We start from the raw sequence: 72,089 nt of genomic DNA on the forward strand, positions 1-72,089 counted from the left end.
AACAATAAAGCCCAATAACTTGCCGGAACGGACTCCAAATGTACACTTGTTGGGATTCAGACGGAGCTTGTACTTCCTCAAACGCTGAAAAAGCTTCAACAGGTGCTCTACATGTTCAACCTCCGTTCTTGACTTAGCGATCATATCGTCAACATATACCTCGATTTCCTTGTGCATCATATCATGAAACAAGGTAGTCATAGCTCGTTGATACGTGGCTCCGGCGTTCTTCAACCCAAAGGGCATCACTCGATAACAGAATGTTCCCCAAGGTGTGATGAATGTTGTCTTCTCCATATCCTCGGGTGCCATCTTAATCTGATTATATCCGGAAAATCCATCCATAAATGAGAAGACATTAAATTTAGTTGTATTGTCTACCAACATATCAATGTGTGGTAGAGGGAAATCATCTTTCGGACTAGCTTTATTCAAGTCTCTATAGTCCACACACATCCGGACTTTTCCATCGTTCTTAGGCACGGGCACAATATTGGCCACCCATTGAGGATATGTAGAAGTCACCAGAAACCCCGCATCAATTTGCTTCTGAACTTCCTCTTTGATCTTCACCGCCATATTAGGATGAGGTCTTCTGAGCTTCTGCTTCATAGGCACGCACTCAGGTTTCAAAGGTAGGAAATGTTGCACAATATTTGTATCTAGACCGGGCATGTCTTCATATGACCAGGCAAAGACATCAACATATTCTCGTAGCAATTCAATCAACCCTTTCTTAATAGATTCTTCCAAGAGTGCCCCAATCTTCACTTCTCGCACACAATCTTCAGACCCCAAGTTGACTGTTTCCAGATTCTCAAGATGCGGCTGAATGATTTTCTCTTCATGCTCAAGTAGACGGGTAATTTCGTCAGGAATCTCTTCAACATCATCTTCTTCCGCCTCAAATACAGGGAATTCAAAATTGGGAGATGGTGTTGGATCATTATGTTCAATGGGTTTGATTAACCTGCATAATGATTTTGGATATGAAAAGCTTTAGAATTCAAACAAGGCAAATCATTATGCAGATGAAAAGATTGATTTTATTCTATTTTTAGGTTTTATGTGATCACCAATTTCATGCAAAAAAGCGAAAAGGGAAAATAATTGGAAAAACAAACATTTAACATGAATCTATTGAAAATATCATTGTATTTATGCGCCAACAATGTCATCACTCCTCCTTTTGGCATGGGAGGAGGGTTTTTAAACAAAATGAACATTACTCTGACTTATGGATAACTGTTGGAATATCCACAGCGACCCAATTATTGCAGATTCCCCCAGGGATGACGAAGTTGCCAGAATCCTCTTCGTCCTCTTCCAAGATGGCAACAGCTTCCTCTTCCTGACCAGTGTGGATGAATCCTCCACTCTTGAACAACCCTTGCGCATTAGAAACCCCAGATGAAAAACCTATGCCAGCCCGGGACTTGTTGTCTTCTAGCTTAATCATTTTCCCTAATCCAACAGTCGCACCACGCTTAATGGCCAACTTTGCATCTTTGTAGGAAGTAAATGAAGTAGTTCTCTTCTCAATAGGTTCAGCAATAGATAAAGCTTGGAAAGGAGTTCCAACTTCATCCTCATCGTCTATATATGAGAAGGAAGACAAATGGCTAACCAGGAGAGCCTTTTCTCCCCCTACCACCACCAGTTTCTTATTCTTCACAAATTTTAGTTTCTGGTGTAGGGTGGATGTCACGGCGCCTGCCTCGTGAATCCATGGTCTGCCTAGGAGACAGCTATACGACGGGTGAATATCCATAACCTGGAAGGTAATCTGGAAATCACTTGGTCCAATCTTGACTGGGAGATCAACTTCCCTTATCACAGTTTTGCGAGACCCATCAAAAGCCTTCACAACTACTCCACTCTGCCTCATGGGAGGCCCTTGATATGACAACTTAGCGAGAGTGGATTTTGTCAATACGTTCAATGATGACCCAGTGTCCACCAGCACATTGGACATGTCATCGTCTTTGCAACCCATAGATATATGTAATGCCAAGTTGTGGTCTCTTCCCTCCTCGGGGAGATCAGAGTCACAAAAACTCAAGTTGTTACAAGCAGTAATGTTTACAACAATGCTATCGAATTGTTCTATCGTGACATCATGATCCACATATGCCACATCCAACACCTTCTGCAGAGCTTCTCGGTGTGGTTCTGAATTCAAAAGCAATGATAACACATATATTTTGGATGGCGTTTGTAGAAGCTGGTCTACAACATTATATTCGCTCCTTTTGATGAGCCTTAGCATCTCATCGCAGTCTTCTTTCATATTGCCGCTTGGGCCAACAAAAGCAGGAGTTTTCAATGTAAAGGAGGGCTTAACAACAAGTGTCGGATTCGAAGAGCTCACAGCATTCCCAATCGGGCGTTCAACAGAATCAGCATTAGCTCTTACTTGAGCATCAACTTGAGGCTTTGGTGGTGCTGAAAATACACGACCACTACGGGTCAAACCGCTAACATCAGCAATATTTACAACAGATGAAGAGGGCAAGGACACCTCTTTCCCATTTTCCACTGCCATAACATTGTAGCGATAGGGGACCGCCTTTTCAGAAGAGTACAGTACTGGTCCGGCTGGCTTAATGGTTAATGCGGGAGACACTTTCTGCTTGCTACCATCATATTTGATGACAACAGGCCCGGGGATCCGGAATACTGGAGAAATTACGTTGACCTCATCAGCATCTTCGTCAACATTTCTGTTTTGGAGGATCTCAATAACTCCTTCATCCAGCATTTCTTGGACATCTTTGCGCACCTGGCGACAACCTCTTTGATTAACAGAACAGACTCGACATCTATCATGGTCATGCTCATAATGACTATAATCACATAGCAAACGATGCATCTCAACCAGAGATTGTCGAATATGACTGACGTATTTGACTTTGTACTTGCCAGGGCAGCCCTGGACCATGTTGACAGATTTCCCATGCTTGGGCAATGGATTCTTCTTTACGTTAGGACCTACGTCCTCAAAACACAGAATACCACACCTCACAAGGTTTTGGACTTTGGTCTTCAAAGGGTAACAATTCTCCACATCATGGCCGGGAGCACCAGAATGGTAAACACAATGTAATTCGGGCTTATACCACCACTAGGGGTTAGTAGGTATAGCCGGTGGGTCTCGCGGAGTAATCAACTTCCTCTCTATCAAAGAGGGATATAACTATGCATACGTCATTGGAATAGGATCGAAGGTGACCCTTTTCCTCTCGTAACTCGTGCTGGTTTGATTACTGTTTCGAGGCTGGTAGGCCTGCTGTTGCGGACGGTGTTGTTGTTGTTGATATTACGGATGTGGTTGGTGATTGTTATTATGTTGCTGGTACTGCCGATTATCTCTAATGACAGGTGCTATATGAGCCACCTGGTGCTGGTTACCGGCGGGATGCACGGTATTCCTCCTCACAGAGGGTCTTCTTGGTTTCATATGAGAAGTCACAGCATGTGCCTGTCCATCTTTCTTTTTTGCAAACGCCCCATAACGTTTGGCAGAAGAACCTTCTTCTCTTGTCAGACGTCCTTCTCTAACCCCTTCTTCTAGACGCATCCCCATATTCACCATCTCGGTGAAGTCAGAAGGAGCGCTAGCAATCATCCGCTCATAATAAAAAGAACTCAAGGTCTTCAAAAAGATCTTGGTCATCTCTTTCTCTTCTAGCGGGGGCACGATCTGTGTTGCTACCTCTCGCCACCTCTGGGCGTATTCTTTGAATGTTTCCTTGTCCTTTTGGGACATGGCCCTCAATTGATCCCTATCGGGAGCCATATCCACATTGTACTTGTATTGCTTGATGAAGGCCTCGCCAAGATCGTTGAAGGATCGGATGTTCGCATTGTCTAAACCCATGTACCAACGCAGGGCAGCACCGGACAGACTGTCCTGAAAGTAGTGGATGAGCAATTGGTCATTGTTAGTCTGAGTCGACATTTTTCTGGCATACATGACCAGGTGTCTGAGAGGGAAAGTATTTCCCTTGTATTTTTCAAAGTCAGGGACCTTGAATTTTACAGGGATCTTCACATTAGGAACCAAGCAGAGTTCGGCAACAGACTTGCCGAAAAAATCCTTTCCTCTGAGAGTTTTCAATTCCTTGCGAAGCTCAAGAAATTGATCGTTCATAGCGTCCATCTTCTCATAGACATCTGGGCCCTCAGACGGCTCAGAATGATAGATGGTGCCGTCTACTCTGGGCAGAGTATGTATGATAGGAGGAGGAACAGCAAGGACCGGGCTAGATGCCGGCATAGAAGCAAAGGTGGGAGCAGGACCCTCGAGCATGAAATTGGGAGGCATCCCCCACGGGAATCCGGCTGGCATGGCCGTTGGAGCGAAGTGTGCACTGGCTACGGGCACAGTCGAGGAGACAATCCCAGAGATGACTGTCCTCTGGGGAGGAGTTGAAGGTGTCGGAGAAGACTGGCTCTGGGCAGCCATGAATGACTCCATCAAGGCACTTAATCTGGCCACTTCCTCTTTCAGTTCGCGGTTTTCTTGTTCCAAATGATCCTTCAGTCTTGAAATGTTGGCTCTGGTGTAGTACCGGTGAGTCAGCTTGTCTTCAAAATAAATGAAGAACACAGAGTTAGACTACAGGACAAGAAACCGGGAACAAAACCTGCTTATGCACATGATGCATGCAATGCTTGTGCACATGATATTTTCTTTTATTTCAAAGGAACTTTAGGGTTCTATTTGCAAATTTTGGAAATATTAAACACTTTTATATGGAAACATAATATCTGGGAAATATTTTACACCAAAGAAATACATCATTGGTAACCATATACAAGAGAAAAGGAAAATGATCATCCTATGGATCCCTAGAAACAATCATCTAAAGCTCGGGACACAGGAAGATAGGATGCACGAAGTCTCTTCACCTCCCTTTTGTAAGCTGCCTCCATATCTGCCTTCTCCTTGGCGAGTCGGTCGTACTTCCTTTTCCAAAACCTGGAAGACTGAGGAAGTAGAGAAGTCCATGCATCATCAGGATCATCAATAACCTGATGTTCGAGGAACTCTATCAAAGCATCCTTCTCCTTGATTTGCTGAAGCAACTCCTCTCTTTCGCAATCCAAGCACGTGATCGATCTTCGTCTCTCAACTCCTCTACTCCTTGGTCAGGGAGGGTTGAAGGTCCAGCCATAACCAAAGGTGTAGGTCTCGGATATTCGTAAGGCATGAGATACTCAAACGCTCTCTTCCTAACCCAAGCAGTGTAAGGCTCCATAGCGACATAATTCTTAGGACCCAACTCCTTTCTTCCTTTCCTATGAATCTTGCGCCAAGCGCGGACCATTCTGCCCTTCAAGTTTTGGGGATCTTTACCCTCCTGAAAGAACACACCCTCTAACAGAATGTTATTAGGTTTATCCTTTAGGGGGAACCCAAGCTGACGACGTGCCAAAACAGGGTTGTAGTTAATCCCACCACATGTACCAAGAAGAGGTACATTGGAGAATTCACCACAAGAGTCGATAATCTGCACACCATCAAACACACGGTCGTACCAAAAGATATCATCATTAGTGAGAGACATAAGTCTCGTGGACCACCGTAGACATCTTTTGTTCTCCTTGAAGGCGACCATCTGCGGTAAGTGAGAAATAAATCACTTATACAACAGAGGCAAATAGCACACAATGACACCACCACCCTTTGCATTCCTCATATGCAAAGAGAAATAAGTGTTACCCAACAGAGTCGGAACGGGATTAAGAGTAGAGAAAATCCTAATAGCGTTCACATCCACAAACTTGTCGATGTTGGGGAATAACACTAACCCATAGATGAAAAGTACAAATATGGCTTCAAAGGCGTCCTCACTCATGGCCTTCCCATACACAGTAGCTTGAGCAATGAGGAACTCAGAAGGGAGACCTTGAATTCCACCTTTGGTAGTCATATGAGCACCAACCAGAGATTCGTCTATATGCAACATATCTACTATTTCTTGAGAAGTAGGAACACTCTCCAAGCCACTGAACGGTAGCTGGTCTAGAATTGGTATACCCACAAGGTAGGCATACTCCTCAAGTGTAGGCAAAAGCTGGAAGTCCGGAAACGTGAAGCAACGGTACAAAGGATCATAAAACTGCACCAATACACTCATCAATCCTTCATCCACCTGAGTAGTCAGAAGAGGAAGAAGCTTCCCAAAACGAGCCTTAAAACCCAAGGGATCTAATACATAGGATGTCAAATTCCTTAGCTCTTTCAAATCTGGTTGTCTGAAGCTGTACTTCTTTGTGTTTCTTCTTTGTCTTTCCATGTCTGAAATTTTTGCAAATAGACCTCTTAAGTTCCTTGAAAATTTTCTTATTGTTTTGATGATATGGATGCAAATAGGTGCATGAATGCATGGATGCAACAATCACACTCAAGGATCAAGCAAAGCACACCAAACAAAGGTCATGGGATGGATCATATTATCCTTAATATCAATCATCCATTTTGGTGGATTATGGTTTACACCTTATCAACACCCAAGTTCCATTGATATTAAGGATACATGAACGGATCAACCATGAATCAAGGGTTTGTTGCAAGTCACGAGCATGGAGTCTCGGTTAAGAACCACCCAAAGGGAGTGTACTAGGGTTTAACCTGCCAAACATGTTCTACAAGAGGTTCCCATAGTCATCATCCCATCTTTTGGATATTATTGGAGAAACGACTACTCGTATTCCAAAAATATTCTCAAGAGAGATTCTTATGAGTGTAGTATCGCATAACAATCGTATCAAATCTTACACTTGAACGAATTTCGCACTACATCCTAAGAATAGGCCAAGATGGGCTTGGTAAACTAAGGTCCTTGGCTTCTAAGGTCTATATTGGAAAGAGTAATGTCTAACCACAACTACTTGTGTGACATTATTGATCCCAACATGACCTCCACCAAGTGAATGGGCTTGCAAGTCAACTTGCTAAGGAATAACTCCACACAAGTCAACAAGACTATGCCATTCTCCTATCCTAAGTGCACTCGAGTTCGGGTATAGAACTCATCTCACAAAGATCACCAAGCATACAAGGAATTAATATTCAAGCAATTCAATCATTACATACAATACAATAATCCCAAATTGCACAAAAATATGTCACAAAACAATACAATACAACACAATATGAAAAGTAGGCAAAACCCACTAGGCAAATGTCCCCAACAGAGTCGCCACTTTTCTGTAGCGGGGTATTCGTTACCATTAGAGATATTGACTAAATCCAAGGTAAATCATACAAGTCGAGTCGCCACCGCACTTCTATTTATCCAAAGGAATGGTTAGAAAGCGAACAAAAACCTAAAAGTTTTAATAAAAACTAGTAAAAGAGAATCAGAGATCTGGGTAAGGGGGTTGGTTATGCAATGGGAAGGTGTTAGGCACCCAAAACATCCTAGGTACTCCTAGGGAGCCCTTTTCATATTTGTTGTAAGGTTGTTGTTTTGTGAAAATTTATTTGTGCAAACATGATTGAAGAGATAAGAAAAGAATATACAAGTTTATTTACATTTTGTGTTTGGATGGATAAACCCATTGCCTACGTACCATCTTAAAAAGATTAGGATCAAAACCTCGTAGTTCGGGGTAAAAATCTCAAAATGAGTGAGTGGATTGATTGGTCCAAAAGCCTTAAGGTCTTTTGTTATTGAAGGGAGAAAACTCAACCTAAACCACAAATCCACCATGTGAGGATAGCTTCAACATGCTAGTGAGGGGTTAACCCTATAATAAGCATGGAAGACTCATCGTCCATCACTAAGGATATGGATGAGTATTACATCTACCACAAAGATAACTCAAACCTACTAGCTAAAGGTTATGAAAAATTGATTAAGAGAGTGGCCATTGAAACCACAAAAGTATTTGAATGTGTTATATTTACCAATGAAAAGTATGTACAAAACTTGGTCAAAGTTGACTTAAAGATTCAATTCAAAATAAGTATTATGAAAAGAAAGTTTAAAAATCAAAAGCATAAGGCTTAGGTTTCTAATGTTTGAAAACAAGTGTTAGATGTTTGCACAAAAGTTTTGGCTTGGGTTAGAGTGGAGAGAAGAAGAAGAAGGGCTAAAGTCCTAAGCATGCAAGGGGTAAGGAATAAGAAACAAAACCACAATGGAGTTCTTCTCTTGAGATCATATTGATGATCCAAGTAGCTCCCATCCTTTGTAATAAGCAATCACAACAATGGTAACTCAAGCAATAAACAATTAGATGAATTCTTGGAAAGACTCCTCAATATATCTTGGATCTCTCTCTCTTAGAGGCTCATGGTAATGGTTCCTCAATTTGGCTCAAGTGGGAATCCCTAGCACAAAGAAAACGCACATCAAAAGGTTCCATAATACAATCAAAGAATGGACAAGAGGGAGTTTAGAATATGGTCCTTTCAATGTTCATCTTCAAGCTTAAGCATTCTAAAGGCCCAATGCCTAGTTGCTCTTTGACTTCTTATAGCACTCTAAAGGCCCAATGCCTAGTTGCTCTTTGACTCTAAATTTGCATAGGGAAAGTCCTAAAGTCTAAGTCCATTTTGTCCAATTCTTTGCATTTTGGTTCATAACAATCAAAACAAAACACAAGCACAATAATATATACACAATTATGTGCTCAAGTGAGCAAAAGGCAAATGGCATTAACATAAACATGTGCTCAAGTGAGCAAAGGAAAAAGCAAATGAATAATATGTACAAGAATAGTAAATTGCATAAAAGTAAAGTGCAAAAAGTAAATGTTAATTGTTAATGGTTAGTGTTAGTAGTTAGTGTGCCATAAGGCAAATTTAGCGCTATGTTAAGCAATCGTAATTGGACTTATGTATAAGTCACAACTATCTGAGGCCGGTCAATAATAGTGTAGGCAACAACACAAGTTAGAAGTCTTGATTAGTGAACCAAGTTCCAACAACTTGCCATGCCAAAAAAAGAAAAGAGAATTGATCTTGTATTGGTTTAAGTCTTTTGCATGATTTAGGAAACAACCTATCCTTAATGCAAAGCCATTCATTTGATCAATTGATCAAGATGAATTAGATTTGAATCAAGAAAGATTAAGCCTCCCTAATCAATGCTAACTTATCAACCTTCAACTCATTGATCAAAAAAGAAAAAAGGAAGAAGGTGAAGAAGAAGATGAATAATGGAAATGGATAATGGAAAGATCAAAGTGCATAAGGTGAAATAAAAATGTACCAATCCATGTGTATTGACCAAATGACATTGAAAGTCAAAGTCAAACAATGAGGAATCAGAAATGAGATGAAGATTGGAGGTCAAACAATAAGCAAAATATTTTTGGCATTTTTAATATTAAAATAAACTTGAATTAGAAATAAAAGAAAGGTCAAACTTCAAAATCACTTTTAATCAATTAAAATGAATAAAAATAACCTAATTGAGCTAAAATCTCAAATAAATCTCAAATCAATTAAAAAATTGATGAGAATATTTTTCATAGATTCATCATCATTCAAATAGGTTAGGAAAATATTTTTGTATTTTTTGAATATCAAAAACTATTTAAAATGAATTAAAAATAACCAGAAAAGAGAAAATTCATAAAAAATATCAAATGACAAAATAAAAAATCTAAAAAATCAAAATTAGAAACTAGAAATTATTTGGAGAAGAATGCAATTGGTCCCATATTTTTTGGATTTAAAATGAAGAAGATATGAATTTTTGAAAATAATGGAAATAAAAGAAATAAAATCAGAAAATGAAAAATAACAAAAATCAGGGAGCGTTGGATTGTTTCTCATTAAATGACGTGGAAGATCCAATGGCATTGACAAGTGCGCGCACCATGAACCTCAGTCAATGAGAAGTATAATGCATTAAATAAAGTCATGAAATCCAGTGGACCTGATTAGATCTGGACACATGATCCAACGGCTGTGACTTGTTCTGGCAAATGGACGGCCACCGGAACCACCTTCTTCTCCGGTGGGAAGCCAGAATCCGGTGACATTTGCAGATTTTCAAACCTTCATCATTTTGCACGATCCTTATATCAAAATAAAGCTGGGGTGATGTACATCACCCATGTAACCTTAAATCATACTCAAGATTCCTATAGAGTAAGAAATCTGAGATGGAAGATTCAGGTATGAAAAATGCAGTTCAATAAAACACAAAATTGAAGCTACCACTAGCTTGCCTCTCAAGTGAGGACTTCAGAAAACACAATGACCAGGCAAATAGATCAAAGAGTAATGAGTTTCGAAGAGAAAACCAGTTGATGATCAACCTTGAATTCTGGAGATTTGAGCTTGCTTCCTTGCTTCCTTTGGCCAAACAGAAGATCAATGGAGTGTGAGAGAGAGGTCTAGGAACTTTAGATCTAGAAATTCAACCCGATTTAGTTGAATTTCAGATCTGAGAAAATGAAGAAAATTGAAAGAGTTCCTTTAGGTATGGCTCGGTTTTCAGTTCAGCAGCATTTCAGGTTGATTCATGGATGAAATTTGAATGGAGTGAGGTCCTTATTTATAGATGGAATGGCAAGGTAAGTGTGATCAAAGCCGTGTGCATGGAATTGAATATTCATTGCATGGGCTTGCATGATCATTCAAAAGGCCCAAATTTAATGCCAAATGCAATATGAAATCATACCAAAGTGAAATGGACGTGTAATCTGAATGGTAATTGCTTGTGCATGGAATTTTGAGGTGTTATGCATAATTGAACCAAAAGCTTCTCCTCTTCGAAAATACCATTTGCCAAATCCAAACATGATCATGTGAGTAATGGTTGGAAAGGTTTTGATGTAAGGAACAATTTTTATGTTGGGAAAAAATCCATTTGAAGTGTGGAAATTGGTGAAATTTGAGTTTAAAGTGCAAGGTGCAAAACATGAAAAGGCAAAGTTTCTAAATTTGGCCAATGTTCAAGCCCTTCTGTTTTGATGATGCAAGCCCCATATTAAAACACCTCCAACAAAAACGTTGTAGATCTCTTCAAGACAATCAAAATGGACTTAAATTTTGCATCATTTGGATTTTTGATGAAAACGTTATGGGCACTTGAAGTTGGACTTTTTTGCCTTTGAATGCATTTGGTCCAAAAGGACCTATAATGTCTTGCATTATCACATGTATTTCCTTTGATATTTTGAAATTTTGTTCTACATAACATTTGAATTAGACATCTTAAGATTTCCAATGCATTTGATCCCACCTCAAAATCATAAAAAATGAATGAGTTATGTCCTTGGGAAGTTGACCTAAAATTAGGGTTTCAGTCAAAATGACCTATAATGTATTGGAATGGAAGATGACCTTCCAAGCTTCAAATCAATTTTTGATGAACATAAAAGTTGTTCATATTGTCCTTAAGAACATTTTTTCTTTTGGAATCATCTCCATTTGACCAACACATAAAAAGTTAGGTCTTTGTGCACTTCAAAATAGTCAGATGAATTGACTGATGAATTTCTCAAGTCCACAACCCATATCTTGATGAATTGATGATTGAGGACACTCAAATAAGTTCAAATATGCATGAAATGATGAGTTAAATAACTTACCTTGATTGTATTTGATCATGGGCTGAGGTTGCTTCAAGAGCAAGGCATTGTAGTGCACAGATGAATTAGGGTTTCTCTGGGGAACAAACCTCAAACCCTTTTACTTGCTTTGATCAAAATGATGAAATGAGATGCTATGGAGGCATGTTGGATGGATGAGAGCTTTGGGAACCATTTCCATGTTTGCTATCATCTTCACTTGGCCATATCTCTGCACAAAGGATCTCCTTGAAGCTCTTGACTTTGTGATTGCTTAAGCTACAAACAAAAGGTGTTAGTGACATATTTTTGTGCTTTTGGTTAGTGAACAAAATAAGAAAAGCAATGATATACAATTCAAGCATGCATGGTGATCTCAAACCACTCACAAGAGGTCCCACCCAAAGGCAAAGGGAACCAAGATGTTAATGATCCTTGAGGCAATGCAAATGCAATGTTATGATGCCATGAGGGATCTTAGGGTCAAAATTGGGGTCTTACACTTCTAATTTACCTTACTGCTTACCACTTCTTTCTCTAGAATGCATGTAGGACGTATTGGAGTCTTTGATATCTTACATTCTGATAAGTTGAATTTCTTCAAAAGTTCCTTTTGTACATTTACTTTGATGAATATACATGCCTTCTGGTCTTTGATCAATTTGAATTCCCATAAAGAACTTTAGTTCTCCCATCAGACTCATTTCAAATTCTGCCTGCATAGACTTAGCAAAATCCTTGCACAACGACGCATTAGCATAACCAAAAATAATATCATCAATATATATTTGCACAACCAGAATGTCATCTTTGAAGGTTTTGCAAAAGAGAGTTGTGTCCACTTTTCCTATGGTAAAGTTATTTTCCAACAGAAAGTTGCTTAGTCTATCATACCAAGCTCTTGGAGCTTGCTTTACAGAGACTTTTTCAATTTAAAAACAAAGTCAGGGTTTTGAGAACTTTCGAAACCAGGAGATTGATGCACATAAATTTCTTCAGAAATATAACCATTTGGGAATGCACTCTTAACAACCATCTGATAAAGTATGATATTATGATTGACTGCAAAAGAAATTAAAAGACGAATAAACTCTTACATGGAAACTGGATAAAAGGTTTATGTATAGTCTATACCCTCTTGCTGACTATAACCTTTTGCTACCAGTCGAGCTTTGTTTCTGACAACTTCTCCTTTCTCATTCAGCTTGTTTCTGAAAACCCATCTGGTTCCAAATAACATGGAAGCCTTTTGGTTTCTGAACAAGATCCCAAACATCGTTTCTGGTGAATTGATTCAGTTCATCTTACATGGCCAGAATCCATTCATTATCCATAAGAGCTTCATCAATGAAGGTGGGTTCTACCAGAGACACCAAACCTATAAGAGTTTCTTCAGAGGGTCTGAATGAAGATCTAGTTCTTGTCTCCCAGAATCAGGAATGAGAAGTTCTTGATCTACTCTTCTTATAATGAGTTGGATCAACGATTGCTTCTGGTTGAGTCGTTTCTTCAGATTCTTTAGCTTTGCTTTTTGGGTATTTTTCTTCAGAGACAATTTCTTTGGATTCTGAAAGATTGATCTTCAGATCTGCAAATTTCTCAACTAGCTTTGACTTTTCAGGGTCAAGGTTATCATTGAATCTAACATGAATTGATTCCTCAACAATTCATGCTTCTGTATTAAAGATTTTGTAGTCTTTAGAGCGTCTATAATATCCTAACAGTAAACACTTATGTGCCTTAGAGTCAAACTTACCAAGATTCTCTTTAGTGTTTAACATGAAACATTCATATCCAAGAGGATGAAAGTAAGGAACGTTGGCTTTCTGTTCTTCCATAATTCATAAGGAGTCTTACCCGGAATAGGTCGGATAGAAATATTGTTCTGAACATAACACGATGTGTTAACTGCTTCTACCCAGAAATACTTAGCCATATTAGTTTCTTGGATCATGGTGCAGGCCATTTCTTGTAAAGTCCTATTCTTCCTTTCTACAACTCCATTTTGATGTGGAGTTCTAGGACGTGAGAAATCATGGGAAATACCATTTGAATCAAAAAGATTTTCAAAATGTTTATTTTCAAATTCGCCACGATGATCACTTCTGACTTTGACTATTTTGTAATTCATTTATGTTTGCACTAGTGAGCATAAAGTTGAGAACACATAGTGAGACTCATCCTTGTGTTTGAAGAACATTACCCATGTCCAACAACTGTAGTCATCAATAATGTTTAATCCATACTTCTTTCCATTGATAGAAGCAGTTTTCATTGGTCCAAATAAATCAATGTGCAGAAGTTCTAACGGTCTAGAGGTAGAAAGAACATTTTTAGCTTTGAAAGAAGTTTAAAAAACTTGCCTTTCTAACATGCTTCACAAAGAGCATCTAAAGCGAACTTCAGTTTGGGTAGACCTCTGACTAATTCAAGTTTATTTAGCTGAGAAATCCTTCTCATGCTAACATGACCCAAACGTCTATGCCAGACCCATTGCTCTTCATTAACAAACATTAGACATTTTACATTTTGATCTTCAAGATCAGAAAGTCTAATTTTATAAATGTTGTTTTTCCTCTTCCCATTAAAAAGGATTGTGTCATCTTTCTGACTAACAACCTTACAAGACTTTTGATTAATGATGATATCATAATCATTGTCACTAAGTTGGCTAATAGATAATAGGTTATATATTAGACCATCAAATAAAAGAACATTAGTAATAGAAGGAAGTTTACCATTACCAATGGTTCCAGAGCCAATGATCTTTCCTTTTTGGTTTCCTTCAAAACCAACAAAGCCTTCAGGCTTAAGTTCCAAATCTTGGAACATAAACCTTCTGCCTGTCATGTGTCGCGAGCATCCACTGTTAAGGTACCATGATTAGTGTCTCAATTGAGCTGTTAAGGATGTCTGCAACATAAATGATTTTATCTTTAGGTACCCACTTTTCGGGTCCTCTTTTGTTAGTTTTCCTAGAGTTTCTCACAACTTTGGATCTTTTAGCATAAGAATAATCATGAGAGATTTGTGAATGATACTTAGGTTTCATAACAGACTTCCTATCCTTAGTATGCTTATGTGTCTATGCAGAAATATCAGACTCATTGCCAGCAAGCACAAAATGCACATAGAGAGGTTTTGGTTTGACCTTCTGACTTTCGTCAGGTTTTGTAGTTTTTGTACAACCCAAGCCTTTCTTTCCATTTCTGCTAACTCCATAGATCAAGGAAGCCATTTTGCTTCTATTTATGCCTTTAGCCAGAAAGTACTGGAATGCTCTATCATATCTGATGATGCAATCAATACCAAAAACTTATGAAGTTATTTCCTCCTCTAGTTTTGAAATTTTTATTTTCAAAGCAGAGTTATTACTTTCTAAAGAAAATACTTTTTTGTTTAGAGAGGAAATATCATTCTCAAGTTCTCTCTGAGTTTCAGAAGCAATTACTTGGACATGTTTAAGGTCCTTGTATTTGCTTTGAAAACTCTGATACTTTTCCAGCATATCAGAAAGACAAATTTCAATATCAGAATGAGATAAATTAGAGAATACCTCTTCAGAATCGGAGTCAGATTTCTGATTCTAACAAAACTTTATCTTCTGGTTCCTCAGAGCTTGTGGGATCCTCGATAGTTGCCATTAGTGCAACATTAGCTTTTTCTTCGTCAGAATTTGAATCACCCACCAATTTGACCTAAAATCATTCCACAAAGGTTCAAAATTTATTTCCCATCACGATATGATCATTTTAGGTTAAAACATCCATCATTGTACCTTGGAAAGCAAGAAATCACAAAATCACCAAATTAGGTCATGTTGGTTGGTCACATTTTGGCAAGAATGGCCTATGGGAAGTTCCAAAGACCATAACTCTCTCATTTTTCAATATTTTTAAATTCCACTTCAAGTGAAATGTCCTAAATAACTTCCTCTTCAACTCTGTTTCAAGGTCCAAGACCTAATTCATTGAGGAAGGGGTTCAATTTTTCTATTGGCCAAGCTGGTCCACCATGCCAACCATGCCCTAAAATCATGTTGTGACCTCTACTTTGGCACATTTCCATTTCCAAACCATAAACCTTTTTGACCTAGTTCTTTTTTCATTCAATCAAGTTCGTTACAAAGAATAAACGGCCCAAAATTGATGCAAAATGCACGAGCCAATTTTTTTTGGCCTTGGTTCAAAGTTGGTGTCTTGCCATGATGCACAAGCCAAATGCAGATCAGTCAGAATTTGCAAATCAACATACCAAGTCCTCTGACTCATTCCTTTGGGTCCTAATGGTCCATAAATTTTTTGCAAATGATATTGAGGTGTGATTGAAGGTCAGCTTGCATGCCAAAACATCTCCAAACAAAGAACCCGCTGCCATGTGCAAAATTCAACTTTTTGCCTAAAATGGCAAAAAGAAGATTCTGCAACAGAGCTCTTCATTGCCTTTGGTTGTTCCAAAACCATGTTGTGGAAGAAGACAAATTTGTCTGCAATGCGAATAGCCACAGAATCTAGCCGTTCCAGTGTCCCCCAAGTCAACACCAAGCATGCTTCCACTCACATGTCAATTCTGCTCAAACCTTCAAGAACTCCCTCTAAAACCATCCAGACACCTTCCCTATAAATAGGTGAAGGTGTCCCATTGCAAAACCATGCTGAAAGAGGCCTTAAAGACCATCTGCACATTTGCACTGAACCACCATTAACAGAGCTTTGAGTTTTCAATTCCAAAGCTTTTTAACCTCAAACCACCACCCAGAAACACTCACCACACATCACTCAAGCTTCTCAAACACTTAACCACCCTTCCCCAACCCTCATTTGACTTGAGCCCAATCATCGAAAAACTCCCCTAAGCAACTTCCGATCAGGTAGTTTCACTCACCCTATCTCTAAAACAAGTTCCTAATTTTAGATTAAAAGTTTAATTTTATTTTTAGGTCATCTGTGTTCTTCATTTTCATGGTGAAAAACTCCGCACTCAGAGCCAATCAATGGCTCAGGAGTGGGGAGAACATTTTGTTTATGATTATACAACCAACTATGATGCTTAAAACTGTTTAAAAATTCGTGTTTTGGAGTTTAGATTTTGGATGATTCGAGGTTGAAGACGACCTTGTGGTCGTTGCCTCGCACGCTGTTTTGAATTCAAAACATTTCCGTGTCTGGTTCTGATTGGTTGGCTAGCGCACGCTCTTCGTTTATTTATTATTCTTATTATTTATTTGTTTCAGTCTGGTTAATATCACAATCGGGCCTTTGGCCCAGTGGGTGAGGGGGTCAAATCCCCATGACCCTAAGGTTAGAGGTTCGACCCCCAACATGTGCATCCTGACCATTTATTTTCCCTTTGTGTAATTTTTATTTATTTATTTTACCATTTTATTTTCCATTTTATTTTATTTTTTAACCCTTCCATTTTTATCATTTTGCAATCTTGTTGAACACAAACTCCTATTATATTTGCCTCTAGAATTTAATGGTGACTTGTTTTATTTCATTTGGATTATTTTTTATGGACTTTTGGTTCTTGAAGTTAAGGACTAATGAAAACAATTTAAGTCATGATATGTTTGGATTAGGGTTGGTTTAAACCTTTCATGCATCAAACCTACCATTGGATGATCATGTGTTCATCTATGGTACTTTGAGGTATGGATAGGTTTCCCCTATTTCAAATAGCTTGGTCATTTGACTTATGGATGAAGTCCTATTTTCTTAACTTGGATTTGTCCAATACATTTACATTTCTTTTGTTTATACTAACCCACTAACACCTTATACTCTTTTGTTTATACACTCACCCCTTACTAACTTATTACTATTATATCTTGTTCATATAATTTGTTAACATTGTGCCTTTCTCATATAACTTGTTTAATATAACTTGTTAAACAACTAAAATCAATCTTTCAATTTTGGGTTGTATAGTCTTCTTTTGGTCAATCTATTGATAGATGGACTTGAGGCTGAACAACTTTCGTTGTTGCAAATCTAGGGTAAGTTGATCCATTGATCATCTTCCTTACTTTACATCAGTAATAAGTTATCCCTCGATGCGTCATATTTTGAATCTATTGACCTAAAGATAGATAATCCTCAAAAGGTTCATAACCCTAACTTTAACTTTGTTAACTTTGACTATTACTAACCTTTTGTTATTATTGTCATCATTGTTATTATTGTCATCATTTTTATTATTCATTATTATTTACTTATTATGTCATTTACATTTAAGTACTCATTATCATCATCATTGTACAAACTCATTATACAACCCTTTACAATTGTCCGTAATTATTGTCATAAATCAACCAAAACATGATAAAATTATAAGACAAAAAAAAACCATGGTACTTAATCAACTTGGATTTAGAGGATTCCATTTAGGACCTTTGCTTGGAGCCTTTTCCATTTCCCTTGTGAAACTCTGTAAGCTTTGGATTTCATCTGTAAATTGCATACCTATTGTAAGAATGGCATCATGGCACCACCTTAGGGGGGGGGGATGTTTGTAAGACCATTATCCTTTTTTTAGCATAGGTCACACTTTTGCACACACAAGGCTTTCTCTTGGGATACCTTAAAATGAGACCCTTATATTTCCTTGTTGGTTACTTTGCATCCATGTTGCATAAGCCACATTTCTCAATCAAATAAACAAACCCTTGATCCAACATTAAGTAGATTTTTCTTAATCAAATTCAAAACACTTAATAATTATGATTAAGTGTTGTACGCCACGAGCCTGAAGTGATAGAGAATGAGTGAGAATGGAGCATTCCTACCCTCACTCTGATTATTTAGGATGCAAGACACTTGACTTGTTGTCTAGAATATTCACCTCCGCCCATAGACTTTAGTGAAATCTAATCACAAACTCTTTTCATAAACTATTGTTTAAGGTAAAATCAACACAACCCATCAAACCTAATTTTTGTGCCTTAGGGCACCCACTCCAAAAACCCTTTTCTCAAAGGTAAAATCAATCCAACATATAAACATTTTCTACTCTGAACTACGGAGCTCTAATTCCTCATCCCCTAATGAGTGATACGTATGCACAAGGGCCCCAATCCTTGGCGAGCACTATAATAATAATAAAAAAACCCTTTTTCACACATATTCTTTTGAGAAAAAAATAAAACAATAATACATCAATCCTCATGTACGTAAATAACCCAAATGGCTCCCATGGACGTGGAGGGTGTTAATACCTTCCCCTAGTGTAACTGGCTCCCAAACCCTAATCTCGGTTGCGAGACTGATTCCTTATTCTTTTCTAGCGCTCCTCGTGCGCTTATCTTTCTGCGGGTTTTATTGATTATTTCCCATCGCCTCTCCGATAGAGGCACATAAATAAAATTTGGCGGCGACTCATCTAATTTAGTTCAAATGTCTATAGTTTTTCATTATCGCATTTAAGCACTAGTAGCAAAAAGGGGTATGAACTGAACTCTGGAATGATGATCATGGAACTGGCTTAGGCCCATTCATGATAAGGCATATCAGGATCAAGCTTGGAATGAATTGAACATGTCTGATGAACTTCAGCATGTCAAGCAAAAATGCACGTGGTAATGACTTAGTGGAAATTGAATTTAGAATTGGAGTGAAATACGCACGCCCTCTATCTACATGAACATCCATCTCAGTCTTCAGGTCACCCTCCACCGTGGACCACTATGCCGGAAATCGCTTTCGGAGGCGGTGGCCACCAGAAAATGAAATTAAACACATTACTCACACCGTCTCAACCTCCTCTTCAAGAATACTCCTTCAATTTTCCCAGATTCCGAGCTTAAAGTCCATACTGAATCAATTTGTTCAAGAACCCTAGAAATCATTTTTTAAATTAAACTCTCAACATGAGGATTCAAAGCCCCTGGAATTGGGGCTTTGAACCTCCTCTCCACCCTCTACATCTTAGTAACCAAGGTTGAAGAAAACAGAAGGATTTGGGAATCTACCTTGCCGGAGGAGTATGAGATTGACGATGTCGATGCACTTCTGCTCCCATGTAAGTATTTGAATCTCTTTCTCCTTATCTTGATTCAAGTTCTCACGCTCATCTTCTCCTTTCTTCTTTTTCTCTGTTTGTTGATGTTGGATGTGAATTGTTGAGTGAATTGGTGATGATTCTGTGAGAGTGATGATTCAATATTGAGAATTATGATTGAGATGGTGGTTGAGTGATACAGAGTGTTGAATATGGTTGATGCTTTTTATTCAGGAAATGAGGAATGATTGGAGAATTTTGAGGGTGATGAAGTGATGGTGAAAATTGATTGGAGAGATGATTGTGTCATGATTAAGATTGAAGAGAATGATTGGGGTTAGAATGCAATGATTGGAGAGAGTTTACTGTAATGATTGAGATTGATATTGGTATTTATGGAAGGTTGAATGCATAGGGATTGTGAAATTCAGTCATGGTTTGTTAGGAGTTGATGAATTCGATGCAAGTTTGTAATTCAATTATTTTGAACTGTGTGGATCCCTAGGCCAAGTCTAGCTGGCAATTTTATTATGTTATTAAATTCAATTATGTAGCTTTGTGAATGATGGCATGTGAGGTTAGGTTGTGGTTTAGTCATGTTAGTCTTTGCAATTAGGTTCAATTTGGATAATTATGGTCTTGTGAGTGTTAGTGATGAATGGTAGGTCAAGTCTTTGGTTTAACTGAAATGTGAATGATGCTCGATAGGTTTAGTTAAGTTAAGTGTTAGTTAACTTGAGTTATACTTAGGTTTTGGATTATTGAATGGTTAAGTTGTGATTGATGTTTTGTTGTGCTAGGTTCAGTTCTGGTTTTGACCATCCTCTGATTTGGTTTAGTTTGATGATTTTTTGATATGTTGTTTTGTTGCAGAATTGAACTGACTTGGTTATGGTTCTGATGCAGATATGAATCTTGACTTGTGTAACATGTGTGTTCAATTCATGTTGGTGGTTTTGGTTTAAGCAAGCATGTGTGCAGTAGGCTCATAACCATCTATTGTTCTTACTTGACTATGGTTCATGGCATCCATTCAAACTGTGAGCTTGGTTTAATCAACATGGAATCATGGTTCTTTGGCTTGTTCATGACTGATGTAGCAGGTTTGTTGCCAATGATGGTTATGAAGTGGTTTGGAAGTCTTGGTTTATTCATGGTTTCATATTCTGCAACATGTTTTGATTTGGTATGCTCCATGGTATGCATGGGTTCATCGCAAGGTGGATTTATGTAGCATGCCTCATATTGCTCGGTATTCATTTCGAGTTTATTTTATGTTCATGTAGGTCCTGGTTTCATGGTTTATGTTCATTGCCTTCATTCTAACTTATGATTTCATTCATGTTTTACTAGGTCTCTTGGTCATGTGCACATGAAGGATGGTGGTTGAACAATGCAAGATGAGTGATCAAGATTGGACTTTAAGGCGTCCATGTACAAATGGCAAAGGTGCAAAGATCAAGATTGATTTTGAAGATTAGGATTAGGATTAGAATTGAGGATTTAGGATGAAGAAAGGGGTTGGGTTGACTTTGGTCAAAGTTGACCAAAAAGTCAACTATTGACCAAAGTCAACACTTGGTCAACATATTTTTTGGCATTTTTTGATGTAATGAACATTTTAGGATCATGTAATGAATGGTATTGATATATTTTAATGGAATTGAATTGGTTTTGAAATGAATCTTGTACATGAACATGCTTGAATTTGGATTGAAATGAACTAAATGAACATGACTTGTAATTTGAATGGAATCATGACTTGTAAATGAATTGAAACTTGACATGAATGGACTTGAACATGTATGACTTGAACATGAATTGAATTAACTATGATCATGACTTGGAATGAATGAACTTGAATTGGAACAAAACAATGATCCATGAATAGACCATGAAAGGATGACATATGCCAAATCTTGAATGGATCCCCTTAGGCCAAAAATGGACAATGACATGAGATAATCAAAGATTCATGGACACAACACCAAGAAATGACAATGGCATGAAGTGGGATTGAACAACATTGACCAGATGAAATAACAAGGCATGGACTAGGACTAGGCATGAGGATGATCCAGATGAAATGATATGGAATGGAAGCAGATGAAAGTTGTGGGGCCATGTACTTGGGCTAAAACTAATGAACACAAGCATAAGATGAATGGAATCAACACCAAGAATGAACCCTGAACAAGAGGTTTTTTGGTGAAGCTTGACCAAGCAGGAGGATCAAACACCATGAATGATGAAGGATCAGATGAAATTAGGGTTAGGAGGCCACAAAATGGAGAGTTGGACATAGTTAGGGTTTAGGGAGCCATGATCAAATGGGGATCCCCAAATTAGGGTTTTGCTTCACCAAGAAGCCATGGTTGAATCACCAATGACAAGCACATACACATGCATCAAGAGCTATCTCCAAATTAAGGTTTGATTGTTGAGTCACCTCAAGTTACTGGGAAACCCTAGTTTCCACTAGGTTCAAGCCCAAAGCTTTGAATCCATGATATATGCTCTCTTGTATTAAACCATGGCTATGCATATAAAATGAATCGCCACGGGGATATGCAAATGATTAGGGTTAGTGACCTAGATGATCATTGTGAAGGGTAGGGTGAATTTTTGGGTATGAAACCTCGAGAAGAGAATCATCTATCAGGCGTCTTAGCTACTTTATCATCCATGTTTTAAGTTAAATGGTACAGTGAAGTACCTTATATAAGGATTCAACATTTGGAAGAGCTGACATATTGCATAGTAGTGGAAGCGAAAGCAGATAATAAACCTTGGTATTATGACATTAAACTATTCCTATAGAATCAGGAGTATCCTGCAAATGCTTCAAGCCAAGATAAGAAAACACTTAGAACATTGACATCTCAATTATTCCTCAATGGTGATGTGCTCTACAAGCGGCGCCATAAATTCCCTCTCATACATGCTGAAATTTTGGTATCAGATATGAGATGTCGAAGGTAATGTCACGACAATAATATCTGAATAATAAGTAAAATATGAACAGAATAAAAACCAAGAAACAATTGAAAAACGACACAAGCAATTGTTAACCCAATTCGGTGCAAACACACTTACGTTTGGAGGCTACCAAGCCAGGAAGGAAATCCACTAAACAAAATTAGTTCAAAGACTCTCAGCAAACAACTTCAAGTTACAGCCTTTTCACCTAATCTCTACCCGTGTGATTTCTATCTAAGAACTCTTAGACATGAGACCCTACTCACTCCCCCTCAATCACAACCGTGATACTAGAACAAATACCAAAAAGAAAGAAGACACACTTCAAGGACACACACTTGATCTTGCTTAAAAGCTTCAATCAAGTAAACAAATACACTCGTACTTCAAAGCTTAGAGTGGACAAATTACAACTCAAAAACTCAGTCCAATTCACACATCAACAAGATGGATGAATGGCTCACAATTCAGAAATGCACACAAGACTAAAACCCTAATACTCACTCACTTCACTGTTCGTGTTTTCTATATATAAAACAGGGTTTACATAGTCTTTAAATTGAAGCTTTCTAAATGGGCCTGGGCAGCATGAAACCCTAATTCTATTTATGCGTATTCCCTAAGAAATAGCAACGAGTCATTCCTTTTCGAGAAACAAAATATTCTGGCTTTAAATAGAATTACTCCTTAAATAATGCATGCAATCTCCACATAAGCACACAAAGACTTGCATGAAAAGCGCAACAACAAAATACATAACATTCAGACTAAATGTTCTGTATGCACATGTCGTAACATCGGGTTTGACAACTTGAATAAATCATGCACAACCATATCAAACAACCTGCAGAAAGTTGATATCACATGTCAAGACTACAAGCATGACATCTTGTGATAACACTAAGTTTTACCAAAATTGATGCCAATTCATAGAACCAACAAACTCCCCCTTTGGCAAATTTTGGCTAAAACAAACAACAGATCACACGTTTACAAGAAATCAATCAGAGCATCAGTTCAACAGCAGAAGAAAACATACACACATCACTAGCAAAAATAACAACTAGTAAACACACAAGCACTTGCACATACAACACTAGCAAGAACCAACTAGCAAACATCAGGACACACAAGTGCTTGTACTCTTCATCAAGTCCATGCAACTTCCCAGAACACAACAACTCCCCCTTAAGCCAGTCCACAACAAGCAACAACCACACTGCTTCACACAAACAGAACACGGAGAATTCTCCCCCTGTACCAAACAAATAAACACCAGAATTCTCCCCCTGTATCAGACAAGCAAAGCAATAATAATACTACAAAGCTAAGCTAAGATACTCAACTACATCTACAACTACTTCTCCCCCTTTTTAGCCAAAAGAGACCAAAGAGACAGAATAAATGTCTATCTAATCATTAACAGGAATATCAGAAGTTAAACAGTTACATCACCAAGTATATACACAACTGTAAGAATTATGAGAAACAAACAAAAAAAACACAAAGAAATCCACCAAAAAACCAAGAAAACCATCAAAACAAGAGGGACCAAAGCCAACAGAGCTACTCAGTAGAGCTTGAGTTTGCAGCCTCTTCAGCAGCACCAGAAGCAGAATTGCCACTCGCATCATCATTGTTAGCAGACCTCTCACTAGAGGTGTGGGCTTCAGCTTCTTCTTCATGGCTGACATTAACATGTTCAACATTTTCACCCTTAGCCTGCTCCAAGCTTTCAATCAAGGCTTCTAAAGATTGTTTTCTAGTTGTGGCTACCCTAATCCCTTCACCTAGCTCTTTGCATGTCTCCTTAAGCTCAACAAATTCTCCAACTTTTGAGACTGGCCTCCTCATGGCAGATGTCATGACAATATCCTCGACATGACTGCCTTCAAAGAGTTTGTAGTGCACAGACAAAGCTGGTTTTCTCCTACTAGGTAAATCATTTGAGCATAGAATACCAGGATGTTGATTCAAGATAATTCCACAGATCATAGAGGGAAAAGCAATTGGCAGCTTAACTGCATTAGTAGTTGCATGCTTGATGATTTGATCAAATATATATCTACCATAGTCAAATTTCCTTTTTGTCCCAACAGCAAAAATAAACCTCCCAAGAGTATTAGTAATGGTGGAGATATGGTTGGTAGAGACCCAATTAGCAGCTCCTATTTTATGCAGGATAGCATACTTGATAGTCAACTTCCCAGCAGGAAGATGCTTTTTAAAAGGCAAAACTTTCACCTGCTTAGCTGTAATCTCCCTACAGACCTGATTGTCTGTAACCTCTAATTCTCCTGCACCGTCATTATTTCTGCCTAGAAAATTATTAATAACAGTAGGAGAGAATGTTATACACTTACCCCTCACATACACCTTACATAACTCCTTACTGTTCTTATCAAAAATATCCTCAGGAATATTAACAATAAATTCCTTGACTAAACCTTCTTAGCATTGAGAGAACCCAACAATAGTCTTCAAAAGCCCAACAGCTTGTATCAGGTCCATGACCTCCTTGACATCAACAACATCTTTTCCCAATTCCCTTTCCACAACTACCCTTCTCTGAATCACAAATTTCCACTTAGCAGCTCCATCCTCAAGATGGAAGAGATGTTATCCAAATGAACAACAAGTACTTTAACATGAGACTTCCTAACAGTAGTTTTCTTTGCAGGCGAGATGTCAGGGACATCTTCCTCAACATCCTCTTCAGGCTCAGAATCATCTCTGACCTTCCTCTTCTTTATTTCAACCTTGCTCCATGGTTTGGAGGGACCAATGACAGCAGTCTTCTTAGCTTCTCTAGCTGACATAAGTTCAGCCACAGGTTTTCCTTTGTGAGTCTTCATGCGTTTAGCCAAATTTGGCTTTATGTGATGAATCAAGCTTTCCTCTTGATCATCAGAGCTACCATCCTCTAGATCAATCACAACATTTGCATCATCATGCTTCTCAAAGTGGGAAGCATTAGTCGTGTTAGAGGCCACATATTTCCCTTTGTCAGACACAGTTTGCCCTAGAGAGCGCAACCCTTCAGCTACCAAGGCCTTTTCAGAACTGGAGGAATCATGACCCTTACCACTAGTTTGTTCAACCTCATGAGAGGGATACATTTGAGCAAGGGGAGTAGAAACCCCCTTCACAGAGTGGCCTTCATTAAGAATTCTAGTAACTATGTCTCTTATAACACGATCAGTATAGTGTGTTCCTTCCTTATACTTAGTGACAGGAGTTGAACCAAATGGAATAGTATAGGGATTACCTTGATTGGAACATGCAGAAGCGGAGGCATCAATGGAGATGGGTTAGTTCAAATCAATGTCCACGGTGGGAATAACAGAGAGAGGAGCAACATCCAGAATCTCATCATCAGGGACGCCCATGGGAGGAACACTAAATTTTGGAGTAGACTTAGTATTTTTAGAAGCAGGTGTATCTTGATGTCGTGACATTTTGGAGTTTTTCTGGAAAAAGTAAGGCCGTCCTAGCAGAGGTTTGTGGAGAAGGAAAAGGAAGATGGAATAGTTGGAGTAGGTAATGAGGTTATGGGGGTAGCGTGTGAAGATGGAATAGATGGTTTTTCCAATACAAGGTAATGATTTACCATAATGGGGGCACTTTATTTTAGGAAAATAGACTATAATTTAAGTACTTTTTCCACTCCATATTAATTGCTACAATTTTTTATAAATGAAAATCCCTAATCTCTCTCTCAGGAATTTAAATTGATTTGCATCCAAGGCCTTTGTAAAAATATCAGCTAACTGCATCTCAGTAGCAACATGCTTTAAGGCTACAATCTTATCCTCCACAAGTTCTCTAATAAAATGGTGACAAATATCAATATGTTTGGTCCTGTTATGCTGAATAGGGTTTTTTGAGATGTTTATAGCACTCAGGTTGTCACAGTATAATGTCATGACATCTTGTGTGACATTGTATTCAGTCAGCATTTGTTTTATCCACATCAGTTGAGAACAACTACTTCCAGCTGCTATGTATTCAACTTCAACAGTAGACAGAGAAACACAATTTTGCTTCTTACTAAACCATGATATTAGATTGTTCCCCTAAGAAGAAACATCCTCCTAACGTACTTTTCCTATCATCAGCACTTCCAACCCAATTAGTATCACAATAGCCAGACAACACAGAATCAGATCCATGAGTGTATAGCATCCCATAGTCACAAGTGTCATTGACATATTTCAGGATCCTTTTCACTTGGTTTATATGGCTCACCTTTGGTTCAGCTTGATATCTAGCACATACACCTACAGCAAAAGCAATGTCAGATCTGCTTGCTGTAATATATATCAGACTCCCTTTCATGCTTCTGTAGAGACTTTGATCCATACTGACACCATTTTCATCTTTAGACAACTTTAGATGAGTAGGAGCAGGTGTCCTCTTGTGGCTTGCATTCTCCATGCCAAACTTCTTAACTATATTCTTGGCATATTTACTTTGAGATATAAAGATAGAATCTTCCATCTGCTTGACTTGCAGGCCAAGAAAATAAGTTAGTTCTCCAACAAGACTCATCTCAAATTCAGACTGCATTTGTTCAACAAAATGTTGAACCATCTTACTTGACATCCCACCAAACATAATATCATCCACATAGATCTGAGCAATCATGAGCTTTCCTCCTTCATCTTTGACAAATAAAGTCTTATCAATGCCTCCCTTTCTGTATCCATTGTCAATGAGAAACATTGTGAGTCTCTCATACCAAGCTCTAGGAGCTTGTTTCAACCCATAAAGAGCTTTCCTCAACTTATACACATGCTTTGGAAGATTTGGATTTGTGAATCCCTTTGGTTGCTCAACATATACTTCCTCATTCAAGTAGCCATTTAAGAAGGCACTTTTCACATCCATTTGGAACAGTTTAAACTTCATAATACATGTCACTCCTAGCAATAATCTAATGGGCTCCAGGCGAGCTACATGTGAAAATGTTTCATCAAAGTCAACTCCTTCAACTTGAGTGTATCCTTGAGCTACTAACCTTGCTTTATTCCTAGTAACCACACCTTTTTCATCAGATTTATTCTTGTATACCCACTTTGTTCCAATAACATTTATTCCTTCAGGTCTTGGAACCAAATCCCATACTTCATTTCTCTTGAATTGGCCTAACTCTTCCTGCATGGCATTGATCCAGAGTTCATCAGTTAAAGCTTCTTTAACATTCTTAGGCTCAATCTTTGACACAAAACAAGCATGTGAGATCACTTCCCTTGATCTAGTGGTGACTCCTTTATTTAGATCTCCTATAATGAGGTCTTTAGGATGATCCTTCTGAATTCTGATAGAGCGTCCCTTGTTTACTTGATCAGCTTCAGGTTCAGCCTGGGTGGACTCACTCTCACTACTTTTATCAGAAGGTTCAGCTGGGGCATCATTCAGAAATGTTTCAACATCGTCTGTGACATCAGTCTCTTGATCATCAACAACAACATTGATAAATTCCATCATAACTTTAGTTCTGGAATTAAAGACTCTAAAGGCTCTGCTGTTTGTTGAGTAGCCCAGAAATATTCCTTCATTACTTTTGGGGTCCATTTTCCTTCTTTGTTCACGATCAGCCAAGATATAACATTTACTACCAAACACATGGAAGTATTTGACAATAGGCCTTCTTCCCATCCAGACTTCATATAAAGTGATTGAGGTCCCTTTTCTCAAGGTTACTCTGTTGTGAACATAACAAGTAGTGTTCATAGCTTTAACCCAAAAGTGGTAAGGCAACTTCTTAGCATGAATCATAGCTCTAGCAGATTCTTGGAGAGTTCTGTTTTTCCTTTCCACCACACCATTTTGCTGAGGGGTAATGGGAGAAGAGAAATCATGTCCAATCCCTTCAGATAAACAGAAATCAGCAAATTTACTGTTTTCAAATTCTTTCCCATGATCATTTTTGATTCTGATAACATGACTCTCTCTTTCTCTTTGAAGTCTTTGGCAAAGGTCTTTGAACACATCAAACACATCATATTTTTCCCTTATAAAATTCACCCAGGTATATCTGGAGAAGTCATCCACCACAACATAAGCATACCTTTTTCTACCAAGACTTTCCACCTGCATATGCCCCATCAAGTCCATGTGGAGAAGTTCCGGCACTTTAGATGTGGTGTCATGTTTGATCTTCTGATGTGACATCTTTGTCTGCTTTCCAATCTGACATTCACCACATACTCTTCCTTCTTCAATCTTTAATTTTGGGATTCCTCTGACAACTTCAACAGATATGACCCTCTTCATCCCTTTAAGATGCAGATGACCCAGTTTTTGATGCCATAGTTTCACTTCTTCTTCTTTAGCTAGAGCACATATTGATGAATAACTAGTTTCTTGAGGAATCCATATGTAGCAGTTATCCTTAGATCTGACTCCTCTCATGATCACTTCATTTTTTGCATTAGTAACCAAGCATTCAGTTTTTGTGAAGTTCACATTGAGACCTTGATCACATAGTTGACTGATGCTGATCAGGTTTGCAGTCAATCCTTTAACAAGCAACACATTATCAAGGTTAGGAACTCCATAGCAGTTTAGCTTTCCAATCCCCTTGATTTCACCCTTTTCTCTATCACAAAAAGTTACATAGCTGGTGACATGAGATTGGAGGTCAACCAGCAGATTTTTGCTTCCAGTCATGTGTCTGGAGCATCCATTGTCAAAGTACCAATCTTCTTTGGTTGAGACTCTGAAGGAAGTGTGAGCTATCAAGTTAGTAGCACCAACCCTAGGAACCCACTATTTTCTGTTAGAAGAGATATGTTGTTTGGGTCTAGGTTGATGAGTAGGGCTGGGATAACCATACAACCTAAAGCAGAATGGTTTTATGTGACCAAATTTCCCACAGTAATGACATCTCCATCTTTGGTATTTTCCTTTTGAGTGTTTATGTTGTCTTCCCTTGTGATGTTGAGACACCTGATGTGACATCTTTGGTTTGCTATCAGAGGGACTACAATCAGGAGAAGATTCATTGAACCTAAGGCCAGTCATGTCTCCTGCCATCTTTCCAGCCTGGAGGATTTTGTCTAAGGTGTCAGATCCACTGTTTAGCATTCTAACAGACTTAGTCATCTCATCCAGTTTGGAATTCAGGAACAAGGCTTCAATTTTCAAATTAAAAATGGTTTCTAAGTGTTCTGTCTTCTCAGTCTCTAGTTGGGTTATTAGTTTCTTCTGATTCTCCACTTGTTGACACACTTCTTCACTTCTGAGATACAACTTCCTGTAAGAAGTAGCTAATTCATCAAAGGTTAATTCATCATCACCACTGGAATCTTCATCATGATCACATCGCCCAGTCAAGGCAATCACAAGATTGGCAGATTCTCCTTCTGTTTCACTTTCAGAGTCATCATCAGACCAAGTAGCAGCAAGACTCTTCTTCTGTTTCTTGAGATAGGTCCCACATTCAGCTCTAATGTGACCATACCCTTCACATTCATGGCACTGAATTCCTTTGCCCTGTTTGGATTTTTCTTTAGATATTGTTCTTCTTCCAGCATCATTGGACATACTGATGTCAAATGAGTTACTCTTGACATTAGACTTTGACCTCACATCCATCCTCTTCAGGATTTTGTTGAATTATCTTCCAAGTAACACTAAGTCATTTGACATACCTTCATCAGTATCCTGACTATTTTCTTCCTTTTTATCTTCAGTGTTGGACACAAAGGCTATGTTTTTTACTTTCTTTTCAGATCCATCACTCATTCCCAACTCGAATGTTTGGAGGGATCCAATTAGCTCATCCACTCTCATCTTGCAGATATCTTGAGATTCTTCTATGGCTATCACTTTCATGGCAAATCTTTTGGGAAGTGACCTGAGAATTTTCCTCACAAGCTTTTCATTTGACATCTTCTTACCCAGGGCACCTAAGGAATTAGCAATCTCAAGAATATTCATATGGAAATCATGAATACTCTCATCTTCTTTCATCCTCAAATTTCCAAACTTGGTAGTAAGCAGCTGCAATCTAGACATCTTCACTCTAGAGGTACCTTCATGAGTGGTTTTGAGAATACCCCAAGCATCTTTAGCCACCTCACAATTGTTCACCAGTCTGAAGATGTTCTTATCAATCCCATTGAATATAGCATTCAATGCTTTAAAGTTTCCAAGAGCTAGTTCATCCTCCTCCTTGGTCCATTCTTCCTCAGGCTTCTTATCAGTTGTAACTTTTCCATCCTTAGTAATGAAAGGATGTTTCCAGCCTGTTAGAATAGCTTTCCAAGTCTTATTGTCCAAATATTTCAAGAAGGCTACCATCTGAGGTTTCCAGTAATCATAGTTAGATCCATCCAGAATTGGTGGTCTGTTTACAGATCCTCCGTCTCTGTCCAAAGTACCAGAAAGTAACGTCCCAAGATCTCACCCAGAACCAGAGCAGGATGCCTGCTCTGATACTAATTGAAATTCTGGTATCAGATATGAGATGTCGAAGGTAATGTCACGACACTAATATCTGAACAACAAATGAAATATGAACAGGATAAAAACCAGGAAACAATTGAAAATTGACACAAGCAATTGTTAACCCAGTTCGGTGCAAACACACCTACGTCTAGGGGCTACCAAGCCAGAAAGGAAATCCACTAAACAGAATTAGTCCAAAGACTCTCATCAAATAACTTTAAGTTACAGTCTTTTCACCTAATCTCCACTCGTGTGATTTCTATCTAAGAACTCTTAGACATGAGACCCTACTCACTCCCCCTCAATCACAACAGTGATACTAGAACAAATACCAAAAAGAAAGAAGACACACTTCAAGGACACACAGTTGATCTTGCTTAAAAGCTTCAATCAAGTAAACAAATACACTCGTACTTCAAAGCTTAGAGTGGACAAATTACAACTCAAAAACTCAGTCCAATTCGCACATCAACAAGATAGATGAATGGCTCACAATTCACAAACGCATACAAGACTAAAACCCTAATACTCACTCACTTCACCGTTCGTGTTTTCTATATATAAAACAGGGTTTACATAGTCTTTAAATTGAAGCTTTCTAAATGGGTTTGGGCAGCATGAAACCCTAATTCTATTTATTGCGTATTCCCTAAGAAATAGCAGCGAATCATTCCTTTTCAGGAAATAGAATATTTTGGCTTTAAATAGAATTACTCCTTGAACAATGCATGCAATCTCCACATAAGCACACAAAGACTTGCATGAAAAGTGCAACAACAAAATACATAACATTCAGACTAAATGTTCTGTATGCACATGTCGTAACATCGGGTCTGACATCTTGAATAAATCTTGCACAACCATATCAAACAACCTGCAGAAAGCTGATATCACATGTCAAGACTACAAGTGTGACATCTTGTGATAACACTAAGTTTTACCAAAATTGATGCCAATTCATAGAACCAACACATGCAATTCATCTTCTCAACTTTTCAATTCATCTTGAGTCTTGTAACACTTAAATTGGCATTAACCCCTCTTAGATTCATTCACCATATATCATCCATATTCGAATATCAAACAAACCATTAAGCATTTTCATTCGTTTTCCTCATTTCATATTCTAAAACCCTCATTCACCCAAATTCTCCAAAGCTCCAAATTTGCACTTACTTTTTGGTTTTCCTTCACATATTTGTGCATTGTTGTATCTTTTTCTCTTATTTGTATTTATGGGTAATCATTTATCTCTCAAACATCTTCACTTCTCGCTCACACATTTCATCAAACACTTGGTGTGCAACTATGTTTGAATAATTCTCCATGGTACTTAAGCTTGCAAGAACCAATGGGGGTTCTAAAGGTAAGGGTAAGGAAACCACATCCTCTATAGTTTTAGAAGCTCTTTCAACTAGGTGTGTTGAGGAATTTGAGGAAAAACACCAACAATGACTTGTTGTGAAATAATATGTTTGGAAACCTATTGTGGTTGGATATTTTGAAATTCCAAATATTGTTAGTCTTATTGAGCATCAACAAGTTAATTACTTTATGAAGCTTTCACACGATTACAATGAATACCTCATTCGTATATTCTACTCTATGCTACATGATAGGCATGGTTCATCCTTCAAGTTTACCATAGGTAACACTATTTATGTGTTTACTGATGATCTTTGGAAGTCTTTGTTTGATATTATTATTATTGGTGCTGATGTTGAATCATTGGTAACAGATATCAATCTTCATCATGACTTTAAGTGGAACATTCATCTGAATGAGTTACTTCAAGCTCCCTATTCTGATGATTGATATGATCCTATAACAACTATTCAATTGGAGATGGTTCCTAGGATTTTGATGTGACTGGTTTCTCATGTGTTATGCCCAAAGAATGACGGGTTCTCAAGAATAGACAATGTTGAAATTCATATGGTATATATCCTTTTGAACAAGATTAAGATTAATTGGGAAAATAACTTTCTGTCTCGAATGTTCTTCGTTAAAGACTGCAACAAAGGAACTTCATTTTGTTATGTCTCCATAATTGCCAAGATCTTGAACTATTTCAACATTGGGATGCCAAATCTTCAATATAGATCTCTGGACCAGGCTCAAGATTTCTCACAACGTAACCTCACTAACATGAGTTACTTTTGGGATGAAAACTATTGGGTGTACTACTTTGGTATGGGAAATAATGGTAGGAAGATATATAATTTCGATAATATTGTTGAGTTTATTGATGAAGCTACTGAGACACATATGGTTGATGATCAACCAATTGATACTATTCTTGCTAAAAACACTAAAAGGTTAACTTCCTTATTTTCAGTCAAGGAGAGCCTAAAATGATTAGTTAGAGTGTCGGTTATGTATTTCTTATCTAGTTTTTACTTGTCCTAAACCCTTCCATCATTCTCCTATTTATAGGCTCTAACCTCCTTCTCTCTTCCCTCATTTTTACTTTCCATATTCCTCATAAATACATCTTCCAATAACGTTTTTCACCCCTATAATTGCTATGAACGTCCTCCTCTTTAATAATTATAACTCACATGTCATAATGCATCATTCTGTAACTGTTTCATACAACCCTTCAAATGTAATCGTAACCTTGTTATCGGATCAGACTAGTATGAACTAGATCATTCCGGACTTACATGAGGTCGAATTTGTCTTTCTTATTTTGATCCTTAACTGAATTCTGATTAGTAGATGTGAGAACAACTATCCGACATGTTAGCCTCACCATACTCGGTTGTCATGCTAACTCGACTTCAGATAACTTATGTGCACAATAGACTTTGTCGATCTTATACCTAGGTTGGTCAAACTAATTTTATGGGATGAACATAAGCCCCCCGAGCATGAGATCTGAAAGATTGAAATGTTCAGAAAAAGGAAGCCCGGAAATTTCATTTTAAGCTTTCTTCAGTCCACTTATATCGTAATGACGTGTCATAATCATGAGAGCGTACCTTCATCAGATCATCTCCATCCTAAGTAATGATAACTTTTTATGGGAAATTGAACCCTTTCAATGATCCAAAATGCTTCATGTTTCCTAACTCCTTAAGAGGATTTCCTCCTGATTAAAGGCATCTCTTCATCTTCTGGCTCATCATTTATTAAAGGAATTTATTCCTTTTTTCAAAGCAACCTTTAGAGTTTCCATTCCTTCTTCAAGATCAGGTATATTTAATTTGTATTTCTCTATTTTGCATTCTTTTATTCTATGATCATTGTTGATGCATTTGATGATAATACAAAATCTCTAACAACCTTAAGTACCCGCGAAATAAAAAATCTTTGGGATTTTCACGTGAGAGGATGCATGGATACTCTAACCCAGGTTGACTTTAATCGTATTATAAAGGCGGCTTACGGTAATATTATCTCCTCTTTTAGCAGTCCTGATTCTGAATCTTCTTCATCAAGTTCATAAATAGAGGTGTTGATGGAGATTATGGAGTCGTTTGATCAAGAAGTAATGAGTTATGATCACAACTTCATTAGCGAAATGGAGATTTCTAAACTTCTATCTTTGAGGAATGTTTCTTCTACTGGGAATAAAGATGATGTTATTTTGGAACCCTATATTCCAGGGGGACGTGTTTGTATAACTCGTCCTAGAGGAGTTAAAGATGAATATTTACATTTCTATATCGGGGTATTGTAAGATTTTAACATCCATTTTCCCTTTACCGACTTTGAATCTTATCTGTTAAAACCCCTGAATACCGCCCCTTCTCAACTTCGTTCTAATAGCTGGGGATTTATCAAGGCTTTCAAAATAGTTTGTGAGGCCATAGATATAGATCCCACCATAGGTTTATTTTTCTTCTTTATTGAAATCAAGAGTGTGGAGCGTAGCGGGGTATTCGTTACCATTAGAGATATTGACTAAATCCAAGGTAAACCATACAAGTCGAGTCGCCACCGCACTTCTATATATCCAAAGGAATGGTTAGAAAGCGAACAAAAACCTAAAAGTTTTATCGAATCAAAAACTAGAAAAAATGTCAGAGATCGGGGTAAGGGGGTTGGTTATGCAATGGGAAGGTTTTAAGCACCAAAAACATCCTAGGTACTCCTAGGGATCCCTTTTCATACTTGTTGTAAGGTTGGTATTTTGTGAAAATTTGTTTGTGCAAACATGATTGAAGAGATGAGAAGAGAATATACAAGTTTATTTACATTTTTTGTGTTTGGATGGATAAACCTATTGCCTACGTACCATCTTAAAAAAGATTAGGATCAAAACCTCGTAGTTCGGGGTAAAAATCTCAAAATGAGTTGGTGCATTGATTGGTCCAAAAGCCTTAAGGTCTTTTGTTATCCAAGGGAGAAAACTCAACCTAAAACCACAAATCCACCATGTGAGGATATCTTCAACATGCTAGTGAGGGGTTAACCCTATAATAAGCATGGAAGACTCATTGTCCATCACTAAGGATATAGATGAGCATTACATCTACTTCAAGGATAACTCAAACCTAAAAGCTAAAGGTTATGAAAAAGTTTGATTAAGAAAGTGGCCATTGAAACCACGAAAGGACATTTGAATGGGTTATATTTACCAATGAAAAGTATGCACAAAATGGTCAAAGTTGATTTAGAAGTTCAATTCAAAATAAGTATTAAGAAAATAAAGTTTGAAAATCAAAAGCATAAGGCTTAGGTTTCTAATGTTTGAAAACAAATGTTAAATGTTTGCACAAAAGTTTTGGCTTGGGTTAGAGTGGAGGGAAGAAGAGAATGGCTAGGTCCTAAACATACAAGAGATAAGGGATAAGAAACAAGACCACAAAAATGGAGTTCCTTTCTTGAGATCATATTGATGATCCAAGTAGCTCCCATCCTTTGGAATATGCAAGCAAAATAATAGTAAGCTCAAGCAATCAACAATCAAATAAGCTCTTGGAAAGTTCCTCAATGGCACTTAGATCTCTCTCTCTTGGAAGCTCATGGCAATGGTTCCTCACTTAGGCTCAATGTTGGAATCCCTAGCACAAGAACACACACATTAAAAAGTTCTATCAAACAAATCAAGAATGAACAAGCCAGAGTTTAGAAATTGGTCCTTCCAAAGTTCTCTTTAGCATTTATAGCATTCTAAAGGCTCAATGCCTAGTTGCTCTTTGACTTTTTATAGCACTCTAAAGGCCCAATGCCTAGTTTCTCTTTGACTCCACATTTTGCATAGGGAAAGTCCTAAAGTCTAAGTCCATTTTGTCTATTTCTTTGCATTTTGGTCCACAACAATCAAAACAAAACACAAACACAATGATATATACACAATTATGTGCTCAAGTGAGAAAAAGGAAAGTTGCATTAACATAAACATGTGCTCAAATGAGCAAAGGAAAAAGAAAATGAATAATATGTACAAGAATAGTAAGTTGCATAAAAGTAAAGAGTAAGAATTAAATGTTAATAGTCAATGTTAGTAGTTAGTGTGCCATAAGGAAAATTTAGCGCTATGTTAAGCAACCGTAATTGGACTTATGTAGAAGTCACAACTATCTGAGGCCGGTCAATAATAATGTAGGCAACAACACAAGTTAGAAGTCTTGATTAGTGAACCAAGTTCCAACAACTTGCCATGCCAAAAAGAAGATGAGAAATGATCTTGTATTGGTTTACGTCCTTTGTATGATTTAGGAAGCAATTTATCCTTAATGCAAAGCCATTCACTTGATCATTTGATCAAGATGAATTAGATTTGAATCAAGGAAGATTAAACCTCCCTAATCAATACTAACTTATCAACCTTTAACTCATTGATCAAAAAAGAACAAAAAGAAGAAGAAGAAGAAGAATGATGGATAAGGAAAATGAAGAACATAAGGTGCATTAAGTAAAATGGAATGTACCAATCCATAAATGTTGACCAAAGATAGGGAAGATCAAGGTCAAACCCTCAAAATCAGAAATGAGATGAAGATTGGAAGTCAAGAAATAAACAAAGTATTTTTGGCATTTTAATATTTGAAAATAGACTTGAATTAAAATATTAAAGAAAGGTCAAACTTCAAATTCACTTCAAATCAACTTTAAAAAGTCCAAGTGAATTATCCCAAGTTCAACAAGGTCAAACAAAGTTTGACAAAAAAATTCAGCATTTTTAAAAGTTAGAAACTATTTTTAATCAATTAAAAATGAATAAAAATAACCTAATTGAACTAAAATCTCAAATAAATCTCAAATCTATTAATAAATTAACGAGAATATTTTTCATAGATCTATCATCATTCAAAGAGGTTGAGAAAATATTTTTGGATTTTTTGGATATAAAAAACTATTTAAAATGAATTAAAAATAACCAGAAAAGAGAAAATTCACAAAAAATATCAAATGATAAAATAAAAAATATTAAAAATCATTTTTAGAAACTAGAATTAAAAAGAGAAATAATGCAATTGGTCCCATATTTTTTGGAATTAAAATGAGAGAGTTATGAATTTTTGAAATAAAATGAAATAAAAGAAATAAAATGGAAATTAGAAAAATCAGAAAAAAGGAGAGGCGTTGGATCTAAGCTCATTAATTGAGCTGGCACATCCAAAGGTGGAGAGATGCGCGCGCACGATGGTCCCAAGTCAATGAGTAACATAATGAATTAAAATAAGTCATATCATCCAAGGGCCACGATTCAAATTAGAAACATGATCAAACGGTCTACATGTGATCTGGCAACAGGGACGGTGGTCAGCGCCACCGTCTTCTCCGGTGAGCTCCGACGAAGGCCAAAAAACACAGAGGTTCAAATGCTCACTAAAATGGACGATCCAGGCACCATTCGAAAGGTGAAGTGATGTACATCACTCCTATACCACCCACTTTCACTCTAGATTCCTATTAAGAGAGAAATCAGAGATGGAAGCTTGATGGTGTTCATCGTGAACTTGCTCGATTTCAAAAATTAAGCATACAACAATGATGCCTCTATAGAGAGGACTTCAGACAATACAATATCAAGGCCAATGGATCAAAGAACAAAGAGATTCGAAGCAAAAACCAGTTGATCCAAACCTTTGGATTATGAAGATTCGAGTCCCTTTCCTTGGTTCCTTTTGCAAAACAGAACTTCAATGGATCAAATGATGAAGGTTTAGGAACTTTAGATCTGGAAATTCAACCAAATGCAATTGAATTTCAGATCTGAATTTTTGAAGAAAGATGAACTTAGTTCCTTTGGTATGGTTGGCGATTCACTCTTGCAGCATTTCAGGCGCCCTTAGGTTGGCTAATTATGAAGCATAACACATGTATTTATAGCTGGAAATGGCTGAGTGCATGAGTTTACTCGTGCGCATGGCAAATGGATTTTCATTGCATGAGCTTGTATGATCATGTGGAAGGCCCAATGAAGATTGGAATGACCTGCTGAGCTCATGTGGATTGCAAATAGACGTGTACAAGAAGTGTAAATAGCTCATGCATGGCAATTTGAATTGAATTTCACAAAATGCACTTAATCTTCATGCCTTCGAAAATAGTGCTTCCATACTCCAAATGCTACCTCATGAGTAATGGTTAGAAAGCTTATTGCATAAGGAACAAATGATATGTTGATCAAAGTTTCAATTGGGCCTTGGAAATTAGTGAATTTTGAGTTTAAAGTGTAGGGTGCAAAACATGCATAAGTGAAGTTTCCAAATTTGGCCAATGTTCAAGCCCTTATGTCTCAATGATGTAAGCTCCAAATGATAAACACTTCAACATGAAAGTTGTATATCTTTTCAAGACAATCAGTTTGGACTTAAATTTTGCATCATTTGGATTTTTTATGAAGAAGTTATGGACACTTGAAGTTGGACTTTTTTCCATTTTAATGCATTTGGCCCAAAGTGACCTATAATGTTTTGCATTATCACATGTATTTATTTTGAGATTTTGAAATTTTTCTCAACATAACATTTGAAGTAGGCACAATAAGATTTCCAATGCATTTGGTTCCACCTCAAAATCATAAGAAATGAATGAGTTATGTTCTTGGGAAGTTGACCTAAAATTAGGGTTTTAGTCAAAATGACCTATAATGTCTTGGAATAGATGATGATCTTCCAAGATTCAAATCAATTTTTGATGAACATGAAAGTTGTTCATATTATCCTCAAGAACATTGTTTCTATAGGGATCATCTCCATTTGACCAACACATAAAAAGTTAGGTCTCAGTGCATTTTAAAATAGACAGATGAATTGACTGATCAACTTCTCAAATCCAACACTTATATCTTGATGAATTGATGATTGAGGGCACTCAAATAAGTTCAAATATGCATGAAATGATGAATTAAAGAACTTCCCTTGATTGTATTTGACCATGGGCTGAGGTTGCTTCATGAGCAAGGCACAGTTGATGAACAGATGAATTAGGGTTTCCTTGGGAGACAAACCTCAAACCCCTTGACTTGCTTTGATCAAAATGATGAATTGAGATACTAGGGAGGCACATTTGAAGGATGAGATCTTTGGGAACCATTGCCATGCTTGCTTTCATCTCCTCTTGACTTTATCATTGCACAAAGGATCTCCTAGAGGCTTTTAGACCTTGTGATTGCTCAAGCTACAAACAAGAAATGTTAGTGACATATTTTTGTGCTTTTAGTTAGTACATAAAAATGAGAAAAGCAATGATATACAATTCAAGCATGCTTGGTGATCTCAAACCACTCACAAGAGGTCCCACCTAAAGGCAAAGGGAACCAAGATGCTCATGATCCTTGAGGCTTTGCAAATACAATGTTATGATGCCATGAGGGATCTTAGGGCCAAAATTGGGGTCTTACAGATGCCCCTATTTAAGATCATTCTAGCCGGAGAAGTGAAGGTTAAAATCTTCGTCTCGACGAGGTAGAATGGGCTTAAATAATAACAAAGAGACGAATTTTGGTCCCTAAGAGACCTCGGGATGTAAATGTATGTATGCAAAAAGGTAATACTCTGTGGAGATATGTGTCCATAGAGAGGAAAAGAAACCAGGAGGAACTACAATCCATATGAGTAACACACTCAATGGGACAGAGACTCTGGGACTCTTATGGGGATAGAAAAGGGGATCAATTGTGTGAGCAGGGCACGACTCAAAGCTTAAGGAGCAAAATTCCAAAAGAATAAATCAATGGAGAGACCCGAGCTGACTCAAAGGCGCATGTATTGGGGAATATGCCAATACGGCAGAATTATCCACAAAGGATACTTCGGATGAAAAATCCGGACTCAGATAGGGGAGAATCCACTAAAGGACCTTGCTGGGGAAACATCCAAACAGGATTCCTCTGGGGGAAGCAACAGGACGAGGTATTACCAGTTACTGGGTAATAAGCTCAAAGAGACGTATGATCCAAACACCGGTATAAGGGTGAAAGAACAACATGCTCGGGGAGAATGAATATCTAAGACCATTATAAGGGTGAGAGATATCAAACATCCAAAATCATCTAAGGAAAACCTAAGGGTATATTTCAACTCAGGAAAATCTGACTCCACGGGGGAGAAAGGTCATAATAGGGAGCATAGAGGAAGGAACACCAGGGATACCGGTTACTGGGCATATAATAGGTGACCGACCAGGGCGTGAATTGGGAAATATTACCAAGACACTCATCATCCAAAAGAGGGCTAAAAGCAAACTCGATTATAGGATGGACATTCGATTCCATAAAAAGGGATACGAATCTTACTCGACTGGGGAAAAAGGGTTCGACCAAAGAGTGCATGAGATATATTATCTATTACCGTCAGAACGTAGATAGCATACTCACATGGAAGATTATCCACAACCGGTTACTGGGTTAATAAAGGATAAATCGACCGAAAAGCAAGGGCATCGGGATACCGAATACTAGGTATATGATGATGACCAATCCAGGGGAGAAACAATCATTACCAACAAAGGGTAAATAAGAGATGACTCACTGGGGATACATTGACAAAGGCAATGATCCAGGAGACATATCACCGGTTACTGGGGGATATGCTCAAAAGGGGTGAAGGAATATCAATACCGAATATTGGATAAAGATAATCGTCAAGGAGGGGATTACATCTACTGGATACTGGGTAGAAAACCATAGACTCCGCCGGGGAAAAGATGGATAATTACTGGTTAATGATTAACTATTCATCTAGACCACGGGGAAGTGCAGGAAGCAGACACAAGAGGCCAGTCTAGGATCAAACTAGATAGGCACGATGAAACAAGACTTGTCCCTATGAGGATATAACTCAATGGGGAATTCCATCCCAATATATGTGTTGGGAGGAAACAGAAACAACCATCATCCACGAGGACATAACTCTGTGGGGACTATGGAGGAAAGGATAAACACTTTCTGCTTAAGGGGCTGACTCTATATGGAGAGATCAATCACCAACATTTGCTTGGGGAAACATAATACCCTCAAACAAGAGATAATAACCAAAGATATATGGCAAATAATGCGACATGAATATTTGAATGTTATCACTATGCATATATATGCATGGTTTATGTATGATGAATGCTGACAAACAGACATTTCTAACATAAATAGGTCTAACGAATAATACACAACACCCGGTACTACATATCAAGAGAGAAAGCTAGGACAACAAAGATCTCTGCAGGGGAATGAGCATCAGTCATTCTAGTTGAGAACATGATCATGGAGACTTCACTGGAGAAACTATCAAAGGGGATGATGGATCCTTGTGGGGATAAAAACACCGACTAGAAACTTCCAAAGGTCAACCAAATATTATCCCTACTCAGGATCTCGTCTGCTGAGGAGGAAAGGGAGCTGCATATCTTTAACACACACTCTGCTCGGGAGAGGAAACCACAAAAGGTTTCGGAGGAAGAGGATACAAACATGCCAGGAATATGAACAAATGTCTTACCCTGTCGAGAATCCTACCATCCTCGGGAGAGCACTGAAAACATCCCCAGTATCCCTTTTATCATTGTGAATGTTCACTTTGTTTAAAACAAACTATGAAAAATTTTAAACAATGATATTTCTCAATTAAAACATGCAAAACATTTGTTGAATAGAAACCAATAAGAGTGTAAATAATTGGATAAAGGCTCAAAATTTATTTGATGGAATGGTAGTCTGCAAATGGCAAGACTCCATGGATCTTTACAATTTTGAAATTGGTGATATATATTGGAAAAGGGCTACATTGAACATAATGACCATTTCTCCACCAATTCTGAATCCGATGTATTTGAAGCTTCAGTTGATGATGACTGAGCGAGAATCTCTGATGGATGACAGTTTGTAGAACAGAGTCTTGTCAGGATGCAGTTACTTGCCAAATCCCTATTTTTTGCCTAGATTTCCCCAGGGTGAGGTACTCAATCTAGCGGGACACATATATTCATCATCATTTTTTTATATGTCTCTAACTTTTGCCTGGATCGCCCTTTCGGGTTTTCAATCCACCGAGACGCTCATTTTTTCCTAAGTCGCCCTTTCAGGTTTTCAACTTAGCGAGCTATTCTATTTTTATTTTTAGGCGAAGTATTTCTTGACTACATCTGCATTCACAGGACGAGTGAAATCCTCCCCATCCATAGTTGTAAGTATCAATGCACCGCCTGAAAAGGCTCTCTTGACAACATATGGACCTTCGTAGTTTGGAGTCCACTTGCCCCTAGAATCGGGCGCGAAAGACAAGACCTTTTTGAGCACAAGGTCACCCTCTCGGAACACACGAGGCTTGACCTTCTTATCAAAGGCTTTCTTCATCCTTTGTCGATATAACTGGCCATGGCACATGGCAGTCAATCTCTTCTCTTCAATCAGATTCAGCTGGTCATAACGACTCTGAACCCATTCAGCATCAGTCAACTTGGTTTACATCAAAACTCTCATTGATGGGATCTCCACCTCTACTGGGAGTACAACCTCCATGCCATAAACAAGAGAGAAAGGGGTTGCCCCTGTTGAAGTGCGGACAGATGTATGATATCCATGTAAAGCAAATGGCAGCATCTCATGCCAATCTTTGTACGTAACAACCATCTTCTGAATAATCTTCTTGATATTCTTATTAGCAGCGTCAACAGCCCCATTCATCTTGGGTCTATAAGGAGAAGAATTATGATGTGCAATCTTGAACTCGCTACACAGCTATTTCATCATTCTGTTGTTCAAGTTTGATCCATTATCAGTAATGATCTTATCTGGCACACCATACCGGCATATGAGTTGATTCTTGATAAATTTCACGACCACCTGCCTGGTCACGTTTGCATATGACGCTGCTTCCACCCATTTGGTGAAGTAATCAATTGCTACGAGAATAAATCTGTGACCGTTGGACGCTTTCGGCTCTATCATGCCAATCATGTCGATTCCCCACATGGAGAAGGGCCATGGTGATGAAATCACATTCAGAAGTGTCGGGGGAATATGAATCTTGTCCGCGTAAATCTGACACTTATGGCATTTCTTCACATATTTGCAGCAGTCAGTCTCCATTGTCAGCCAATAGTAGCCTGCTCTCAACATCTTTCTACCCATGGCATGTCCATTGGAATGAGTACCAAATGAACCCTCATGGACCTCAGTCATTAACAGGTCTGCTTCGTGTCTATCCATGCATCTGAGCAGCACCATGTCAAAGTTTCTCTTATAAAGCACATCGCCATTGAGGTAGAAACTGCCTGACAATCTCCTCAAAGTCTTCCTATCTTTTACATATGCCCCAGGCGGGTAAGTCTGGCTTTGAAGGAAACACTTGATATCATAATACCACGGCTTACCATCTTGCACCTCCTCTACTGCAAATACATGAGCTGGTCTGTCCAAGCGCATCACAGTGATATTGGGAACTTCATTCCAAAGTCTGACTGCAATCATCGAAGCAAGTGTAGCAAGAGCATCTGCCATCCAATTCTCATCTCGAGGAATATGATGGAAGTCAACCTTAGTAAAGAATGTTGAAATCCTCCTCGCATAATCCCTATATGGAATTAGGCCAGGTTGATTCGTTTCCCACTCACCCTTAATCTGATTAACAACGAGGGCCGAATCACCATAAACATCAAGATGCTTGATCCTTAGATCAATGCACTCTTCCAATCCCATAATACAGGCCTCACATTCAGCCATATTATTCGTGCATTTGAAAGTTAGCCTTGCTGGAAAAGGAAAATGTGTGCCCTGAGGAGTAATAATCACTGCCCCAATACCATTTCCATATTGATTTACAGCGCCATCAAACACCATACTCCATCTGGAACCAGGTTCTGGTCCTTCATCAAGCGTAGGCTCATCGCAATCTTTCATTTTCAAATACAGAATCTCCTCATCTGGGAAGTCGTACTGAACTGACTGATAATCTTCAATTGGTTGATGTGCCAAGTGGTCAGCCAAGATACTACCTTTAATAGCCTTGTGAGCTCGATACTCAATGTCATATTCAGATAACAACATCTGCCAACGGGCAATCCTTCCAATTAAAGCAGGCTTCTCAAAGATATACTTGATTGGATCCATTTTGGATATCAACCAAGTCGTATGATTCAACATATACTGGCGTAAGCGCTTAGTAGCCCAAGCCAAAGCACATCATGTCTTCTCAAGCATTGAGTATCGAGACTCACAATCAGTGAACTTCTTACTCAAGTAGTAGATAGCATATTCTTTCTATCCCGATTCATCTTACTGACCAAGGACATAACCTATTGAGTCTTCAAGAACTGTCAGATACATAATCAACGGTCTCCCTTCCACAGGCGGGGACAAAATCGGAGGCTCATATAAATACTCTTTAATGCTATCAAAAGCTTTTTGGCAATCCTTGGTCCAATCATGAGACTGATCTTTCCGGAGGAGCTTGAACATTGGTGAACATGTGGCAGTCATGTGGGATATGAATCTGGAAATATAATTCAAGCGGCCAAGAAAACCTCGGACTTGCTTTTCAGTTTTGGGCGCAGGCATCTCTTGTATTGCTTTGACCTTTGCTGGATCAACCTCAATACCTCTCTCACTAACGATAAAGCCCAATAACTTGCTAGAACGGACTCCAAATGTACACTTGTTGGGATTCAGACGAAGCTTGTACTTTCTCAAACGCTGAAAAATCTTTAACAAGTGCTCTACATGTTCAACTTCCGTTCTCGACTTTGCAATCATATCATCAACATATACCTCGATCTCCTTATGCATCATATCATGAAACAAAGTGGTCATAGCTCGTTGATACGTGGCTCCGGCGTTCTTCAAACCGAAGGGCATCACTCGATAACAGAATGTTCCCCAAGGTGTGATGAATGTTGTCTTCTCCATATCCTCGGGTGCCATTTTGATCTGATTATATCCGGAAAATCCGTCCATAAACGAGAAGACATTGAATTTAGCTGTATTGTCTACCAACATATCAATGTGTGGTAGAGGGAAATCATCTTTTGGACTAGCTTTATTCAAGTCTCTATAGTCCATACACATTCGGACTTTTCCATCTTTCTTAGGCACAGGCACAATATTGGCCACCCATTGAGGATATGTAGAAGTCACCAGAAACCCCGCATCAATTTGCTTCTGAACTTCTTCCTTGATCTTTACCGCCATATCGGGATGCGTTCTTCTGAGCTTCTGCTTCATAGGCACGCACTCAGGCTTTAAAGGCAGGAAATGTTGCACAATATTTGTATCTATACCAGGCATGTCCTCATATGACCAAGCGAAGACGTCAACATATTCTCGTAGCAATTCAATCAACCCCTTCTTAACGGATTCTTCCAGGAGTGCCCCAATCTTTACTTCTCGCACACAATCTTCAGACCCCAAGTTGACTGTTTCCAGATTCTCAAGATGCGGCTGAATGATCTTCTCCTCATGCTCAAGTAGACGGGTAATCTCGTCAGGAATCTCCTCAACATCATCTTCTTCCGCCTCAAATACAGGGAATTCAAAGTTGGGAGATGGTGTTGGATCATTATGTTCAATGGGTTTGATCAACCTGCATAATGATTTTGGATATAAAAGAGATTTTAGAATTCAAACAAAGTAAATCATTATGCAGATGAAACGATTGATTTTGTTCTTATTTAGGGTTTTATGTGATCACCAATTTCATCCAAAAGCGAAAAGGGAAAAATAATTGGAAAAACAAACATTTAACATGAGTTTATTGAATGAAAATATCAATGTATTTATGCGCCAATAATGTCATCACTTCTCCTTTTGGCATGGGAGAAGGGTTTTTAAACACAATGAACATTACTTTGACTTATGGATAACTGTCGGAATATCAACAGCAACCCAATTATTGCAGATCCCTCTAGGGATGATGAAATTGCCAGAATCCTCTTCCTCTTCTTCCAAAATAGCAGCAGTCTCTTCATCCTGACCGGTGTGGATGAAACCACCACTCTTGAATAGCCCTTGCTTGTTGAAGACCCCAGAAGAATAGCCTATGCCAGCCCGGGATTTATTGTCTTCCAACTCAATCATTTGCCCCAAATCGGCAGTTGCACCATGCTCAATGGCCAACTTTGCATCTTTATAGGAAGCAAATGAAGGAGTTCCCTTCTTAACAGGTTCAGCAATGGATAAAGCTTGGAAGGGAGTTCCAACTTCATCCTCAGCATCAATATAAGAGAAAGAAGACAAATGGCTTACCAGGAGAGCCTTTTCTCCCCCTACCACCACCAGCTTCTTATTTTTCACAAACTTTAATTTCTGGTGTAGGGTGGATGTCACGGCGCCAGCCTCGTGAATCCATGGTCTGCCTAAGAGACAACTATACGATGGGTGAATGTCCATAACCTGGAAGGTAATCTGGAAATCACTTGGTCCGATTTTAATTGGGAGATCAACCTCACCAATCACAGTTTTGCGAGACCCATCGAAAGCATTCACAACTACTCCACGCTGCCTCATGGGAGGCCCCTGATATGACAACTTCGTAAGAGTGGTCTTCAGCAACACATTCAATGATGACCCAGTGTCCACCAACACATTGGACATGGCGTCATCTTTGCAGCTCATCAATATGTGTAATGCCAAGTTGTGATCTCTTCCCTCCTCGGGGGGATCAGCGTCACAAAAACTCAAATTGTTACAAGCGGTAATGTTTGCAACAATACTGTCAAATTACTCTATCGTGACGTCGTGATCCACATACGCCACATCCAACACCTTCTGCAGAGCCTCCCAATGTGGTTCTGAATTCATCAGCAATGATAAAATAGAGATTTTGGATGGCGTTTGTAGAAGCTGATCTACCACATTGTACTCGCTTCTCTTGATGAGCCTCAGCATCTCATCACAGTCTTCTTTCATATTTCCACTCGGGCCAGCAGAAGCAGGAGTTCTCAATGTAGAGGAGGGTTTAACAGCAAGTGCCGGATTCGGAGCGCTCATAGCATTTCCAATCGGGCTTTCAACAAAACCAGTATTGTCATTCCTTCGAGCGTCAGCTTGTGGTTTCGGCGGGGCCGAAAAAACACGACCGCTACGGGTCAAACCGCTGACGTCGGCAATATTAACGACAAATAAAGAGGGCAAGGACACCTCTTTCCCATTTTCCACTGCTACAACATTGTAGCGATAGGGGACCACCTTCTCAGAAGAGTACGGTATAGGACCGGCTGGCTTAATAGTCATAGCAGGAGAAACCTTCTGCTTGCTACCATCATACTTGATGACAACAGACTCAGGTATCCGGAATACCGGAGAAATTACGTTGACCTCAAGAGCATCTTCGTCAATGTTTCTATTTTGAAGGATTTCAATGACTCCCTCATCAAGCATTTCCTGGACATCCTTGCGCACCTGGCGATAACCTCTCTGATTAATAGAACAGACTCGACATCTATCGTGATCGTGTTCATAATGGCTATAATCACACAGCAAACGATGCATCTCAACCAGCGATAGTCGAATATGACTGACGTATTTGACCTTGTACTTGCCAGGACAGCCCTGGACCATATTGACAGATTTCCCATGCTCGGGCAATGGGTTCTTCTTCACATTCGGACCTACGTCCTCGAAAAACAAAAATCCCACTTCTCACAAGGTCTTGCACCTTGGTCTTCAAGGGATAACAATTCTCCACATCATGTCCGGGAGCACCGGAATGATATACACAGTGAAGCTCGGGCTTGTACCACCACTGGGGGTTAGCAGGTACAGCGGGAAGGTCTCGTGGAGTGATTAACTTTCTATCAATCAACGATGGATAGAGTTCAGCATAAGTCATAGGAATTGGATCAAAGGTGACCTTCTTCCTCTCATAGCTGGTGTTGGCATTGTTGTTATTGTTTCGAGGCTGGTAGACCTGTTGTTGCGGATGTTGCTGTTGTTGTTGATATTGCTGAGATGGTTGTTGATAATGTTGAGTTTTTTGAAAACAGGTGCTATATGAGCCACCTGATGCTGGTTGTTAATGGGGCGGGTGCTCTTCCTCTTCACAGAGGGTCTTCTCTTGATATGGGAAGACACAACATGTGCCTCTCCCTCCTTCTTCTTTGTAAAGCTTCCATATATCTTTGCTGAAGAGCCTTCATCTCGAGTTAAACGTCCTTCGCAGACCCCCTCTTCCAATCTCATTCCCATATTCACCATCTCGGTGAAGTCTGAGGGAGCACTGGCTATCATTTTCTCATAGTAAAATGAACTCAAGGTCTTCAAAAAGATCTTGGTCATCTCTTTCTCCTCAAGGGGTGGCACTATCTGAGCTGCTAACTCGCGCCATCTCTGGGCGTATTCTTTGAAGGTCTCTTTCTCTTTCTGGGACATGGCCCTCAACTGGTCTCTATCAGGGGCCATATCCACATTGTATTTATATTGCTTGACGAAGGCCTCGCCAAGATCGTTGAAAGAGCGGATGTTCGAACTTTCCAGACCCATGTACCATCGGAGAGCGGCACCGGACAGACTGTCTTGGAAATAATGGATGAGCAGTTGGTCATTATCAGTTTGCATGGACATCTTGCGAGCATACATCACAAGATGGCTGAGAGGGCATGTGTTTCCCTTATACTTTTCAAAGTCAGGTACTTTGAATTTAATAGGGATTTTCACGTTGGGCACAAGGCACAACTCAGCAGCACTTTTACCAAAGAGGTCCTTCCCCCTCAAAGTCTTCAGTTCCTTGCGAAGCTCAAGGAATTGATCTTTCATGTCACCCATCTTCTCATAAACATTTGGACCTTTAGATGGTTCAGAATGGTAGATGGTATCTTCAACTCTTGGTAATGTGTGCACGATGGGAGGTGGCACTAAGAGGACCGGGCTAGATGCCGACAAAGAAGCAAGAGTAGGAGCAAAACCCTCTGACATAAAATTGGCGGGCATTCCCCATGGGAACTCGGCCGGCATAGAAGGCGCAAAGTGGGCTGTTGCAGCAGGCACAGTAGAAGTTACGATCTCAGAAATGACCGTCCTCTGGGGAGGAGTTGCAGGTGTTGGAAAAGACTAGCTCTGGGCAGCCAAGAATGACTCCATCAGGGCAGTCAGTCTGGCTACTTCTTCCTTCAGCTCGCGGTTCTCTTGTTCCAAATGATCCATCAGTCTCGAAGAGTTGGCTCTGGTGTAGTACCGGTGAGTCAGCTTGTCTTTGAAATAAATGAAGAACATAGAGTTAGACCAAAGGACAAGAAGCCTGGAGCAAAACCTGGTTATGCACATGATGCATGCAATGCTTGTGCATATGATTTGTTTTTATTTCAAAGGAACTTTTAGAGTTCTATTTGCAAATGTTGGAAGTATTAAACATTTATCGCATATGGAAATATTTCGTCAATAATATCTGGGAAATAATTTTACATCAAAGAAGTACAGCACTGGTAACCAAATACAATACAAGAGAAAAGGAAAATGATCATCCTATGGATCCCTAAAAACAATCATCTAAAGCTCGGGACACAAGAAGATAAGATGCATGAAGCCTCTTCACCTCCTCCTCATAGGCTGCCTCCATATCTGCCTTCTCCTTGGCGAGTTGATCGTACTTCCTCTTCCAAAACCTAGAAGACTGAGGAAGTAGAGAAGTCCATGCATCATTAGGATCATCAATAACCTGATGCTCGAGAAACTCAATCAAAACGTCCTTCTCCTTGATTTGCTGAAGCAACTCTTCTCGTTCACGGATCCAAGCACGTGAACGGTCTTCATCTCTCAACTCCTCTACTCCTTGGTCATGGAGGATTGAAGGCCCAACAACAACCAAAGGTGTAGGTCTCGGATACTCGTAAGGCATGAGGTATTCAGTAGCTCTCCTCCTAACCCAAGAAGTATAAGGTTCCAAAGCAATACAATTCTTCGGTCCCAGCTCATTCCTTCCTTTCCTATGGATCTTGCACCAAGCGCGGACCATCCTGCCCTTCAAGCTCTGGGGATCTTTACCCTCCTGAAAGAATACACCCTCTAACAGAATGTTATTGGGTTTATCCTTTAGGGGGAACCCAAGCTGGCGACGTGCCAAAATAGGGTTGTAGTTAATCCCACCACATGTACCAAGAAGATGCACATTGGAGAATTCACCACAAGAGTCGATAATCTGCACACCATCATACACACGGTTGTACCAAAAGATATCATCATTAGTGAGAGACATAAGTCTCATGGATCACCGTAGACATCCTTTGTTTTCCTTGAAGGCGACCGTCTGCGGCAAGTGAGAAATAAACCACTTGTACAACAGAGGCAAACAACACACAATGGTACCACCACCCTTTGCATTCCTCATATGCAAAGAAAAATAAGTATCACCCAACAGAGTCGGAACGGGATTAAGAGTAGAGAAAATCCTAATAGCGTTCACATCCACAAACTTGTCGATGTTGGGGAACAATACCAACCCATAGATGAGAAGTACAAATATGGCCTCAAAGGCATCCTCACTCATGGCCTTCCCATACATAGTAGCTTGAGCAATGAGGAAGTCGGAAGGGAGACCTTGAATTCCACCTTTGGTAGTCATATGAGCACCAACCAGAGATTCATCTATATACAACATGTCAGCTATCTCTTGAGAAGTAGGAACACTCTCTAAGCCACTGAACGGAAACTGGTCTAGAATAGGTATACCCACAAGGTAGGCATACTCCTCAAGCGTGGGCAAAAGCTGAAAATCCGGAAATGTGAAGCAACGGTACAAGGGATCATAAAACTGCACCAATACACTCATCAATCCTTCGTCCACCTGAGTAGTCAGAAGAGGAAGAAGCTTCCCAATGTTGGTGTAAGCCCTAGAGGCCAATACTTTTGGTACTTGTATCGAATTATTTATTAATAATAAAAGGCTTTTTCTTTATTATGTTTGTTTAATAAAGTCCCTAGAATAGCTAGTCCGTTTAATGTATCAAGTATGACTTAATCATGAGAGCACATTAAACATAAGGACATTATTCTTAAAGTATCCGTAGTCGAGCTTTATTGTGAAGTGGGATAACATTAAAGCATGGAGACTATTATGTTTATAGACTGATGATCACATCTCATGGATCATGGATAAGGAGTTATCAACTCTCAAACATAGGTATGAATATTAAGAGTAATATTTATACTGGATTGACCCGCTATGAGAATACTATATAGAATGTTATGAAAAATGTCATAAGTTATTCTCATGGTGATAATGGTGTATACCACTCTTCGACCTGAAACCACTATGGACCCTAGATGTAGAGTCGAGTGCTTTATTGCTGATCCAACGGTGTCCATAACTGGATAACCATAAAGACAGTTGATGGGTACTCCACAAAGCATGCTAAGGGACATGAGTGACCTAGATGGAATTTGCTCATCCTACGTAACATGATAAATGTCTATGGGCCCAATATTGAACTGGACAAGGATGACACGGTCTATGCCTTGTATTCAATATAGATATAAGGGCAAAAGGGTAATTATACACATAATTATTATCACAGAAGGATTTGTCAGATCACATGACAATTTCGTGACTTGGGTAGCAGTGATGTGTTGCTAGATACCGCTCACTGTTTATTATGTTAAATGCGTGATTTAATATAATTGCCAACGTCGCGAAAACCTACAGGGTCACACACAAAGGACGGATTGATGAGAGATAGAGTAACTAAGGAACACCGTAGGGTACGGTGCACTTAAATGGAATACGAAATATGGTAAGGTACCATACGCTTAAGTGATTTTGGGCATATTATAAGACATGGGCCAAAATACACTTAAGTGGGCTTTTTAGCTTGAAGCCCACACAAGTGGTTCTATAAATAGAACCCTTGGGTATAAGCATTGTAACTCTTGCATTTTCGTTTCTCTCTCTCTCACTCAAAGCCTTCATTCGTAGCAGCTAGCACTGAGATTGAAGGAATCCGTTCGTGTGGACTGAGTAGAGACGTTGTCATCGTTCAACGTTCGTGATCGCCACAAGAGGTAACGATTCTATCACTGATCATGCCCATTCGTAAGGATCACTAAATGGAGAATTTTTTAAATTCCGCTGCGCCTTGGATGGCAATTCTCCTTCAGTGGTATCAGAGCCACTTACGAAACCATGAATCTGATAACTGTTTATTTTCTGTATTAATACGATTAAAACAGAATGAATCAAAAATTAAATTGAGATCGATCAAGTTATATATATGATATATGTAATCCTGATGCAAAATACATTATATATGATATATTGTTCTTGTTTCGTTCATTCAAACACTCAATGGTTGTTTTCCTTTGAGCGATCAATGGTCGTTTTCTTCTTGATTCGACATTAGTATGGTGAAGCAATGACGTGTTGATCAATCATACTGAATCAACAATCGAGATATGTTTGACGGTCTGAAATTGATGCATCAGGGTTAGTGACGGCACAAGGGTTGTGTTGTCAGAGAGTTATGCGATTGGGGTTGTAACTGCACAAGAGTGGTGCTTTCTAATAAATTTTCGTACAGTGTTAACCGGTTAACGCATATGGTTAACCGGTTAACGCAAGACGGAATACTGTTTTCTAAAAGATTTTCAAACAATGTTAACCGGTTAACGCATATGGTTAACCGGTTAACGCAAGACGGAATACTGTTTTCTAAAAGACTTTCAAACAGTGTTAACCGGTTAACGCATATGGTTAACCGGTTAACGCAAGAGGGAATATTGTTTTCTAAAAGATTTATAAACAGTGTTAACCGGTTAACGCATATGGTTAACCGGTTAACGCAAGACGGAATGCAAATTTCTATCAGTTTTTCAACAGTGTTAACCGGTTAACGTATTCGATTAACCGGTTAACGCAAAACATAATACAGATTATGAACAGATTTTCAAACAGTGTTAACCGGTTAACGCAAGGAAAAATACACTCGTTCGGCTAACTCTGCATAGTGTGATCGGTCGTCGAGATTTAATTTGGTTTTAATTAATTAAAGGAATTAATTAATAATAATAATGTGTTTATTATTGTTTTGTGGTGATCGGTTATGGCCTTAGTTTTCCTTTATTTTGTTTTGGGTTTTAAAATATGACCTGCGTGTCGTGTCTCTCTTTTAATCTCTTAATGTAACTTCTTTTCTCATCTCACTCCCTCGTATGTAAAACGAGTTTCTTTATGTAATGTAATGTTATGAAGAAAGCAAAGAAGTCAGTGCCAAAGGAGGACAACCTTGAAGATCTTGCTTGGAGAAGCTTAGATCGTTATTAGGTTAGCTTAGGTTCTCTCATTGGCTTGGGAGAACAATTGCGCTAGGGGCCATAACTGTTTCATTATATATGTACATTGATGCATGTGTATGTATGTTGATGCATGTGAGAGACGATTTATATGATAAATAAGCCGGTGAGATCAGAATAATTGCAAATTCCCTCAAATTAAATATTAAGTTTATGCTTTCCAAGTTTTAACACTCATCAAGACTAGTATCGGATAATGTAGGTTTCGCCTACGCGAGGTGCATGTTCTATATTAGTAAGGTGCGATGGGATAATTGTAATATCCAATTGTTAAAACAATGGGTCAAACTTAACTAAACAAATTATAATAAGATTATATATGTTTAGAAGCAAGAGTTGGAAATTATCCATGTGATGGATTGGAATAAGGAGTTATTCACCCAACTGAAATTTTCGAGAGTTGTATGAGATACAATTGGAAGGAGTTCCTACCTAAATAACCTAGTTTTGTGTAATCCGCCTACGCGGACTTAGAACGAAGTGAAATATGGATCTCGACCCACTAGAAAATCTTCCAACGGGATTTTTCGAATCATATGATGAGGGTCATTTGTTTTGAGTAAAATAGTGGGAGCATATTTAATTAAAGGCCTAATTAAATATGTCAATGATACTTATATTTTCATTAATTCTTATGTAGATTACCATGACAACAAACACCTCTAACAACATCTTGCGATCAATCCTTGACAAAGAAAAATTGTCTGGGACAAATTTTCTGGATTGGCACCGAAACCTGAGGATTGTCCTCAAACATGATAAAAAGTTGTATGTCTTGGAGAAACCTGTTCCTGAAGAGGAACCTCCTAGTTCTGCACCTAAGGCAGAAAGAGATGCTTATAAGAAGCATGTCGATGATGTCAATGAAACTGTTTGTCTCATGCTAGCTACCATGAACTCAGAATTGCAAAAGCAACATGAGAACATGGCAGCGTTCGATATGATCAAACACCTGAAAATGCTCTATCAATAGTAAGCAAGGCATGAGAGGTTTGAAGTTTCAAAAGCCCTTTTTCAAGGCAAGTTAGCTGAGGGAGCCCCTGTAGGTCCCCATGTACTCAAGATGATTGGGTTTTCCCCTCGGAAAGGAACTTGCGACTGATTTGATCTTGCAATCGTTGCCAGATAGATTCAGTCAATTTGTCCTAAACTTCAATATGAATGATATGGACAAATCTCTTCCTGAACTGCTCGCCAGGTTAAGAACGGCTGAGCAGAATCTGAAGTCAAAAGGGAAGTCCATTCTGATGATCGGAAATGGAGAGAGACAGAACAAAAGGCCCACTAAGCAGGGCGATAAAGGGAAAGGCAAGGAAGTTGCCAAACCCAAACCCACTGTTGCTGCTTTAAAGCCTAGTGGAGGTATATCAAAAGAAGGCACATGCTTCCATTGCGGTAAGACCGGACACTGGAAGAGAAACTGCCCAAAGTACCTGGAAGATAAGAAGAATGGAGTAGAGACTTCAACTTCAGGTATTTTTGTTATTGAAATTAATTTATCTACTTCTGCATCATGGGTATTAGATACTGGATGCGGTTCTCACATTTGTACAAATGTGCAGGGACTAAAAAGGAGTAGAGATTTGGCAAAAGGTGAAGTCGACCTACGAGTTGGCAATGGAGCAAAGGTTGCTGCTTTAGCCGTAGGAACTTATGTTTTGACTTTACCTAGTGGTTTAATAATTCAGTTAGAGAACTGTTATTATGTACCTGCAATTAGCAGGAATATTATTTCCGTTTCTTGTTTGGACAAGTTTGGTTTTTCATTTATAATAAAGAACATTTGTTGCTCAATTTATTTGAATGATATATTTTATGCTTCTGCACAAATGAACAATGGACTATATGTCCTTGATCTTGAAATGCCTATTTATAACATTAATACTAAAAGGATGAAACCTAATGAGTTAAATCCAACTTACCTTTGGCATTGTCGATTAGGCCACATAAATGAGAAACGCATTTCCAAACTCCATAAAGATGGACTCTTGGACTCTTTTGATTATGAATCATATGAGACATGCAGATCTTGTTTAATTGGAAAAATGACAAAGTCTCCATTCACAGGAAAAGGTGAAAGAGCTAATGATCTTTTGGTCCTCATACATACTGATGTATGTGGACCACTGAACATACCAGCCAAAGGAGGTTTTCAGTACTTCATCACATTCACTGATGACTTCAGTAGATATGGTTATGTTTATTTAATGAAACACAAATCAGAGTCCTTTGAAAAGTTCAAGGAATTCAAGAATGAAGTACAAAACCAACTAGGTAAGAATATTAAAACTCTTCGATCAGATCGAGGTGGTGAATATTTAAGCCTAGAGTTTGAAGACCATCTGAAAGAGTGTGGGATCCTATCCCAACTTACTCCTCCTGGAACACCCCAATGGAATGGTGTATCTGAGAGAAGAAATCGAACCCTGTTAGACATGGTCCGATCCATGATGAGTCACGCCGATCTTCCAAACTCCTTTTGGGGACATGCACTATTGACAGCAGCTTACACACTTAACTGTGTTCCATCCAAAAAGGTTGAGAAGACACCATATGAGATATGGAGTGGTAAGAAACCACATATGTCTTACATGAAGATTTGGGGTTGTGAAGTTTATGTGAAACGACAAATTTCAACTAAGCTTGAGCCCAAATCTGACAAATGCTTATTTGTGGGGTATCCTAAAGAAACAAGAGGGTATTACTTCTACAATCCTTCTAAGGGCAAAGTGTTTGTCGCTCGAACTGGAGTTTTCCTAGAAAAGGATTTTATTTCCAAAGGAATCAGTGGGAGGAAAGTAGAGCTTGAAGAAATTCAAGAATCATAAGCATCGATACACCTATGGAGGAATTAGAGCAGGAAACACAAGTAGTTGTGGAAGAGCAACCTGCTCAAGTAGAACAAGACCAGCGTAGGTCAAGCAGGATACGTCACCTATCTGAGAGATATGGATATCTCATAACAGATCAAGGTGATGTATTACTCATGGATCAAGATGAGCCTGTGACCTACCAAGAGGCCATAACTGGTCCCGAGTCTGAGAAGTGGCTAGAAGCCATGAAATCTGAAATGGATTCCATGTACACAAACCAAGTTTGGACCTTGGTAGAGCCTCCTGTAGGAGTTAACCCTATAGGATGCAAGTGGGTCTTCAAAAGGAAGACTGACATGGATGGTAAGGTACATACCTATAAGGCAAGACTGGTTGCAAAAGGATATAAACAAATTCATGGGGTTGACTATGATGAAACCTTTTCACCAGTTGCAATGCTTAAATCTGTTCGGATTTTACTTGCTATCGCTGCATATCATGATTATGAAATATGGCAGATGGATGTCAAAACTGCTTTCCTTAATGGGAATCTTCTTGAGGATGTGTACATAACACAACCTGAAGGATTTGACATACCAGAAGAAGCCCAAAAGATATGTAAGTTACAAAGGTCAATCTATGGATTGAAGCAAGCTTCCAGAAGCTAGAATCTTTGTTTTGATGAAACAGTAAGACAATATGGATTCATCAAGAACGAAGATGAGCCTTGTGTCTACAAGAAGGTTAGTGGGAGCATGATCGTGTTCCTGGTATTATATGTAGATGACATATTACTCATTGGAAACGATGTCCCTATCCTGCAACAAGTAAAGTCTTGGTTGGGGAAATGCTTTTCTACGAAGGACCTAGGTGAAGCAGCCTATATATTAGGAATCAGAATCTATAGAGATAGATCACAAAAACTGCTTGGCCTAAGTCAGAGTACGTACATAGACAAAGTGCTGAGACGCTTTAACATGCATGATTCCAAGAAAGGATTCATACCTATGCAACATGGCATGTGTCTATCAAAAACACAATCCCCTTAAACTAAGGAAGAAAGGGATCGCATGAATAAGATTCCATATGCATCTGCAATAGGATCTATCATGTATGCCATGTTATGTACTCGACCAGATGTCTCGTATGCTTTAAGTGCAATGAGTAGGTACCAATCTGATCCTGGTGATGCCTATTGGGTAGCTGTCAAGAATATCCTTAAGTAATTGAGAAGGACTAAGGACTCATTCTTGATATATGGAGGTCAAGGAGTTGGCTTTAATTGGATACACCGATGCCAGCTTCCAGACAGATAAGGATGACTTTAGATCGTAATCTGGTTATGTGTTTTGCTTAAACGGTGGCGCTTTGAGCTGGAAAAGTTCAAAGCAAGATACAGTTACTGATTCTACAACCGAGGTCGAGTATATTGTTGCCTCAAGTGCAGCAAAGGAAGCTGTTTGGATCAAAAAGTTCATTAGTGAACTTGACATAGTTCCTAGCATTGTGGATCCCATTGGTCTCTATTGTGATAATAATGGTGCTATCGCACAAGCTAAGGAGCCTAGATCTCACCAACGATCCAAACACATACTTAGGCATTATCACCTCATACGAGAGATAATAGATAGAGGAGATGTGAAAATATGTAGAGTACCTACACTTGACAATATTGCTGACCCACTGACAAAGCCTCTTGCGCAGCAGAAGCATGATGGCCATACTAGATCTATAGGCATTAGGGGTATGCCTGATTGGCTCTAGTGCTAGTGGGAGATTGTTGGTGTAAGCCCTAGAGGCCAATACTTTTGGTACTTGTATCGAATTATTTATTAATAATAAAAGGCTTTTTCTTTATTATGTTTGTTTAATAAAGTCCCTAGAATAGTTAGTCCGTTTAATGTATCAAGTATGACTTAATCATGAGAGCACATTAAACATAAGGACACTATTCTTAAAGTATCTGTAGTCGAGCTTTATTGTGAAGTGGGATAACATTAAAGCATGGAGACTATTATGTTTATAGACTGATGATCACATCTCATGGATCATGGATAAGGAGTTATCAAGTCTCAAACATAGGTATGAATATTAAGAGTAATACTTATACTGGATTGACCCGCTATGAGAATACTATATAGAATGTTATGCAAAGTGTCATAAGTTATTCTCATGGTGATAATGGTGTATACCACTCTTCGACCTGAAACCACTATGGACCCTAGATGTAGAGTCGAGTGCTTTATTGTTGATCCAACTATGTCCGTAACTGGATAACCATAAAGACAGTTGATGGGTACTCCACAAAGCATGCTAAGGGACATGAGTGACCTTGATGGAATTTGCCCATCCTGCGTAACAGGATAAATGTCTATGGGCCCAATATTGAACTGGACAAGGATGACACGGTCTATGCCTTGTGTTCAATATAGACATAAGGGCAAAAGGGTAATTATACACATAATTATTATCACAGAAGGATTTGTCAGATCACATGACAATTTCGTGACTTGGGTAGCAGTGATGTGTTGCTAGATACCGCTCACTGTTTATTATGTTAAATGCGTGATTTAATATAATTGCCAATGTCGCGAAAACCTACAGGGTCACACACAAAGGACGGATTGATGAGAGTTAGAGTAACTAAGGAACACCGTAGGGTACGGTGCACTTAAATGGAATACGAAATATGGTAAGGTACCATATACTTAAGTGATTTTGGGCATATTATAAGATATGGGCCAAAATACACTTAAGTGGGCTTTTTAGCTTGAAGCCCACACAAGTGGTTCTATAAATAGAACCCTTGGGTAGAAGCATTGTAACTCTTGCATTTTCGTTTCTCTCTCACTCAAAGCCTTCATTCGTAGCAGCTAGCACTGAGATTGAAGGAATCCGTTCGTGTGGACTGAGTAGAGACGTTGTCATCGTTCAACGTTCGTGATCGCCACAAGAGGTAACGATTCTATCACTGATCATGCCCATTCGTAAGGATCACTAAATGGAGAATTTTTTAAGTTCCGCTGCGCCTTGGATAGCAATTCTCCTTCACCCAAAACGAGCCTTAAAACCCAAAGGATCTAATACATAGGATGTCAATTTCCTTAACTCTTTCAAGTCGGGTTGTCTGAAACTGTACTTCTTTGTATTCCTTCTTGGTCTTTCCATGTCTGAAAATTTGCAAATAGACCTCTTAAGTTCCTTGAAAATTTTCTTATTATTGATGATATGGATGCAAATGGGTGTTGTAGCGGTGTATTCGTCACTTTATGATTTATTGATTAAATCAAAAGCAAAGCATACAAAGAATCGAGTCGCCACCGCACTTTTATTTATCCAAAGGAATGGCTAAAAAGCGAACAAAAGCCTAAGAAGTTTTACACATAGAAAACTAATGAAAAGATCAGAGATCTGGGTAAGGGGTTAATTACGCAATGGGAAGGTGTTAGGCACCCAAAACGTCCTAGGTACTCCTGGGGAGCCCTTTTCACAACTTGCTGTATGAAATGTTATTTGTTTATGAAATATTTATTGTGCAAACATGGATTGAAGGGATGAGAAAAAGAATATACAAGTTATTATTTTTGTGTTTGAACGGATGAACCCGTTGCCTACGTACCTTTCCATGGAAGGTAAGGATCAAAACGCCGTAGTTCGGCTAAAAGATTTCCAAAATATGAATGAATTGATTTTAAAACAAAAGCCCTAAGGTCTTTCGTTATCCATGAGAGAAAACTCAACCTCATACAAACAACAAGTCCACCATGTGAGAAAAGCTTCAACTTGCTAGTGAGGGGTTAACCCTATAATAAGCAAGGAAGTCTTACAATTCAATCACTAAGGACCACAAGGTGAGATTAACATCAACCAACTAGGATAAATCAAACATATGGCTAATGTATGAAAACTTATCAAGAATGGACAAAGCCACAAAACAATTGAATGAGTGGAATTAATCAATTAGAATTTATTCACAAAAGATAGTCAAAGTATGATTAGAATTCAATTCAAAAGGAGTATTATGAAAATGAAGTTTGGAAAATCAAAGGCTTAAGGCCTAGGTTTCTAATTTGAAAAGAAATGAAAATGTTTGCACAATAGTTTTCAAGTTTTGGATTAACATGCACATGGAGGTTTAAAGAAACAAAAGGTGGGAGGGTGAGAAAGTAAAACTTCTTAGATGTTCACCTCTTGAGATCATATGTAGATGATTCAAGTGATTCCTTTGGAAAAGGCAACAATGCAAATAACAGATGAACGAAACAAATGGATATCGGATGCCAATCAATGGACTTATACCAATCTCACAAAACAAAATGAAACATGGATACCAGATGCCAATCAATGGACTTATACTAGTCTCCCAAAACAAAAATGGATACCGGATGCCAATCAATGGACTTATACCAATCTCCCAAGGCAAAATGAAACATGGATACCAGATGCCAATCAATGGACTTATACTAGTCTCACAAAACAAAATGGATATCGGATGCCAATCAATGGACTTATACCAATCTCCTAAAACAAAATGGATACGGGATGCCAATCAATGGACTTATTCCAATCTCCTAAAACAAAAATGGATACCGGATGCCAATCAATGGACTTATACCAATATCCTAAAACAAAAATGAAACATGGACACCAGATGCCAATCAATGGACTTATTCCAATCTCCTAAAACAAAAATGGATACCAAATGACAATCAATGGACTTATACTAGTCTCCCACCATATCATAGGAAACAACTGCCAAGCAATGGACTTATGCTTGCTTCCTCCATGGACAAAATAAGATGCTACAAAGCAAAGTAATGAACAATGTTTATGAAATGATATACAAATGATAATAATACATGCACAAAGGCACACTCAAGCAAATATGTACAGAAGAATCAAGTAAGCAAACAAACAAGTCAATTAGCACACACTATACACAATCAATTAGGCTCAAGCAAGGTTAGGCTTTACAGCCAACTGGAATGGGGTATTTTGAGCTCTTAACCCTAACATTGAGAGTTAGGGTGAAGCAGATGAAATGGAGATGAGGGGTGTGCCTCATAGCTCTTATCCCTGGTCAGGGAGATCTTTGATCAATGGAAGGTGTGGGAGTTCAGAAAGTTGGAACTCTTCTCCACAAATAGACTCTATAAGATCTTGGGTTATTATTCACCATGCATCAACACATGGTGTGAGCAAGGGGAATGACACACTGAGTAGCAGGAGATGGACTACACATCTCTTTTATCTGCCAATTGCCTCATAAGAGGACTTTTCCTGCTTGGCACAAAGATTAAACAAGCACAAACATTGCCTCTTAAGGAGGACTTCAGACAGATGCCTACCAATAACAGTAGGTCTTCCAGACTACATGAAGATTAGAGATTATACCTAAGTGGTTAAGCAACCAAGCAAAAGCAAAGTTCAAATGAACTTAAAGCAACTTAGGTACCTGTGGAAACACTAAACAGATCAGTACAAAACTCAGACAAACAGATAACAATCAATAAGCAACAGATGATCTCAATGTACAAAAAAATGTGTAAACCAAAAGCAAAACTCAAATGAGTTAGCATCAACCTACAAAACACACAAGTGTTAGTAATCAAAAGCAAACATCAATGCTCAAATGATGGAGCATCACCAATTATGGGACTTGGATGTTTAACCTGAAATCAAAGCTCAAACATAAGCCACAAACCACTAGGTCAAGGCCTAGGGTCAAAGATGGAGAAAAAATTTAAAACAGGAGCTGAAATTTAACATGAATCAACTTCAATCACATCTTGACACATTCCAAAAGGTCTCATATCAAAATCAATCACCAAATGCATTTCATGATCAATTGAAGTTCAAGGCAATTTTAAAGCTCATATGTGATCAACATGAATGGAAAATTCAAAACAAAACAGAAATGATGCTAAATAATCTGGAAAAAGTCATGCATATTCAAGACATCTAACATGATCCACATACAAAAAATCAGAAGCATTGGACATTATTTGACATGGCAAACTCATCATACAAGTTGAACATCAAAAGGTGTGACACAAATTGTCACACCAACTTAGCACAAGCATAAAACAGAGATGATGCATAGTAAAAATACCAAACTAACACCAAAATGTCCGGCAATGTGTCTAGTTTCATCATGCAAAATTTCACATTCATTGGATAAGAAACAAGCATTTCACAACATGATAACCAAGGCAAGGTCAAATAAGGACACATGTTCAATCATTCTAGCACAAAAAATTATCCAGCCAAGCACAACTTGTAAAATCATGATGACAAAAAACTAGAGAGAACCAGGATCACAATGCAAAAAACCTGGTATTTTTTGGATGAATTTTCAAATTGATATGAATTTTCTAAGATGAGAAAAAAGTAAAAAAAACAAGAAAGCATAGCATGGAATATGTGGAGGAAAATGAGAAAATGAATGAAGCATTTGAAATATTGCCACAGCTGGGAATCGAAATCAGCATGCATTTGAATGCTCAGCGCGCCAAGGTGCAACGCACCGTTTCATTAAAACTATGTGGCAAGTCAACTATGGCGTGGCAATGGTCAAAGCGATGAGGACCAAACAAAGTGCAACCAAGGCAATGCATGAACCAATCAGGAACGAGCCCTAAGCTAACACATGCAAACCAGTAAAGAGCGTTTCCAACAGATCAAAACTGTGGCCATATGCGTGAGTTTCATCTTCTTCATGAAGTAGCAGATGAACAGTAACGTGTTCTCCATGCATCAAAAACATTTTCTCCAGAAATCACAATTAGGCACACTAACATGTAGGTCTTTCAACATAGATCAAAGATCACACAATAACTAAGCATGAATCAACCAAATCAAGGAGAATCGAGTAATGGAAAGATCATGCATGAAACTTTAATTCAACCTAACTCAGTCAATATTGCATGAAATTTCATGATTCAAAGCTCAACATAACCAGCACATTTAGATCTACAATAATATCATCATAGATTTTAAAATTAAGAGAATCGATTTATGACCTCTTGAAGTGCAGAAGCTGGAATCGTGCTCCACAAAGCTCAGCAATGCCTTACAGTTCCTCTACAATGATTATTGAGGTGATTGATGGAGAGAATGAAGCTCAAACACACTTGAATTCAACAGAATTTGAAATCACCATGGATGCTTCCATCTTCGAGTATGCTTCAATGTGGCTCCAATTGCTTCAATTCCACGTGCAATCTTGCTCAACAACACTTCAGGATCAAGAATTAACCAACAGAAAGTGTTCTTGTATGAAGAAATTGGAAGAAAATTTTGAGAGAAAGTTTTGAGAATTTTGGATCTAGATCTGAAAAATGGTTGTTAATCCCTGAAAACAGTTATGATTACTCTTATATATGCCATGCTAATGATTCAGTAATTATGCTTAAACCAAATGCTAATGAGATTAATCAAGTTTTAAGGTGTATGTGCAAATTGGGTTTTCACCTCTATGCATGGAATGCATGTGTGAACAGTACACGAATTCCATTCATTTTCACTTAAAATCCAATTTTAGAACCAATGGTAATGGCAAAAAGTTCAAACCATGCACCATTTTTAAACTTTGTAATTTCCCTCCAAAAAGCCAATGGATTAACAAGTGATCATGTAATGACAATTTATGTAATGTGATGCATGATTTGGAAATTAGAGGTCATGAGGAGAATTTAGCAAAAAGAACCACTCATTTTGGAGCTTTGATTGAAAAGTTATGCTCATTTGAAGTCCCATGCACCATTTGCCATGATTTGATCATATCTCCTTAACCACACATGAGAAATTGATGATCTTGGACATTTTGGAAATGGGAGAGAAAGATCTACAACTTTCATGTTCAACAAAATTTCATTTGAAGCTTTCTTGATGATGTAATATTGAGTTGAAGTTGGTCCAAAATCTTTCCATTTTTGGAAAGTTCAAATTATAGGTCACTTGCTATTTTTGGAAAGTTTTGAGTGGACCTCAAATCCTTCAATGTGAGTGTTTTAAATGTCAAATGAGACTTGTTTGAACATGAATGAAGTATTTCTAATCACTTCCCACCTCCAAATCTACAGTTGGCTTTGCAGTTGACCTTCTAGGTCTTCAGTTGACTTGAGCATGTTCTGATGAGATTCAAGCCTCTACCACTTGGGATTTTGCTTCAAAATGACATCATAGCTCATATGAACTCTTGATAATGATTATGGGGTCCAAATCTCAAGAGTGACCACCATCTATTGCTCAATGAATGCGTTTGAATTGCCTTGGCCTGTTAATGCTTCATCTGCAAGACAAAGGTTAGATCACATATTTTTGTACTTTTGGTTAGTGATAAAAAGGAAAGCAATGATATACAAATGCAATGGATGCTTGGTGATCAAGAACCACTCTCAAAAGATGACCCACCCACAGGAAAGGAAGCAAGGTGTCCAATGATCCTTGAGGCAATGAAATGTTATGATATGATGCCATGAGGGATCTTAGGGACAAAATTGGGGTCTTACAGATGCCCCTATTTAAGGTCATTCTAGCCGGAGAAGTGAAGGTTAAAATCTTCATCTCGACACGGTAGAATGGGCTTAAATAATAGTAATGAGACAAATTTTGGTCCCTAAGAGACCTCATGATGCAAATGTATGCATGCAAAAGAAACAACCTCTGTAGGGAATACTGGTCCCCAAAGAAAAGACGATCCATTGGAGTAATACACTCACCAGGAACAGAGACTCTAACAAGACTCTCATGGGGATAAGAAAAAGAAAAAGAATGCGTGAGCAGGACACGACTCTGAATTAGGGGAAACAAGAATTAGACACAGCGAGCAAGACACGACTGGACTGGAGACCTTACTGGGGAAGTAAAGGACTCAAACTGGGGAAAAGAAGAATTCCAAAGGAAGACACATCCATTGGAAAGACTCAAGCTGACTCAAACTATCCACGAAGGATACTTCGGATGAAAATCCGGACTCGGACTGGGGAAAGATCCACACAGAACCTCCCTGCCGGGGAAAACTGCATATATTGGGGAAAACGCCAATACAGCAAAAGGGCAAAATCACAACGGAAACTCCACTAGGGAATGTCTAACAAAGAGACTTTCCTGGAGAAAAAACTGCAAGATGAGGTGTTACCGACTACTGGGTAACAAACTCAAAGAGACATGTGATCTAAACACCAGTTACTGGGTGAAAGAACAACAAGCTCAGGAAGAATGAATATCTAAGACCGGTATTAGGGTGAGAGATATCAATCAACCAAACATCTGAGAAAGACCTGAAAAAGGTACATCAACTCAGGAAAATCTGACTCCACAGGGGACCAAGGTCATAATAGGGAGCAGAAAGGAAGGAACACCAGGGATACCGGTTACTGGGTATATATTAGGTGACCGACCAAAGCGTGAATTGGTATACATGCCAAAACACTCATCATCCGAAAGGAGGGCTTGAAAAAGCAAATCGACTTACAGGATGGACATTCGACTCCACAACGGGAAAACGAATCTTACTCAGTTGGGGAAAAAACCCAAAGAGCGCATGAGATATAATATCCATTACCGTCAGAACATGGATAGTATACTCACAAAGGAAGAGACACCAGAGATATCGGTTACTGGGTATATAATAGGTGACCTACCGAACACGTGAATTGGTTTTTACTGCCAAAACACTCATCATCCTGAAGAGAGCAAAACGCAGACTTATCAAAGGATGGATATTCGATTCTACAAAGAATACGAATCTTACTCCGCTAGGGAAAATCAACAAAGGATTCCAACCAAAGAGTGAATGAGATATATTATTCATTATCGTCAAAACGTGAAAAATACACTCGAAAAGAAAGAACAAAGAATATCTGATTCCCCAAAGGGACACGAATCTTACTCGACTGGGGAAACACAACAGGCTTCGACTGAAGAGTGCATGAGATATATTATCCATTACCGTCAGAACGTGGATAACATACTCGCATGGAAGATTATCCATAACCGGTTACTGGGTTAATAAAGGATAAATCGACCGAAAAGAAAGGTATCGGGATACCAAAACTAGGTATATAAAGATGACCGATCAAAGGGAGCAACAAACATTACCGACAAAAGGGTAAATGAAAGAGGAACTTCGGGGATGCATTGATAAACATCAATGATCCAGGGAACAAATCACTGGCATATGGTGAAAGGACCCGCTGAGGATAAAATTGCTAGCAACCGACAATTATCCACAAGGAAAGATCTGTTGGGGGTACAATTGCTAGCATACGGCAATTATCCAGAAGAAAAGGGGGGAATATCAACATCGAATACTGGATGAAGACAGCCACAAAGAGTAACCATCATCGGTTAGGATGAACAACATGGTTAACTCTGCAAAAGGGAGAAATTAGGATTTACGACTATCGAATATGGGGTAGAAGACCAAAAACTCTGGCTGAGGATAAAATTGCTAGCATACGGCAATTATCCACAAGAAAGCACAGACTCTGCTAGGGGTACAACAACAACATAGGATTTACAACTATCGAATACTGGGTAGAAGACCAATAAAATCCACCATCAACCAGAATGAACCACAAAGGTTACCTCTGTTAGGGGATAAGAAGTAGGGTTTATAACTACCGAAACACATGGTAGAAAACCAACAACTCTCTGCGTGGGGAATGAAAGAATCACAACTCCACACGGAAAATAAAATATGGTTTATAACAAACCACCAACTGCTGGAGAGCAAGGAGAAAAGGATTTACGACTACCGAATACGGGGTAGAAGACCATCGACTCTTGCTGAGGAACAAAGATGTTCACAAGCACCTATTCCACAAAAGGGAAAAATGGTATACAGGATTTACAACTACCGGGTACTAGGTAGAAAACCAACAACTCTCCTGAGGAATAAAAGGTATATAACCACAAATTCCGCCAAGAAGAGGGGGAACATAGGACTTACAACCACCGTTTACTGGGTAGAGGCCCAAACTCCTCTGGGGATAAAAAGAATTTTTGCCGGCTACTGGGCAATTCATTCATTTATTCCACAGGGAAGCACAAGAGACAGTTGAAAAAAATGCCAATTCAGGATCAAACCAAAAAGGCAAACTGAACCAAAACTCGTCCTAATGAGGATATAACTCAATAGGAAGATCCATCCCAATATATGTGTTGGGAGGAAACGGAAGAAACCGTCATCCACGAGGCTATATCTCAGTGGGGAATTGCAGAAGGAAAGACAGACACTTTCTGTTTATGGGGCTGACTCTATGTTGAGAGATTATACACCCGACATCTGCTTGGGAAGATCTACATAGAGAGATCTACATCACCATTAGCAGGAGACAACAAACAAAAGATATATGGCAAAAAATGCACTCATGAATATCTAAATGTTGAAAGTATGCATGAATATGCGTGATTTAGGTTTGATGAATGCTGACAAAACAGACGTATCTAACACAAACAGGCCCAGGAATCAAACGCCCGGTACTACACTCCCAGAGGAAAATCCAAAGAAATCCAGCTGGAAATCCCATCTGCTGGAGATCTACTTGCTAAAAAGCAAAGATCTGCGGGGAAGCAAGAGATCGGAGATATCCAAGAAATCATAAAATCTCTGAGTGATGGATCATCAATCAACCCAACTGGGAAGCAGAAGTTCACAACAGGCAGAAACTGCCACAAAAACAAATCTGTTGGGGAAATAGAGAAATCCCGAGATTTCTGCAGGGGATCCTCAGTATCAACTGGGAAACAAGAGTTCACTGCTGAAGAGAACAGAACATACAAGTGGGATCTAGCCGCACAAGCAACTCCACCGGGGATACTGTCAGCCACTCCATTGAGGATAAACCCACTGAGGGAAAATAGATCACACAAATAGATTCTGCCACAAGCCACTCTACTGGGGATCAAAAGCATCAGGAAATCACCAAGTCTAAGGATGATAGATCACCAACCAACCCAACCGGGGAACAGAAGCTTACAACAGGCAGAAACTGCCACAAAAGCAACTCTGTTGAGGAAATCAACTCTGTTGGAGATACTGCAGGGAAACATGAAACTTCTGCAGGGAAACAATCATAGGCACAATCCACCGTACCACAGATCTACAGGCGAATTATCTGAGGAAGAAGGAGAGCTGGGGATCAACCACCAAATGCTGAACCTTCCAAGAAGAAACCAACACTGCTGAGAAGGAAATAATCACTGCTCTGCTGAAGGGATAAGAGGTGAAAACCTCAACACGCACTCTGATGGGGAGAGATAGCATAGATGAAGTATTTCATATCAACAACTCCGCTGGCGACTGTACTGAGGAAACAGACGAAGTACCGGGATGTCAACCCACCAACTACCGAATCTTCCAAAAGGAAAGCATCCATGCTGGGGAGAGAATATTGTTGGAGAGGACTATGGAGTTCTCAACAAACACTCTGCTTAGGGAACAAAAGCTCAACAGAAACTCTGCTTAGGGAACCACCCTAACAACAATCTGGATAAAGAGGATACAACCAATGCCAGGAATATGAACAAATGTCTTACCCTGTTGGAAATCATGCCACCCTTGGGAGAGCGCTGAGAAATTCTTAAATATCCTTTTATCCTTGTGAATGTTCACTTTGTTTAAAATAATTTTTGAAAAATTTACTTGTTTTAAAACAATGACATTTTATCAATTAAAACATGCAAAACATTTGTTGAATTGAAACAAATAAGAGTGCAAATAATTGGATAAAAGCTCAAATTGATTTGATGGAATGGTAGCCTGCAAATGGCGAGACTCCATAGATCTTGTACAAATTTGAAATCAGTGATATATACTGGAAGAGGGCTACATTGAACATAATGATCCTTTCTCTACCAATTTGAATCTCGATGTATTCGAAGCTTCAGTTGACGACAAATCGAGAATCTCTAACGAAAAGACAGTTGTGGAACAGAAAGTCTTGTCAGGATGCAGTTACTTGCCAAATCCCTAATTTTTGCCTAGATTGCCCCAGGGTGAGGTACTCAATCTAGCGGGATGCAAATATCATCATTTTTTTTCATGTCTCTAACTTTTGCCTGGATCTCCCTTTCGGGTTTTCCACCGAGACGCTCATTTTTGCCTAAGCCGCCCTTTCAGGTTTTCAACTTAGCGAGCTATTCTGTTTTTTCTTTTTACCTTTTTTTTTTAGGCAAAGTATTTCTTGACTGCATCTGAATTCACAGGACGAGTGAAATCCTCCCCATCCATTGTTGTAAGCATCAAAGCTCCGCCTGAAAAGGCTCTCTTAACAACATATGGACCTTCATAGTTTGGAGTCCACTTGCCCCTGGAATCGGGCGCGAAAGACAAAACTTTCTTGAGCACAAGGTCACCTTCTCGGAACACACGAGGCTTGACCTTCTTATCGAATGCTTTCTTCATTCTCTGCTGATATAACTGACCATGGCACATGGCGGTCAATCGCTTCTCTTCAATCAAATTCAATTGGTCGTAACGACTCTGAATCCATTCAGCATCAGTCAACTTGGCTTCCATCAAGACTCTCATTGATGGGATCTCCACCTCTACTGGGAGAACAGCCTCCATGCCGTAAACAAGAGAAAAAGGGGTTGCCCCTATTGAAGTGCGGACAGATGTACGATACCCATGCAGAGCAAATGGCAGCATCTCATGCCAATCTTTGTACGTGACCGTCATCTTCTGGATAATCTTCTTGATATTCTTGTTAGCAGCTTCAACAGCCCCATTCATCTTCGGTCTGTAAGGAGAGGAATTATGGTGTGCAATCTTGAACTCAGCGCACAACTCTTCCATCATCTTATTATTCAGATTAGATCCATTATCAGTAATGATCTTACCTGGCACACCATAACGGCAAATAAGTTGATTCTTGATAAACTTCACGACCACCTGCCTGGTCACATTCGCATACGAAGCTGCTTCAACCCATTTGGTGAAGTAATCAATTGCTACGAGAACAAACCTGTGTCCATTGGACGCTTTCGGTTCAATCATGCCGATCATGTCGATTCCCCACATAGAGAAAGGCCATGGTGATGAAATCAAATTCAGAAGTGTCGGAGGAATATGAATCTTGTCCGCGTAAATTTGACACTTGTGGCATTTCTTCACATATTTGCAGCAGTCAGACTCCATTGTCAGCCAATAGTAGCCTGCTCTCAACATTTTTCTAGCCATGGCATGTCCATTGGAATGAGTACCAAATGAACCCTCATGGACCTCAGTCATCAACAGGTTTGCTTCGTGTCTATCCACGCATCTGAGCAAAACCATGTCAAAATTTCTCTTATACAGCACTTCACCACTGAGGTAGAAACTGCCTGACAACCTTCTCAGAGTTTTCCTATCTTTCACAGATGCCCCAAGTGGGTAAACCTGGTTCTGGAGGAAATTCTTGATATCAAAATACCAAGGCTTGTCATCATTTACTTCTTCAACTGCGAATACGTGAGCTGGTCTATCCAAGCGCATCACAGTAATATTGGGAACTCCATTCCAATACTTGACTACAATCATCGAAGCAAGCGTAGCAAGCGCATCTGCCATCCGATTATCCTCTCGAGGAATATGATGAAAGTCAACTTCTGTAAAGAACGTTGAAATCCTCCTCGCATAATCTCTGTACGGAATGAGACCAGGCTGATTCGTCTCCCATTCACCCTTGATCTGATTGACAACCAGGGCCGAATCACCATACGCATCAAGATGCTTGATTCTCAAATCAATGCATTCTTCCAGTCCCATAATACAAGCTTCATACTCAGCCACATTATTTGTGCATTTGAAAGTTAGCCTTGCTGTAAACGAAATATGTGTGCCATGAGGAGTAATGATTACTGCCCCAATTCCATTTCCGTACTGATTCACAGCGCCATCAAATACCATCGTCCATCTGGAACCAGGTTCCGGACCTTCATCAAGTGTAGGCTCATCACAATCTTTCATTTTCAAATACAGAATCTCCTCATCCGGGAAGTCGTACTGAACAGACTGATGATCTTCAATCGGCTGATGCGCTAAATGGTCAGCCAAGATACTACCTTTGATAGCTTTCTGAGCTCGATACTCGATATCATATTCAGACAATAACATTTGCCAACGGGCAATCCTCCCAGTTAAAGCATGCTTCTCGAAAATATACTTGATTGGATCCATTCGGGATATCAACCAAGTTGTATGATTTATCATGTACTGGCGTAGACGCTTAGCAGCCCAAGCCAAAGCACATCACGTCTTCTCAAGCATAGAGTATCGAGACTCACAATCGGTGAACTTCTTACTGAGGTAGTAGATAGCAGATTCTTTCTTCCCTGATTCATCTTGCTGACCGAGTACACAACCCATCGAGTCTTCAAGAACAGTCAAATACATGATCAGAGGTCTTCCTTCTACAGGCGGAGACAAGATCGGAGGTTCAGACAGATACTCTTTGATACTGTCGAAAGCTTTCTGGCAATCCTCGGTCCAATCAAGAGACTGATCTTTCCGGAGGAGCTTGAATATCGGCGCACACGTGGCAGTCATATGGGATATAAATCTGGAAATGTAATTCAAGCGGCCAAGAAAACCCCAGTCTTGCTTCTCAGTTTTGGGTGCAGGCATCTCTTGTATTGCTTTG

The 72,089-nt window shown here is 38.9% G+C and overlaps 1 protein-coding gene across 1 annotated transcript; it reads right to left on the reverse strand.

Moving 5' to 3' along the window:
- Positions 1 to 24,087: 24,087 nt before the first annotated feature.
- On the reverse strand, positions 24,088 to 30,273 carry LOC127103006 (uncharacterized). The gene is made up of 4 exons (XM_051040307.1): positions 30,180 to 30,273; positions 25,109 to 25,789; positions 24,885 to 24,968; positions 24,088 to 24,839 (listed from the first exon to the last, which is right to left on the reverse strand). Exons 1-4 carry the CDS (start codon positions 30,271 to 30,273, stop codon positions 24,088 to 24,090), a joined length of 1,611 nt encoding a protein of 536 aa, XP_050896264.1.
- Between the last annotated feature and the right edge of the window lie 41,816 nt (positions 30,274 to 72,089).

The sequence above is a fragment of the Lathyrus oleraceus genome, chromosome 7 (assembly GCF_024323335.1).
Source record: "Lathyrus oleraceus cultivar Zhongwan6 chromosome 7, CAAS_Psat_ZW6_1.0, whole genome shotgun sequence".
Classification (NCBI taxonomy): Eukaryota; Viridiplantae; Streptophyta; class Magnoliopsida; order Fabales; family Fabaceae; genus Lathyrus; species Lathyrus oleraceus.

Excerpts from the sequence above, each read along its gene's own strand:
- LOC127103006 (XM_051040307.1), bottom strand. The coding sequence starts at position 30,273 with ATGAGTGATGGATCTGAAAAGAAAGTAAAAAACATAGCCTTTGTGTCC. Across the intron at positions 24,969-25,108 it reads CTTGAGGATGGAGCTGCTAA|GTTTAGTCAAGGAATTTATT; the intron begins GTGGAAATTTGT and ends AATGCTAAGAAG. Across the intron at positions 24,840-24,884 it reads ATGTAAGGTGTATGTGAGGG|GCAGAAATAATGACGGTGCA; the intron begins GTAAGTGTATAA and ends ATAATTTTCTAG.